Source organism: Erinaceus europaeus, chromosome 14 (assembly GCF_950295315.1).
Source record: "Erinaceus europaeus chromosome 14, mEriEur2.1, whole genome shotgun sequence".
Lineage (NCBI taxonomy): Eukaryota > Metazoa > Chordata > Mammalia > Eulipotyphla > Erinaceidae > Erinaceus > Erinaceus europaeus.
In genome coordinates, this window is record NC_080175.1 from 31,350,897 (window position 1) to 31,421,114 (window position 70,218).

The following is a 70,218-nucleotide window of genomic DNA, read 5'->3' on the forward strand; positions in this document are numbered from 1 at the left end:
AGGGCGGGTTTGCCGGAGTGGGGGTGGGGGTGGGGGCTACTGGCGAACACGGGTTCTGGGTGTCCCCGGGTTGGCCTGGCTATAGAGCTGCAAAGAAACTGGGTGTCTTGCTCTGTTGGGGTTGAGAGCCCAAGGGAGTTGCAAAATGACTCGAGGCCCTCACAGGCGTTTGGAATTTAAATAAGCAAACAAAGTAATAAGTAGAACCTAATGTCCCTTAAAAAGCATTACCGTTTAGGAGAGGAATATAGCCTGAGGATAAATCATGCTGGTGATGCAGCAAGTCTTTTATGCTGCAAAAAGTCTGAACCCCAGAAGACCTTCCTCTTAATTTTAAATGATATTTGGTTTCCTCTTTAGGCTAAAGTTTTGTATTGCTCCTGCCATTTACTATCAAGATGTAAGTGATTCTGGAGCAGGTTTAATTTTAACTTGTTACTTGAAGACAATTCCAACCTTCTCCCCCGCCCCCAACCACTACCATATAAGCAAGCAGAAATTGCTATCTGACCTTCCTGTTTACTCACTCTTTCCCTGGAGGGAGGTGGAGTAGGGGACTGATTCACCCCTACTGGTTCAGCCTGAGTTTGAGGTTCAAAGGTGTGTTTCAGCAGAGGGGGTCCCAGAACCAGGTCTCTGAGCTTGTATTAATATACTGCCACTCTATCTTCCCAGAAAACCTCTCCTAACCTCTCCATGGGGCTGCTCCTATCACTGGGGTTATCTCTTTTGTCTCCATGGTCACACAGCAGGCTCTGGCAGCTGCTCAAGGCAGGCTTGCTACAGCTACCTTACCTCTGGATGACCCACAGTGAAAGGAGAAGGAATCAAGAGTAGGTGGGAATGAAAATATTTGACTCCTGCTATGTGCAAAGGACTGAACTGCCTAAGTTCATATTCCCTGTGAAAAAGGGAGGGTGTGTGGGCTACAGGGTTCTCAGATACCTCCTGGCCACAGGGAGTATGTTCTGAGCAGACTGCCTAGGGCCAGAGAGAGACCATTGACCACTCAACCCTTTACCAGCGTGTCCACTCACAGGAAGGAACGGACAACAGTCAAATGAGAGCCTTTGCCTGTTCTTACTACCTCTCTATTCTAAGTGTTTTTCAGGATCCAGGATGCCACGATGCTCTTCTTGAGCTGACTACTAAGCCTGTGTAGACACAGCCCTTCCTTCCTGAGCCTCTGCTGTGCTTCTTGCCAAGGTAGGTGAACCTGCTAGCAGGGGCAGATGGAAGCAGACAGCACCACTCTTGGGCTGTGGGAGGCTGGCAGTGGCCTGAACTCCTGGGCCCTGCAGACCCTTCTCATCCTCACCTCCTGCGCCTCCTCTGCATTCAGATGCCACCTTTGCCTGTCTTCCCCTTCCTCTGTTGCATCCATGTGGTCATCAAAGTCTGCTGAGTCGCTAAGCTACACCTCTGGAGTCAACCCCTTCTTCTCCTGGTCCTTACCTAGAAGACAATGGTCATTACCCCCATGCCAGGAAGAGCATTTGAGCCCAGCTACAGGGTCTGCCTGATGTAGAGCACAGCCTGCATTCCATAGCCCATTGATCCCCAACAAATACACTCTTGACAGAGCTGTCCCATACGACATCCTACTTGTCACAGTCACCTGAAAGTTCCAGAGCCCCCTTCCCCAAGTCTACCTGAATTCTTCGAGCACACTTTTCTTCATTGTGTTTTGCTCTCCTAGTCTCTGCCTCAGCCTTTAACCATTGCATGGGAACAGACTACATCCTTTGTTTTCCACTGGGAACACCTTGGTGATGTTCACATGCCAATTGGAGATTAGGCAAGAATTCACTAAGTATCACTAACCTGGGCACTTAAGGAATCCAGAACAGTGTAACTAAGTCCAAGTCCTCAAGACGCTGTGATTATTTTATTATTAAAACATATATACCAGAACACTGCTTGGGTCTGGCTTATGGTGATGCAGGGGATTGGACCTGGCACTTCAGAGCCTCAGGCATGAAAGTCCTTTTGCATAACCACTTGCTTCTCCCTGGCAGATGAAGTGTGTCTTGGTGGCCACAGAAGGTGCGGAAGTCCTCTTCTACTGGACTGATAAGGAGTTTGAAGAAAATCTACAGCTCAAGTTTGGGCAGTCAGAAAATGGAGAAGTGAGTATGAGGCAGAGGAAGTGCAGGGGAATGTAAAGAGGCAGAATGTGTGTTTACCCTTCAGCCACCAAGGAACTACCAGGAGTGTGCAGGGCACAACCTCTCTGACGTCTGGTACAGATCACACAGTTTTCCCTACAGTTACTTCTGGAAATTTTGCAGTTTTAGGTTTTACCTTAGGTTTAGTCATCTGTTAAAATTTTGTACACAGTGTCAAGTATGTATTCATTTTTTGCATGTAGAAATACACTTTAATATTTCCATCTCAGAAAAGATTACTGTTTTCACCTATGCCATTTCTGCTCTACAGTTTTAATACATTTTTATTTATTTATAGGATAGAGACAGAGGGAAATTGAGAGGGGAGAGGGAGCAGAGAAGGAGAGAGACAGTACTACTTCACTGCTCATGAAACTTCCCCCAGTAGGTGAGACCAGGGATTTGAACCTGGGTCCTTGTGCATGGTAACTGCTCTACATTTTAAAGGAGTAATCCTCTTTGATTTGTTTTTCCAGATTAATTATGGGGGAAAACTTACTAGGGATTTAGTGGAAAGAATTGTTGAATGTCTGTAGCAGCACAGACTAGCTGCCTCTTGGTGCCCTTCTTTCTCTAGTGGGCCTGCTCGTCAGCCAAACCAACTCTTCCTCAGCAGGTTTCAGCCTCATCACCACTGACATTTTTATTATTGTCTTCAGGAATAAAACATGGCATCAGAGATATCACTGACATTCTAGTGGTTTTAAGCTAAACAACAGGTCTGCTAGGCTCTTCTATTTATTCTTAGTAATCAGTATGTATGATTATTAATAGTTTATGAGTTTGTAAGTATTTCAGTCCTTAAACTGCTATTTCAACTTGCTCTATTTAAGAAGCAAAAATTCAGTACTACTTCTTTTTCTCTTTATTAAAAAAAAGCATGACCAAGGAACAGGCTGAATTTTCAGTTCCTAAGTGACTAATGTAATGGAAAGAAAATTAAAGCTTTGCTTTTTTGTATGTATATATAACACTTATTTTATTTATTTCTTTATTTATTTTGTCCCATGAAGATCATGAGTTAATTGTGGAAAATTTAGAAATACAGAGAAATCAGTTTATAATGATCCATCAATAGCACTTTAACATATTTCCTGTGCATTTTTTATATATAGTTAGGATCATGCCACATGTATAGTTTTGTTTCTGCTTTAGTTTTGACTTTTCAGTATATAAAAATCATTATTCTGTTTTATCAATGGTCTCATACACATACATCTTTTTTCATTTTTATTAGTGATTTAACATTGTTTTACAAAACAACACGATGTCAGGATTATAACTAATACACACATCACCACACCCTTCCCCAAATGCTATGCCCCTGCCCTTAAGCACCATTGTTCACACAAAGCCCAACTGACAGTTTAGTTACTGCGTGTGTGTGTGTGTGTTTGTGTGTGCATGTGTGTGTGCGTGTATGAGAGAGAGAGAAGGCTCATTGGTTTTAGTCATCTATATTCCACATATAAGCTAAAACATCTGGTAAGTGCACTTCACCTCTTTATAAATCTTAATGGAAGTATCATGTTCTAGCCTGTGAATAAATGTATTGTTGTTTAGCTATTTCCTCAATATTGGACATATTGATCCAGTTTACTACAACTCCGTAGAAAGGATATGCAGGGAACATTTGTGCTTGAATTTTATCCTGTGTCTCATTTCCTTAGGATTATTTCCTAAAGAAAGGTCCAGTCAGAAATTACCATATCATTTTATAATGCCACCAAGTATGAGATTGTCCCTTTACATTCTACCAACATCAAATATTTCCATGCCCCACCCACCAAAAATATATTTTTATACCTGCAGAAATAGTTGTGTATAAAATGAATTACTGTACAGAGCCAAAATTTTAAAAACTTCCTTTACTTGTTAATAAGAGAAAGAACCAGAGCATCACTCTGGCACATGTAGCAGCAGAGATTACTTGAAAGTCCAACTCTTTATTTGTTATGCCACCTCCCAGGCCACATACTGCCCAAGTTCTTAAGGATTTCTCTGTTAGTAAAATTTGTTTGTAGAAGTTTAAGAAAATTGAGGCATGTGAATAATCTAGCAAACCTTTGCTTTTGTGGAGGGGTAGCCAATACATATTAAATGAGCATCTCCTATGTGCCAGCCCCTGGGGAAAGATCAATGAACATAGCAAGGTGTCCTGCTCCCATGGAACTCAGGAGTTCAAAGAAGGACAACATACGGTGAGCCCAGTGCCTCATCACTGAGGGAAACATAGTGGATATGGGATGGGATGGGGAGCACTATGTGGGATGACCCCATGCATCGGAAATGGAGCATCTGAGCTAGAGGCTGCTGATGAGAGAGAGAACTACAGACAAAGCATGACTGACAGAATCCCAGCAACTGAACGCTGACCATGGTTCCTGAGTGTGGACACTGTTAGAGAAAACATGCAACAGTGCTACACACACACACACACACACAGAGACAGACAGGTACACACACCACCGCCCCACACCACTATGGGCCTTCACTGCTCTGGGCCAACTTTAACAGATAGAGAGGGAGAGAGGCAAAGGCACTACAGCACCGAGGCTTCTCCCATTGTGCTAGCAGCCAGCAGGCACTTCCCAGGTGACCTATCTTGCTAAACACACACACACACACACACACACACACACACACACACACACACACACACACACACTTTTAAATGCTCCACACTGCCCTGGCCGTTTCCCTGTTTTCAAGGAAGCATTTTGCTCAACTCCAAGTAGATTTCACCAATAAAAAGTGAGGACTCAGCTTTCTCTATAACTCAGCCTAAGCTCCTAAAATTGGCCTGAGTAAGGTCTACTATTTCCTTCCTTTCTTTTTATCCTAAAGTGGAGATTTGTAGTGGGACCATTAAAGTAACTTTATTATTTTTTTGTCATAGATTTTCAAAAAAAAAAACAGGTTTTCAACAGTTTACTCTTCATTTTATTTGTTTTGTTTTGTTCTTTATCTTGGAGGGCAGCAGTAACGGACGGGGAAAGACCTAAAAAAAGTAAATGCTTGTTTTGGGAATAGAGTAAATACAGTAATATAAAAAATAGCAAGGAATCAGTCATCATCCCTCTATTCAGAAATAGTAACATTAATAGTGTTGACTGGCTTAATAGGGTTTTTTTCCTATGCCTTTTAAAATACAGAGTATTCACAACCAGTCTTTGTCAACATTGCATTATATATGAGGAATTTCCCATGTCATTGAAGCACTCCAATATTTAAATAACTGTATTCTTCCAGCATTTAGATACACTGCTATTCATTCAGCTTTTTCTCTGGTGATATACTTTTAAATTTTTCCCCCGGTGTTTGCTACTGTAATTATGTTAAGTGAGCACATGTATATGTGTGCCATTGCCCCTTACCTCTGGTCAGATTACTCTCCCCGTATTAGACTTGCTCACTTGAACTTCGGCTAGGTATCACACTTACTTAGTGTTGGCTAGTTTTCCATTAAATATCCCTAACACTGTGTGAATGTGGCTGGATTCTTTGACATTTCCTTCCAGATTCATAGTCTACATGTCACCATCAGCTGGCTGAGTTTCCCCAGCCCTTGTTACTGCACTGTAGGAATCAAAGCAGTCTCTTTCTTTACTTCTTTTCTCTCTTTTTTATTTCTTTGCCACTAGCATATCTTTGGGCTCCATGCCTGCACAGTTTTCACTGCTCCAGACATGCTCTTTATTTATTTAATTTTTTTTAGGACAAACATTGAGGGATGGAGGGGGAGCGAGAGAGAGAGAGAGAGAGAGAGAGGGAGGGGGAGAGGAAAGACACCACAGTACTACTTCTTTATTTTTTAAGGACAGGCATTAAGGGATGGGGAGAGAGAGAGAGAGAGGAAAGACACCACATTACTACTGCTTTCTTTATTTTTTTAGAACAGACATTAAGGGGTGGGGGGAGAGAGAGAGGAGATACCACATTACTACTTCAGCATTTGGGAAGCTTCCCCTGTGCAGATGCTCCCATGTGATGGCTGGAGGCTTGGAGCTGGGCCTTACATGGCCAAGTCTGCCCTCTACCACGTGAGCCCATCTCCTGACTCCAAGGCAGTCTTTCTTTGCCCCCTTCCCTGCTGGGACAGTGTTGCTCTACTAGTAGTCCAGACTATGGAGACTCTTGATGGCCTAGGCCTTTGTCCTTGGTGTCTGTCACATTCCCACTGGTGTTATTTTCTCCTCTCTGCAGCTTCCAGCCATAGAAGACCAGCTCAGCACACTCCTAGCTCCAGTCATCATCTCCTCCACAACCATGCTGGAGAAGCTCTCAGACACATACACCTGCTTCTCCACTGAAAATGGTAGCTACCTATATGCCCTCCACCTGGTGAGTGTATAGCCCTGGTCCCTGGGACTCTTCCCTCAGCTCTGGGCTGGTCTCAGGGCCTCTCTCTGGACTTGGACACCTGAGAAGGTGGAAGTGGCATCGTATCACAGGGGCCCAGGCAGCTGCTCCCTGACGTCAGTCCCTCTGTCCCTACAGTTTGAAGAGTGCCTGTTCATTGCCATCAATGGGGACCACACTGAGAACGAGCGGGACCTGCGCCGGAAGCTGTGTGTGCTCAAGTGCCTTTTCGAGGTGCACTTTGGGTGGGTTACCATGGATGGCCAGCTCTTCCGAAAAGAGTGAGTCCTTGAGCCCAGTCTCCTCTATCCTTTGCTGAGACCCTCTAGAAGCTGGGCAGTGTGTGCCCAGGCCCTTTGGAAGTGGCCTGTCTGCACTCTCCACCTGCCTGGGTCCGTGGGTCCAGGTAACTGAGCTCACAGGAATCTTGCAGGTCACTTGATCCAATCCTCACACTTTCCACATGAGGAACCCGAGGGCAGAGAATTTAGCAGAATAATCCAGCTGGTGGTGTCAGCACCCAGCCAGGCTACAAATGGAGGCTCAGGGATGATTCCTAGTTGAGTGTCCTGTCCGGGCCCCCAGTGCCTCTCTCACATCTTAAAGCTTTACACTCTCCCTCTAGACAAACTGCACATCCACACACACACAGTCAGTCAAGGAATGTTTTTCTGAGGAGTCAGAACTCCCCCCCCCCCCAACCCTCTCTGGGCCTCCAAGGAAAAGACCCAATAAAGGAAAGTAATAGACACCGAGGTGGGAGAGACCCCAGAAAAAGGAGCCTGGTTGGAACATGGACCAGAGCAGAAAGGTTTGTGGTGGATCTCACACTGATTCTCAGACGTGGATTGGGGTATTGTGAAACTTGTAACAGTGGATCTTCTGGGTTAACGAGCAAAGAGCAGGTTCCCCAGCAGGAAGCCTACCTCTCAGGAGCCATCATCCCTCAAGTTGCTTTGGCCAAGGGAGGCATCAGTTTCAGTGGCAAATACTGCTGGTGATGGGCACCTATGACTCACACGTTGTTTACCAATGCAGTCTGTCTGCAGCCCAGCAGTCTGAGACTCATTGTGTAGCCCTGATTTTACAAGGAGAGAAACAGTTGTTCTCTGTAGGATCTATGAGACTAGAAAATGTGGTCACTTTCCTGGGTTTCTCTGCCTGACATCTACCTGTGTGGGAAAGACTGAAGGGACCTGGTTCTGAGTCCATTTCTAGTCTGCTCCACACTGGGATGTGACCCTATTCGGGCCCTCTCTGCTTCCTGGGCTCCCCTTTTAATTTACTCATGTGCCTTGCTCACCTGGCTTTGATAGTGGTTTGAAACGGTGGCCCCATGGTTGAGGACAGAGATAAGCCCCAGACCAGCAAGTTTCATGGGTCTCTTCTGCTCTTCCCGGCTCCATCCCCAGGCTGCGGCCCCCAGACCTGGAGCAGCGCATGCAGGTGTGGGAGCGTTTTCAGAGCCTGCTATGCACCTATGGCCGCCTGCGGGAGCAGGAGCAGTGCTTCGCTGTGGAGGTGATGGCTGGCGGGAGGGGGCGTTGTTAGAAGTGTCAGGTCAGAGGGAGCCCCCCTGAGTGAGGACACAGGCTGACCTTGAAGCTCCTGTATTTACAGAGTAGCTCTTTCTGACCACACGGTATGTTGGCTACTCTCAACAAGCGTCCTTAAGTCAAACAAATGGATCTTGGATAGAGCAATCTTTAGTGATGCTTTTGTGCTGACAGTGAATTATTTGAGATCTCTGAAGACAGCCTCCCTCCTTCCAGGCTTCTAAATCCCCCTCCTTTCCAAAGGAAATATATTGAGCTGAAGATAGAGTAGAGAGCAGTGGAAAATAAGCAGGACTGACAGAGTTTCTGAGTGCAAATGGTGGCACCAGTGTGGACTGTGGACCAGTGGTTGGACCTCGGAGCAGATGAGGGTGGTGAGTGTGACGGCGTTTTCTCTCCCTGCCCCTGTGGCCAGGCTGTGGAGCGGCTGATCCACCCCCAGCTCTGTGAGCTGTGCATAGAGGCCCTGGAGCGGCATGTCATCCAGGCGGTTAATGCCTGCCCCCAGCGGGCAGGCGAGGAGGCCATCCATGCCTTCCTGCTGGTGCACTCCAAGCTACTGGCTTTCTACTCCAGGTGAGCCCACCCTGCCTCACCCTCACCTTCACCCTGGCCCCTGCTGCTCGTGCCCTGAACCTGAAGAGCACCCCCTCACAGACCAATTAAACCAGAAGACCCATCTCTTTGCAAAAGTTTTCTTAATGAGTCCAGGAGATAGCTGATGCAGTGCAACCCACCCTTTGCCATGTGTGAGGGCCTGGGTTTTAGGCCCTGGTACTACATGGGAGCACCATGCATGGGAGAAGCTTCATGACTGTGAAGCACTGCTGTAGTATCTCTCCTCCCCTTCTTTCTTTCTATCCCTCACCTACTATCTGAAAGGAAAAAAAAAAATGTTCCCCGGAAACTGAGCAGGCCCCAGGGAATCCCTGGTAGCAGATACATATATATATATATGGCTTCATTTCAGTTCCTCTTAGTTCTTCTCTTCTTGGAATTATTTCTTCCTGGAATGTTCTTTTAGTGTCCGAATTTAGGACTTGCTGAAATGTTGGTCCCTGATGGATTTCCACTGGTGATTTCTTTTCCTAATACAACCAAGCTTTTACTATATATGAAAGATGTTGGACTGGGTGGTGGTGCATCTGATTGAGTACACAGGGACCTGAGTTTAAGTACCTGCAGAGGGGAAACTTCATGAGTGATAAAAGAGTGTTGCAGGGGTGTGTGTGTGTGTGTGTGTGTGTGTGTGTCCTTATCTTTTCCCCTAACTCCCTTCTCCTTTCAATTTCTCTCTGTACTGTCAAATAAAAAAGAATTTTAAAAAGGCCACTGGGAGCTGTGGATTTGCCCTGCAGGTACTAAGCCCCAGCAATAACCTTGGTGGCAGTTAAGAGGGGAAAAATATGTTAATTCAATTTATTTCTATCCTGCCTATCTCCAAAAAGGATTAAGTGAGCTGGCACATTGGTAAACTTGAGTGCAGGGACTTGGCCCCAGATGCCCTGAACTTCCCTGCCCCTACCTGCCGCCACCTCAGAGGCCCTGGGGGGTCCAGACACATGCTGAACAGCCCTTGTCACCTCCACAGCCACAACGCCAGCACCCTGTGCCCAGCCGACCTCCTCACCCTCATCCTCCTGGTTCAGGACCTCTGCCTCAGCGGGAGCACCCTAGAGGACACCACCACGCAGGTCTCGGGTGGCTCTGTGTGGGGAGCCAGTGTCAGGTGGTGTGGGGCAGTCTACTCAGTGACCTGGCTTCCAGGACACAGTTCTGGGCATGGGGTCTCTCATGACCTGCCATTTTCAGATGGAAGGGGAATTGTAGAGTGCATGATGCCTGGTGGGTTAAACGTGCAGATTTTGGGAGTCAAGAGTGTTCTGTCTTGATGTCTTAGCTGCACGAGCTGGGCAAGCACTTGCCCCGTCTGAGGCTGGATTCCCTCATCCATGCAATGGGACTCTTCTCAGACTTGCCAGTAGGTGTGGAGGGGGTGGTTTGCCTGGTGCCTACTGTTCCTGGACAAGTGAGCACTCCATGCTAGCTGCCACCATCCCTGGCATCATGCTCATGGTGGTTTTGATGCCGTATTCAGTATTTCTTGAGAGACACTGGATCATCTAGAAATGAAACACGAGGGTCCTGTCAGTCCCAGGGCTGTGCCAGGAAGTGCCAGAGGTGGGGAGCAGTGGGAAGAACTGCCCTCACCAGCATCTCCATTCCTGCCATAGTCCTTGACCTGGATGCCCCTGAGCAGCCAGAACATCCCCATACAGCCAGCCTGGAGTCCCTGTGCCACAGGCCCTGGCAGGAGGGACTCTGCAGGGACTCTGTCAGCTGAGCAGAGGGGGCAGGGAGGGGCTGCCTTTCTGGGGAGGGCAGGAGCAGGAAGGCAGGCTGAGCCCTGTTCTCCCTCCTAGGAGACAGACAGCATCTCCCTCCCTGAGGAGTACTTCACACCAGCTGCTTCTCCTGGCAAGGAGAGTTCAGGTGAGGCCTGAAGGAGGAGGAGGAAGAAGAGGAAGAGGAGAGAAGGGGGAGAAGATGGAGAGAGTGGCACCTCTGGGCTAACCTGTGCTGGGGTTTAATGGACCCCCTCATCTTGTAAGAGCCCAGACCCAGACACCCAAATTCCTATAGCACAGGACGTGGTCTTTTGCTCCTCTTCTTTAAGTCCTTGACTTAAAAGACCTATAGGGCCTCTTAGATGATCCCTCAAGTGTTACTTGACAAGTTGATTTCATTTAAAAATTCATCTCCTGTATTTGTTTTCTTTTTTTTTCACCCCTTTTAAATCAGTTAATTAATTTTATTTGAGAGGACAGAGAGAAATTGAGAGGGAAGGGGAGATATAAAGGGAGATAGAGAGATACCTGCAGCTCTGCTTCACTGCTCTTGAAGCTTCCCTCCTGTGGATTGGGACTGGGGGCTTGAACCCAGGGCAATGTGTGTCCTCTGCCAGGTACACCCCTGCCTGGCCCATTTCTTTTCTTTTCTTTTTTTTAAGATTTTATTTATTAATGAGAAAGATAGGAGGAGGGAGAAAGAACCAGACATCACTCTGGCAGATGCGCTGCCAGGGTTCAAACTGGGGACATCATGCTTCAGAGTCCAAAGCTTTATCACTGTGCCATCTCCCAGACCACTCATTCCTTTTTTTCCTTCCTTCCTTCCTTCCTTCCTTCCTTCCTTCCTTCCTTCTTCCTTCCATCCTTCCTTCCTTCCTTCCTTCCTTCCTTTTTTCCTTCCTCCCTTCTTCCCTCCCTCCCTCCTTCCTTCCTTCCTTCCTTTTTTTTCACCTTATCCTCAGAATTTTCTTTTTTTACTTTTATAACAACAGCACAGATCCCAGCACATACTAGGTGCTGGGTAAAGGTTTGCTGGGGGACTGAGTGAGTGGGGAGAGGGGGCCAGTAGAAGAGGCAGTGTTCCAGCCAGAGAGGATCCCTGAAGGGATAGAGAGAGGAAACAGGTAGGTATGGAGGGATGGGAGGCTGAGGAACACCTCCACCTTTGTAGCTGCATCCCTGGGTGCTTGCTTCCAGCATCTGGCATGAGTGGAGGGGGTGCTGGGGGACACAGGCCAGATGAGCACGACAGAAAGGGCACCCTGCTCAGCCCACACTCAGGTGCCCTGTGAGCTGCTGGTGGGAAAAGAACCATCTCCTTTCAGACACATGTTCCTCTCACTCACGTCCTTTCAATGCCCTGGGCCTGCAGGTAGCGCCTTCTGGCTGGAAGGAGGCACCCCGCCCAGCGACACTTCCTTTGTTCAGGTGAGTTCTTCTTGGAGCAGTGCCTGCTGCAGTGAGCACTGGGGGGCACTGCCAGCCCCCTGACCTCCCTCCTGCTGCCCCAGGGCTGACTGGTGCTAGCACAGAGCTCAGCCCAGAAACACCCAGGCAGTGGTGAGTAAAGGGTGCCCTCCTCCCCCACTTCCCCAGCCCTGGGGCTTGACTCCTGAGAAGTCTGCATCCTCCTTACAGTGCTTGGGAGTAAGAATCTTAACTCTTTTTTGTGCCACCAGGCTTATGTTTGGGACTTTGGGGCTCGGTACCAGCACGATGAATCCATAGCTCCTGGTGGCCATTTTCCCCTTTTGTTTTCTTTTCATTTAGATAGGAAAGAGAAAGTGAGGTGGCACACCTGGCTAAGTGCACATTATAATGTGCAAGGGTCCAGGTTCAATTTCTGGCCCCCACCTGCAGAGGACTTCACCAGTGGTGGAGCAGGGCTACAGGTGTCTCTTTCTGTCTCCTCTATCTCCCCTTCCCTCTGGATTTCTTTCTGTCTCTAGCCAATAAATAAAATGAGAGAGAGAGGGAGAGGGAGAAGGAGAGGAAGGGAGAAGGGAAAGGGAGATAGAGAGGGAGAGAAGGGCCCAGAAATGACTAGCAGAAGAGCCTAGAAATGCCTCAGACAAGACGACAACAGAACTGGAACTGCTCAGACAGTTTTGACAGTGCAGGGCTTTCAGAACTGGGATTCCATGGAGCTCAAAATGTGCATCCCTCTCGGTTCAGAGAGGACAGCAGGTGGGCACCCATAGGTAGGTCCAACATGGGGAGGGCCCACTCTCTCTCAGGCCCCCTCCCACGACCAGCTCCCTTTCCTCCACAGGTCGCTGAGGACACCCTGCAGACGCTACTCCCTTGCTCCCCAGCACCTTCCAGCCCCAGAAGGATCTTCCTGGGTGGCAGCGTGAAGGACAGCTACTACCCCCTGATGCCCCACACCATGTACTGCCTGCCCCTGTGGCCTGGCATCAACATGGTGCTGCTGACCAAGGTGGGAGAGCTCTGAGCTGCCTGCACGCATGGTGGCCCAGACCCCCTCCCCTTGGGCTACCCTGCTCACCCTGCCCTGCTTCTCCCCCTCAGAGCCCCAGTTCGCCTTTGGCCCTGGTCCTGTACCAGCTGCTGGATGGGTTCTCCCGGCTGGAGAAGAAGCTCAAGGAGGGGCTGGAGGTGGGCAGCAGCCTGCGGTCCCACCCCCTCATGGGGAACCTGCGCCAGAGGATGGACAAGTTTGTGAAGAGCCAAGGCAAGCAGGAGATCCAGGTGAGGCCAGGGCTGGGAGAGGCAGCGCCCAGGGGAGAGGCAGAGTGGGGGCAGCCAGCACCCACCCTGCCTGCAGTGGGGAGAGGCTGAGGCCTCCAGGGCCTCCCTACGTACCTGATTCTGTCACCCTGTCTCCTCCCTAATGGAGCAGTAACAACATCTTCCAACAACACTGGACAGTTGCAGATCTTTTCTCTCTCTGTCATCTTTCAAGAATATTGTATTTACTTATTTGTTTTGGATAGAGACATGAGGGGGAGATGGGGGAGAGGGAAAGAGATACCTGCAGCACTGCTTCACTGGCCATGGAGCTTCCCTCCTGGGAACCAAGGACTGGAACCTGGAGGTACGGGGGTCACATGCAGCACAGAAGCCCGGAAGGAAGTTCTGAAGAGAGAGGTCACTAGGTCTAAGCAACTGGCAATGTCTAGTTAGTGTGAGCAACTGAGATTTGTGGCTACAGTGCAGATTGATCTGAAAATAAGCAAAGGATAAGAGGGGAAAGAATAAGAGAGTGAATCCCTGAACCCACACAGACCCAGATTCTGGGCATGTGGCAGTGCCTCGGGCTTTGTGGTGAGCAGTGTGTTTGAATCACTCTTCCCCCTCAAGGGGATCCAGTCACCAGGGCTCTTCCTCAGTGCCCAGTGCCCTGCCCATCAGACTTAACTGTCTGCCTCCCTTTACCCACGTGCCCAGCCTGGCTATACTTTAAGGGCAGGGGTAGCGGAGGCTGGCCTCGATGGTGCAAAGATAGATGCATGCTCAGCAGAAAAGGTCCAAGCAGTCAAAAGGCTAGTTGCCCTGAGGGCCCAACACAGGAAGGAATTCTCCGTTAGGAAGCCTGCCTGTCATCTGTCGCCCTTACAGAGAAGCTGGCTGGAGTTCAAGAACAAGGTCTTCTCCAGGAATGAGCCAAGATCATCCTCAGAGTGAGTGGTGGGCTCTGAGGACAAGAGGGAGCTGTCAGTACTGAGAGGCTGTTTCCCAAAGAGCCCAGGGGAGAGGCGGTACTTAGGGAGTTGCAGATTAGTCAGAGAACAGCCCAGCCCAGCCCCGTGGATGCTGGAGGGAGACTGGGAAGCAGAAAGGCCTCTGGGGAGTAGAGGCTGTGTCCTTACAGGCTAAGGTGTGCACTCTGCTGAGTGAGCTGTCTCCCAGCTCTGGTTCAACACAGGCCACACTGTGCTGCATCCACTGTCTGTCCTCCTCAGTCAGGAGCAGGTACTGTCCTAGGTTTATCATGGGGCAGAAGCAGGGGTGACCCAGATGTTGGGAGTGAGTGGGGTAGACACACAGGCCCTTCTTCCCATTGAGACACTGTCACCTCCTGCGCCCAGGTTGCTGCAGGCGTGCAGGAAGGTGAAGCAGCATCTCTGTGCCATCTACCAGCTGAACTTCCTGAGCTCAGATCCAGGCCGCGGTGGCCCCCAGCTGCCTCTCCACCTGCAGGACCAGGTCCAGATGCTCATGCAGTAAGTGTGGCCCTGGGGAAGCTTGGGCCAGGGGCAGGGGCACGCCTCCCCACAGCCCTGCCTCCCTCCCCCACTCCCTACAGAAAAAAACTGATGTACTGGAAGGACTTTCTGCTGGTGAAGAGCAGGAGGAATGTCACCATGGTGTCATATCCTGATGCCGAACCCCCAGCTGGCCTCACACAGCCCCGGGGACCTGCCTGTCCTCCCCGCCTGCTCACAGCACAGCCGTGACTCCTGGGAAGGGGAATGTGTGTTGGCAGCTTTTCCCTAGAGGAAGGTAGCAAGAGGTCCTGTTCCCAGTGTCTTGTCTGTAGCAATGCCCCAGGGCTGAAACTTCAGAGCCTCCTGTTATCCCAGGGAGGGTCATTTCTGTCACTGTGTCCAGCCTGCAAAGAGTGGCAGGTGCTCCAAGAGGTCTGGGTGTGCTGGAACGGGCATGTCCTCCTCACTTGAGTGTCACCCAGCTACCCAGAGGAGTGTGCAGACTCTGGGTCCTTCGCTGTGCCTGGTATCCCTCTTCAGATGACCTGACTGACTTGACCCTTCCATTTCTGGAACTTTCTAGAAAGCAGCTCCTCCTGGGTGCATTTTGTTTGTTTTTGTTCACCAAGACATTGCACATGTGCAGTTCCACTGCTCCAGGGAAGATTTCTTTTCTTTTTTTTTTTTTTCTAATTTAGGGTAGAGACAAAGAAAGAGAAACACTACAGCATGCACTATGTATAGTGCTCCCATGTAGTGCAGGAGTCTTAATCAAAGTCCTTTAATTTGGTAAAGCCTGTACTCTACTGGGTGAGCTGTCTCCCTGTATTAAAATCACTAAAGACTCAGACACCTGAACTCCTGAGTCTTTTCTTTAGTAGATGGGTGAAAGTAAGGACAAGACCCTCTTATCCACCAGTTACCAGTCCATCCCTCCTCCCCGGGAACCCTCCAGGCTTTGGGGCTGCTGTGTGGAGGTGAAGGAGACCACAGGAGGTGTGTGGGCTGGATGGCTGGCTAGTCTCCCTTGGGAACCATGGTCAGCTCTGCTTGTCCACAGAGGGAATGATGAGCTGTTGTCACCAGGACTCCTTGTGTCCAGGACCCACTGTGCTTGTGTTTAGAACCTCTCAGGGTGGGTGTGTGTGGAGACAGAGATCCCCAGGAAAGGAGAGGCAGGCTTAGCCCCACTGCACTTAATGTGGCTGGAACAGGTGGAGGACAGACTGGTGCCCATCCTGGTTCTTGGTTTTACAACCTCCTTAACTCAGCCTCCACCTACCTAGAGGACTTCCCAGGGCTGGTGCACTTCATCTACGTGAACCGCACGACTGGCCAGATGGTGGCCCCCTCCCTCAGCAGCAGCGAGAGTGCTTCCTCAGAGCTGGGCAAAGGGCCCCTGGCCGCCTTCGTCAAGACCAAGGTAACCACATCTGACCCGGGCACGCCACATGGCCCTCCACCTCACCCTGGCCTTTGGAGCTTCTGAGGACTCTGAGCACACCGCACCTAACCCTTACTGTCCCTTGTGTGGGTATCTGTGCTTGTCTTCATGTCCCACGGAGCCCAGCCCCAGGGCCACATTGGGCTTCATTGACGGTAGAGTTCTAATATGTATGAGGTAGCAGAGTCTGGGCAGCAAGGATGCAGGTGAGGGGGAGGGCAACGAGCTTAAATAAATGCCCAGGGTTTTGTTGTTGTTGTTGTTTTCTTTTTGGTATTTTGATTTGCTTGTTTTGCATTAACTAGAATGAAAAGGAGACACACAAGTTCAGCCAACCAGAATTTAAAACAAAGTGACGTTTTATGAAGGAAGTACTCTCTGGGGGGTCCCTCTATTCTCTGTAAATGACTTAAAGATATAGCTAGATAGATAGCAAGCCTGCTGCGATGAGATAACTAAGATGGGTGACAGAGTCCCATGTGGGGGGCACAGTGCTGCGCCTCACTGGCAGTGTCCATTGGGCATCCATCGTCTGTTTTGACCCGCCCTTAAATAAGATGGCAATACTACCCACTGCCTCAGATTTGCCATAAAGCTGCAAATGCATGAGAGGCACTCACCACACATTTGGCACCATGTGACGTACAGCTTATTGAGCCTTTACTGGCACCCACACACGTTCATCCTTCCAGGGAGAATGGGGCTGTCTGGGTACATGTGTCTTCCTTATTTTCCCGTGCTGTTTGTTGGAGTCCAGATCATTCTGTAAATGCAGTTGTGTTTGCCACATTTCCACCTCACCATATAGCTGATGCGTTTCCTCATGTCATTAATTCTTTATCAGTGTGATTTTGAACAGCACCACCATGGCCCATCATGGGAATGCAGTGTGATTCACTTCACCATTTCCCCGATGTTGAGCCTTTAGACCGGTCCCAGGCTCTTGCGGTTATGAATAATTCTGCAGCGCACACCTTTGCGCACATATCTCTGTCCTTGTCTCTGCTTGTTTTCTCAATATGTGTTCCCAGAAACAGCATGACTAAGTCAAATGGGAGGAATGGCTATAAGGTTATGAATGCTTGTTGTCAAGTTGCTCTTGGCGGGGGCGGGGGGGAATAAAAGCAAATCCAGATAACTAGATATAACTAGACATGACCTTGTGGCCAGATTTGGAGTGTGTCATGGAGCGTCTCCTATAGGCTACTTGGGAGATCTGGGAGATGGGGCTCCCTGTCCCCCACCCTCAGAAGTTCCAGAGAAATCAGGCAAGAGAATATTGTGGAGGGATCCAGGGCATGCTGCTCCTCAGTTACTGTTTCCACAGGGCCCCATGGCAAGCCCCAGTTTGGACTTCAGCAGACCCAGGGTGCCTGAAGCATTCTCACCCCACACCAGCACCTTCCTGGCACTGGACGTGTGCCAGAGATTCCCGGGTTTAGAAGTGGCCACAGCCTCACCGCCTGTCTTGTCAGTTTATAGACCCAGCTGGGATGGCCCTTTTCATAATGTATACCTTGCATGCATTCTAATGTAAAAAGTGCTTTTACACATGCTATTTGTCAGTGAGGATTTTCTTATTACACTGCTGTTCTCAGCCTAGCCCTTGCCCAGGCACTGAGGGAGGAGACAGCAGAGAGGCCTCTGGTCTTCAAGCAGCTCCACCCTCCAAGAGTGTTGGTCTCATGAGGCCTCTGGCCCTGCTGTTGAGGGGAGAGTGGCCTCACAGGCTGTGTCCATCAGTGCGGTAATGAGGCCTTGTCCCTCTGTCTCCAGGTCTGGTCGCTGGTCCAGCTGGCACGCAGATACCTGCAGAAGGGCTACACCACGCTGCTGTTCCGGGAAGGAGACTTCTACTGCTCCTACTTCCTGTGGTTCGAGAATGAGATGGTGGGTGTGTTCAGCCAGCACAGCCCAGCTTTCCCTTCCTGTAACTTTCAGGTTCCTTCCTTCTGAGCTATTCATCTGCTCATCCCTCCACCTCCTCTTGATCCTGGTGGAGCTGACAGGTAAGCCCAGGTGGCTGGGACCCAGGCCTAGAGCTCCCATCTTCACTCAGCCATCTCAGGAACCCATGCCATGTTCAAGGGCACATCAAGCAGGCGGACGCCAGCCCCAGTGCTCAGGTCATGTTCCGTTGGTAGTGCACTGGCATTGCCAGATACACTTAGCAAGCCTGGCAGGACATCCCACTGTAGCAGCGGGTAAACTGAGGCTCACAGGAGCTAACCACTCTGCCATGAGGAGCTGACAGTGCAGCTCAGGCCTCCTGCCTGCAGCCCTGCTCCTTCCAGATCTCAACCCACCGCATTGTGAGAACTTACTACACTCACGTCTCCTTGCTCTCTCACTGTCTCTGTCTCTGTTTTCCCTTTCCTGCTACTCTTTCCTGTTTATCTGTTTATCTTTGTCTTCTCCCTCCTCTCCTCTCCTCACTGTTCGAGGTCACCCATGGCCCCATCCTCCCGCCCCCTCCCTGCTCCTCGCTTTGCCCTTAGCTGAAGGAGCTCCTTCACTTCACCCAAAGGTGACTGTCACTGTCTTCAGTGCAGTGTTGTCCCTGGGTCCTCACCCTGTCCTCCCAGCAGACAGTGCTGAGTGGGCACTGGCTGGGGCAGGTGTCCTGTGGGTGGAGGCACTGATACCCTGGAGACTGTATGTGGTGACCAGGGCTATGAGGTTGTAGGTGAGGAGAAGCCAAGCTCAGCTTTCCTGCCCTGCAGGCTCCCTCTGTGTTCTGTGCCTACCTCAGAAGTGCCCCCGGGGTGTGTGTCACCTTTGCCTGAGCTTCCAGGGAACCAGCACTCCATGTGATTGGCCTGCTTCACCTCCCCCTGCATGGTGGACCAAGGGCACCCACATGAGCCCCCATGACCATGGTGACAGTGACCCTGCCCCTTCCTGTTCTACCCTAGGAAGGTCCACTGCTTTCTTATTATTATTTAGATAGAAACAGAGAAATTGAGAGGGCAAGGGGAGATAGAAAGGGAGAGAACAAGAGAGAGAGACATGCAGCCCTGCTTCACCAGTGAAGCTCCCCACTGAAGGTAGGAGCCACAGGCCTGAACCTGGGTCCTCGCGCATTGTAACGTGCACTCAGCCAGGTGCACCACTACCCAGCCCTGTGTCCACTGCTTTCAAAGCAACTAAGGGTTTTTGATAAAGATTTCTCCCTCATGCCACCTCCCCAGACACCCTCCTGAGCATGCGTGTCTTTTACTCAACCTCGCTCACTGATGGAACTGAGGGCTGCCCATGCCAGGTTAGTACTCAGAGCTCCAGGACTGTTAACAGCTGACTCTTAACTTCTGCTCACAGGGCCAAGAGCCAGGACAAAGAATTCCTAACACCTCCCCCAGGCACCCACAGAGCCCAGCTTGCCTGGCCTCCAGCTCACAGTGTGCGACTTGGACCTGAGTGCTGTCTGCTATGCCCACCTAGTCCCCACTCACGACCCTGTCCCTCCTTCCCCAGGGCCACAAACTCAAGATCATCGAGGTGCCTGTCCTGTCTGACGACTCGGCTCCTGTTGGCATCCTGGGGGGAGACTACTACAGGTGAGGCCCTGGCGGAAGAGGTGGTAGCCTCTGGTGCCCAGAAGGGAGCAGTGCCTCCTGTAGGAAAAACCCCACCCCCAACTCCCCAAGAAGCAGACTCTGTCAGAAGCTCCCTTCTGCCTGTCCACACCTCACCTCCCTATTCAGTGAGAGGGGAACGTATTTCGGGTTCTGTCTATGCTCCTGTCAGCACCCGCAGGAGCTCTGGCATCTGGGCCGGGGCCCCAGAGCATCCTATTGGCTCCTTGGCTCCTCAGCACCCTTAGTGAGGACACCGCTGTCAGCACCCCAGCAGGACTGAGATCCCCCACAGGGTGGGAGCATAGAGGCCTAGGGCAGAGCCACGTGAGGTTAGGCCAGCAACAAGTGGGCAGGCTCCCCCAGCCGTGTGCTGGGCTGGTGGAGTCTCGAGGCTCTAGCTCTGGGAAGAACCATGGCTGCGCTCCTGAACCTGCCTCCTTGCCTCCTCCAGGGAACTCCTGTACTACTGCAGCACAGGCCACTCCACAGAGATCGTCACGTGCCACGAGCTGCTGACCCTTCACCTGTCGGTCGTCCCCACAGATGTGCTGGTGCAGCAGGCTGGGGAGCTGGCCCAGCGCCTGCAGGAGAACTCCCACATCCCCATGATCTAGGTCACCTCTCCCCCTCTCCCAGCCCTGCGGTCTGCCTCTGCACCCAGTTCTCCAGACCCATGCTGGTTCACAGACATCCCCAGAGCAAGAGCCTCTTGCCTTCCAAAGAACCAACTCCGGGTGACTCAGTCCTCCGGACTTCTTAATGCCACCGAGAGCAGCCTCCACGCCAGGCAACGAACAGCCCAGCCCACTGGAGCTGGGGGTTTTGCTGCTCTTATGTAACTGTGGCTGTGAGGCCAGAATGGTGGCAGCCCCTTTCAGAGCTGTCTCTTCATTTGTCCCCGAGATGCAGGGACGAGTTCCCTGGGGCTTGTTCTCAGAGTAAAGATAGGGCCCTGTCATGAGTGGAAGGTGCACCATTGGCTGGGTTTGCCCCCTGGCTCTGGGTAGGCTCCCTGAGCTCCAGACTTGCCTCCCTCCCAGAGACTCCCTGCCTCTCAGAGTGAACATGGGGGCTCTGAGTACACAGCAGGTGCTTAATAAACACTGGTCTTGGTTATTGTTAGTGTTCAAGCCAAACCTTTCTGGACTCCTGGAAGCTCCTTTATGCCCTAAATACCCCCTCCCCCTACACATCCCCACCCCTGGGAAGTCCTATCCCAAAGTCATTCTAGTCAGTGGATCACAGACTCCCAGGCTCTCAGCTTCCGGCCAATACTGTTTTGCCTGGGCTGAGAAAGGCTGCCCCTCTTCTGTGACCTTGAAGTTCCCACCCCAACAGTACACCAGGACAGGAGACATCGAGCAGGTGGAGAGAAGTCAGCCCCAGTGTGATGGTCAGGCACCAACAGCTGGCCTCCTTTATCTGCAGTCTTGCTAAGTTCTCACACAGAAGACTGGTCTTTCCTGTTAAAGCAGCAGCTTGGAATGGGGCTGGGCAGTAGCATAGCAGGTTAAGCACACATGGCATGAAGCACAAGAACCGGCTTAAGGATCCCAGTTTGAGCCCCTGCTCCCCACCTGCAGGGGGCTCGCTTCACAAGTGGTGAAGCAGGTCTGCAGGTGTCTATCTTTCTCTCCCTCTCTGTCTTGCCCTCCTCTCTCAGTTTCTCTCTGTCCTATCCAGCAACAACAACAGCAGTGGCAATAAGAACAACAAGGGCAACAAAATGGGGAAAATGGCCTTCAGGAGAAGTAGTGGATTCATAGTTCAGGCACCAAACACTGGAAGCAAAAAAAAAAAAGCTTGGAGGGGGCATAGATCCCGCCTAAGCTAGAGACACTCCTCGGAATAAAGTCCTTCAGAGGTGACAGTGAGGCATGGCTCATCTGAGGAGACTCAGTCCAAAGCCCCAGAGCCTCACGAATGTGTGGTTACACTGTACCAGGTGGCTTATTCGTTCAGATACAAGGGGGGAGAGAAGGACAGATGCCACAGCATCCTGGAGCTTCCTCTGGCACCATAGCATCTCCCATGTGCCTGAGCTCAAAGCTTGGCTACAGGCATGGCAATGCAAGCAGTCTACCAAGTGCACTCTCTCTCCAGCCCATTTCTCCTTTGAATCATGGCTTTGTGAATGGAAACTTAAAATAGCATGTGTAGGGAGTCGGGTGGTGGCGCAGCGGGTTTTGCATGTGGCGCAAAACACAAGGACTGGCAAAGAATCCTAGTTCGAGCCCCCGGCTCCCCACTTGCTGGGAAGTCGCTTCACAGGCGGTGAAGCAGGTCTGCAGGTGTCTGTCTTCCTCTCCCCCTCTCTGTCTTCCCCTCCTCTCTCCATTTCTCTCTGTCCTAACAAGGATGACATCAATAACAACAGTAACTACAACAACAACTTTAAAAAGGGCAACAAAAAGGAAAATGAATAAATAAATATTTAAAGAAATAGCGCGTGTAGCGAATACACAAGAACACCAAGAGGGATTTAGGTCCAGAAGCCCAGTGTTCAGAATCCCCCACCTTTTCCTCCTTCATATATATGTATATGGAGAGAGAGAGAGACTGACTACAGCACTGAAGCTTCTGACAGTTTGATGGGGACTGGGATTGAGCCCAGGATGCACACTGGCAAAGCAGGCTCACTGCAAGGGACAAAACAGTCCCTGCGAGCTGTTCTGCTCCCCTGCCATCGCTTTTGTCACCTGACATTTTCCCTTCATCTGTAGCAACTGTATGATGTGACAGACCTACTTTCACCAGTTCTCCCCTCCCCCCAATTTTTCATCATTTTCAACAATCGCTGGGGTAAGCATCTGATCCCCTCACAGTGTGGCGGGAGGTGAGCAGTGGGGTGCCTGGAGCAGAAGGGCCTCAGCCAGCATCATTCCTGCACACCCTCCAAAGCCAATAGCAGGTTTCTGTGACACTGCAGATGTCAGAGCAGTACAAAAACACCCCACCCCCAACTCCTGGGGTGCTTTCTTCCTCTACCAAGGAGGGGTGTCTGCTAACTAATGGGCAGAGAACAAAGGGGCTCCTAATTGAAGACAGGCTGAAGGCTAGTAAAAAAGCACTTTAGCTGAAGATATTTACAGATGTGATCTTTAGTCCTGGAGGATTCTTGGGAAATGGGAAAGGTGCCCAGAAAAGCAGAAGGGAGATGTTCAGGCTTTCAAAAAAAAAGTGAACCCCCAAAAGAAAAGGCAGTGAGCTGGCGCCCAAACCCCTCGAGCTTCTTCAGCAGCCCATTAAGGTTGAGGGATATGGGGAGAGACCTCCGGAGGCAGACGCTGCCCTTGTGATGCTGAAGGCCTGCTGGCGGCAATGCTGAAGGGGTCCCGGGGAACGTCAGTCTGGCAGGTGCCTGCTGCAGTGCCAGTGCTTCACGCCCCACCAGGCCTGAAGGACAAGCAGGCTTCAGCCCCAGGCTCTCATCTGACTTCTTCCCAGCACAGCACAGACACCAGACTCCCTGATGAGAAGCAGGGCTGCAGGAGGGGGGCCTGGCAGCCCTATCCAGCTCCATCAGAACCTTCTCAGTACACAGCCACTCTTTTCTGAGCCTCAGTGCCTACAGAATGGGGCTTCTGGGGCTCACAACAAGGGGATCCCCTACTAAGAACTGCACAGCACCTGGCCACGGGATCCCTGGAGACCTCAGCACAGTGGTCATATGCTGAGGCCTGGAGACTACATGGCGCAGGCCTGGTTAGCAGGCCATTTCCCAAGACTGTCCTGTGCCCAGGGTGGACTCTGCCTCTCCCTGCTCAGGACTTATTTCTCTGTTTAGAAGTGGCCCAGGGCCAACTACGGCAGCTGGGCTCCAGCTCCTCCTCTCTTCCTGCTCTTGCCCTGCTCCTCCCCCACCTCCAGGCAGCACAAAAAGCTAAGCCTGAGTACAAGGCAATTCCTGGTCTGGGACTGGGCAGAAATGTATGCAAAGGGTCTCAGCAGGGCCCTGGGTGCCTCCCCCTGCCATGCCTGGAGGAGAGCTCACTTGGACACCAGGGGACACCTGAAGCCCGAGTATGACGCAGTGGTCATAGGAGCAGGTAAAGTGGGCTGAGCCAGACTGATGGGCAGGTGGGGAGATCAGAGGGACGGCCTGGAGGGGCCCTTCTCAAGCAGGAGCAGCAGTGGACAGCCCTGTCTTTGAGCAGGAAACCTGTTGTGTGGTCTGAAGCAGATTCTTCTAGAATTATCAGGGAGCATTAAGTGATCTGAGGGCTTCTCATGTGTCTTCTCATGTGTCTCCTACAAAATCAGCTAAGTTGCAGCAATAGTCTTGGACATTATATGGTTGGAAAGAAAAGGCCCTGGGACAAAAGATCCATGAGATCTAGCCTCATTCCAAGTGCCCTGAGTTCTGACCACCACCATTTCACCACTGAGGCTGCCCACTCCCAAAGGAACTAAAACTGTTTCATGAAAGGGAAATCAGGGCGCAGGAGGTAGCTCATCTGGTAGAGAACACTTTACCATGGGTAAGGACCTGAGTCTGAGCTCCTGGTCACCATGGGAAGGGGAAGCTTCATGAATGGTGGAACAGTGTTATGGTGTCTCTCCTCTGTGTCTGTCTCATCTGATCTGAAAGGGAAAAAAGTACAATGAGCACAATGGAATTGCAAAGGTATAAAGTCCAAGAAAGGAAGAAAGGGAAGGAGGGAGGGAGGGAGGAAAGAAGGAAGGAAGGAAGGAAGGAAGGAAGGAAGGAAGGAAGGAAGGAAGGAAGGAAGGAGGGAGAGGGAAGAGTGGACAGACCTGGTATGTTAGAGCACAGGATTTCCAAGCCTGAGGCCCCAGGTACAATCCCTAGCACCTCCTGTAACAGTGCTGAGTGATGGTCTGGTCTCTCACCTCTCTGTCTCCACTCAAATAAATAGATGAATACATCTTTTAAAAAAATAGAAATGAGTCTCAAGGATCCCAGGGTATGTCTTCTAAGGGTGACAGCCCCATGCCCCCACATGGCACATCTAGAGCACTTGGGGATCCTGCTCACCCCCAGTGCAGAGCACCCCGTTCTGGGCAACTGTGTAAGGATACCAGGCCAGGAGCAGGCTGCCTTTCCTCAAGGCCTTCCATTCACTAAGGGCCTTGCATTTCTGCTCTGCCGTCATTTCCAGCTGAGCCTATCCAGAGAGACAACGATGGGCTGAAAGAAATGCTGTAGCCCTGCCTGTCTGAGCGCTTGTGCATTTGGCCAGTTCTAAAAGCAGCCACACGCTGGTGAATGCTTTGCTCTTAGCTCTCCAGGGAAAGGCAGGACTTCTACACATGCATGTGTTTACTATAAAGGCTGCTGGGAAAGAAAGGGGGCATATGAGTTCACAGGTGAGCCACGCAGTGCTCTAAACTGCAGCCCACCAACTGATTCTTACTGAAGTTCTGTGATTTTTGCCAAATTTAATTCCAAAGGATAGGGAAGGTTGCTAGTTTGGTTTTGTGGAGTTGCTCCACACCTCTTTTTTTTTTTTACATTGAGATAGAGAGGGAAAGATGCCACAACACCAGTTTCCCATGTGGTACCAGCATTCCAACCTGGGCTGTGCACACTTGGCAATGCAGGCACCCTACCTGGTAAGCTAGCTCCCCAGCCTTGACGTTCTTTCTCCTTTAAAGAGTTGAACAAAGTCATCCCTGGGAGCCAACCTGAAGATGACCCAAAGAGCCTGTGGAGATACGGTCCCTGATCTGTGCACCTGGAAGTTAGGATGCAGAGGGCAGAAGATGACTGTGGGTGTCATCTCACCTGCCCCACACTTGGAGAGCATCTGATGCCAGTAGCTGCAGCCCTCAGGTTGGAGGAGTCAGGGTCAGAGCAGCTCCTCTCAGCCCCCTGACTGCCTCTGAGGCTCCCCATAGACTAGCGGAGCCTGCGGAGCCTTCAGAAGCCCCAGGAGGAGCAGTCAGGATGGCGCAGGGGGAGTGGAGTGGTGGAGGGTCCAGAGCAGTGAGATTTTTGACCTTTGTCATTTGAGGCTTGGCTGTGTATTTACGGGCATGTATGTATGTGATGACTAAACTGGAGCCCGTTGCCTGGAAACCTTTATTCGTTTCCCAAGATTTATGATAAGTCCCAGTTCAAAGACAAATAGTAGCCACTTAACATAAGTCTGCAGCTTGACATATATTATTGGCTGTTCTTCCTGCTATACTGCAGGACCCAAGCATCCTCTGGAGATTCCTGGTGGTTAAGAAGACTTTCCTAGAGCCATGATCTGGGAAACAGAAAGATGTCAGGCTGCACCCAGTATAGCCTGTCTTCTGTGCCCAGTGAATTTGAAATTGAGAGCAGGGTTTTTCAAACAGGAGCTTGTGTGAGTGACACCCAGCATATTGTTTTTGTTATTATTGTCATTTTCTTTAAATTTTTTTAAAAATTTATTATTGGATAGAGAGACAGAGAGAAATTAAGAGGGAGGGAGGAGATAGGGAGAGAGGAGGCCAGGTGGTGACGTGCCTAGTTGAGCACACACACTACAGTACATAAGGACCTGGGTTCAAGCCCCTGGTCCCCACCTGCAGGGGAAAAGCTTCATGAGTGGCGAAGTAGAGGTACAGATGTCTCTCTCTCTCTCTCCCTCTTTACCACTCCTTCCCCACTCAATTTCTCTCTGTCTCTATCCAAAATTAAATGAAATTAAATTAAAAATATAAAGGAGAGAGACACTGGCAGCACCACTTAGTATTTTCTTATGAAAAACTTCAAAATTATGTAAAGAATATACCAGCCAGTTTTTTTTATTTAATTTTTAAAAAGATCATTTTTACTTATCACATGACTTGGTAAGTTGCAGCCAGCTGCCTTTGGGACCCTAGGCCGTTCCCCGCCCCCATGCAAATGCCCGTCGAGGCAAGTAGCCCCCCAGAGGCAAGAAATGTTTTTTTTTTCAGATATGGCCCCCTCAGGCCTTCCCTTGGCAACATGCTGGTTTTGGTTATATATGTTTCTGTTCACCCCACACCCTTGATACTATAGTCATTTAGTTAAAAAGAAAAGGGGGAATTGTCGTATGCTTTACATTGGCTTGTTCTAGCCCTCCCCCTCCAAGAGAATTGGATGAGTCCTGTTAATTTCGCGGGCCTGCTTGGCCCCGCCCCAAGGGACCCTGGGAGAGGGTTCCGGAGTCCTAGAGTTCCTGAGTTCCCCAGTGACAGAGTTCCTGAGTTCCGGAGTTCGAGAGTGCGAGGGTGCGAGAGTTTCTGAGTTCGAGAGTAAGGGAGAGGGTTCCTGAGTTCCAGAGTAAAAGAAAGAGTGCTTGCGCCGCCGCAAAGAGACAGCAGAGTTCTGTTTGGTGATTAGTTTGTCTTAGTTTATGAATAGTTCCTCCTGAATAAAGAAATACAGCTTCCCTGCCCAGCCGTTGTCTCCGCGTCTCTGTTACCCGCCGTGAAGCAAGCCAGCCCGACCAGAGCCTTCCGAATTTTAACAACAGTCATCTACTGGCACCTCGAAAGATTCAGCTGGACTTCTGCCTCCAGGGAAAGACGTGTCTATAATCTAGACAAATCCTGCCCCACTCCAGGCCACCCCCCCCCCCTCAGGCATTCTCTGCTCCAGAAGGGAGTCCCCACCAGTCCAGAGCTTAAAAAAACTTATTTGCTATATCATTAAATTTAAATTGATTCAGTTATTATGAAATAAGCAGAATGAGGAAGAGAGATCCTGAACACTGCTCAGCTCTGGCTTAAGCTAGAGCTGGGGATTGAACCCAGGACCTCTGGGTCCTTAGGCATACAAGTAAATTCTCTAAGAGACTGAGCTATTTCCTCAGCCCAACCCTGGGTTTTCTCTGAGAACAAGTGAGGGAGGTGGCCTGAACCTGCCTGAGAGCCCCATGCAACAGCATGAACCAGGAGCTTGTGAGAAACCCTACCCTGGCTCCCAGCCTGTAGGCAGACAGACTTTCTGGGCCAGGCTGTCCTGTAGCTTTTGAAAGCCAGAGGGGCCCTTTTGTTTGAAGGGCTTGACATGGGACAGGGGATCCCAAGTCAAGCTCAGGGATCTCCACCCAGAGGCAGCCCTTGAAGATGAAGCTAGGTGTGCTAGGTGTATCTGCTTCATTCCAAACTATTTCTATTTTATTTGAGGGACACTGGGGTTTAACAAAGGCAAACGCATGTGCATAAAACCTCATGGGGCATTACTGTAAACTACACTGGGGCAAAGCAAGCTGCCAACCCCGTGACCCTTCTTTTTCCTGCTGAGTAAATGCAATCCATGCCCATGTGGTGACATCCCAGGATTTTGGCCAGGCTGTGTAGGGCAGCTCTTTCTGGTGACCAAGGATTGTCCTTAGCCCCAAGAAGTTCTGGCCTAACCAGGGTGACAAGAGTATGTTCAAACCAAAGCAAAAACCAGTCTTCTGATTAACACCCAGACTGGATGCTTTAGGGCACAGTTAGATGCTATTCCAGCACCCAGGTCCAGGCAGAGGAGGGGGTCCCCTAAATTCCTCTCCGGGATTTCCCTGGGCTCAGGGACAGGAATGGAAGTGTTTCTTCCTCTGATAGTCTAATCTTTTCCGCTGTCCCTTGTCTCCTTACAGGACACAACGGGCTGGTGGCTGTGAGTACCTCTCCCTCCTCTGCTGATTCTTTGACCCCAGATTGAATGTGAGGAAAGGGGCTGTGATTATGGGAGAGAAGGAAGGACAGACTGACTACTGTTGCAGAGCAGTAGCTTGGGGCGGGGGCTGGAGTGGACACTGCTACAGTGAAGGGGGCCATCCAGGGCTTAAATGTCCCTTGTGACCTTGAAAGAATCAGAAAGTTTTCAGGATTGAGGTGCTGAGAAGCTGGGAAAGTGTGTGACAAAATGGCCAGGGGCAGGGGGTGAGGTTGGGGAGGGCCCTCTGGCTCTGGGTCAGCATAGAGTCAGTGTAGAGGAAGCCCTGGAGCCCAGTGAGCTCTGGGCCAGCTGCCAGCTGGGGCAGTAAGAGCTCCACAGTCCAAAGTGCATCATGGGAGCTGGACTGTCAGCGGTGCCCAGGCTTGCTTTCAACACTGCAACTTCTAGGTCCCTGGCTAAGTGGGGCCAGGGCTGCCCTCAGGCTACACTTCTTGTGCCTGCATATGAGCAGGTTATCTGTAATCCAGCAATCAGAAATTGAAAGCACTGATTTTTTTTTTCCTGCTCTCAGAGCCATCACTTTTTTTTTTTTAATTGGCGGGGGGTGGGAGGAGGTTGTAATGGTGCACCTAGTTGAGTGCGTATGTTAACATGGAAGGGCCTGGGTTTGAGCCCCTGGTCCCCACCTACAGGGGGAGGAGGGGAGTGATGACACAGTCCTGCAGGTGTCTCTCTTTCTCTTCCACTACACTCCCTTTTTTTCCCTCCTTATTTCTCCCTGTCTCAATAAGAAAAATAAAGTAAAATAATAAACAAATAAATACACTCGAGCTCCAGCAATAACTCTAGTAGTAAAAAACAAAGAAAAAAATCTATTAGTAATTAAATAATAGTTTACAAGATTATAAGATTATAGGAGTATAGTTCCACACCGAGCCTACCACCACAGTTCTGTGCCCTGCCCCCACTACTAGAGTTCTCACAGTCTTAGAGATAGTTTGGCTACAATGGTTTTTCAGCTCTGCTGCTTTCTCTCTGGGGAGGTGAAGGCCACCTACTTGGCTTTGGGGGCCGTGGGAAGATGAGAATACAAAGGGCTCCCTGGCAGACTTTTTGAGGGGGTTTAGTGTCCAGAGGGCCTGGATCACTAAGCCTGACTCCCAGGTGGCTTAGTGACTAGAGGTCAGTTCAGGCCTACATTTGCAGGCCTGGTGCCCCCCTGCAATTAGAGCCTCTTGTGACACCTTAGTGGAGAGTGAGAGGTGTCAGAGGGTGGGGTGCTATAGGCTGAAATTCAGGGGGCCACTGGGACTTGCAGGAGGGAAGCTCGGTTCATCTGGGAAGGGGAGTTTGCTGGTTTTTAAAAGGTGTCTGGATTGAGTGAGCTAGGGGAAATGAAGGCAATGGCATTCCCAGGGGCAGGGACAGCATGGGCCAAGGTCAGCACACCTGCCTTCTAGTGAGACCCCGAGGCTGCCCTGAGATGCCAAGACTCCCTAGCAACCTAGGGACCCAGTGTGTACCCCACCTCCCAGGCAGCGTACCTGCAGAGGCTGGGGGTGAACACTGCGGTATTTGAGAGACGCCATGTGATCGGGGGTGCAGCAGTCACTGAGGAGATCATTCCAGGTGAGCCCTGAGAGGTGGCAGGGTGAAGGGGGGCGGGGTGTGTGCTGTGACTGCTGGTGACTGTCTCCATCTGACTTGGTTTCAGGGTTTAAGTTCTCCCGGGCATCCTACCTCCTCAGTCTGCTGAGGCCACAGATCTACAAGGACCTGGAGCTGAAGGTAGAACCCCTCCCCTACATCGTTTCCAGAAACTGGGGGCTGTTGCATTCCAGTTTATTTTTATGGACCTGATAATTGGAGAGCTCCACAGGGCAGAGCTGGGGACCCTGGCCCGTGGAAGCCACCCACTAGGGCTGCACGTAGGAAGGTGTAGGCCTCAGGGTGACAAAGCTCGCTCTTTTAGCTGTCTAACTTTTAAGTGAAATTTCTCAATTTTTAAGACATGGAATGAGCAAGACAAAAGCCTCCTGTGCAGATGCCCACAGACCAGCCCTCAGGGACAGAGTGTCATTGAGTCACATAATGGGGGTGGGGGATCTGGTAAACTCATCAGGATAGAGATCTTGCTTTGTTGTGGGTGTGATCCAGTTTTGAGCCTGATTTCTAGTGCACTGAAGGAAGCTTTAGTGCTGTGGTGTTTTTTCCTCCTCTCCTTCTATCTAGAAAAAGTTGGCCAGGAATGGTGAAGCCCCACTGATGAATTTTTTAAAAAAACATAAATAATCTGGGAAAATAGAAGTTTCTGAAGGGGTACAGACCAGTGGATCTGCAACAGGTGAAACCCCTCTCTCAGAGCACAACTTTTAGAACCATATCCTTTAAATCTGCCACATTTCTGATCCTGTAGACTTTCCACCCTAGCTGACTATTCATGCTGAGCAATCATAGGGGTGAATCAGAGGACGGTTCTGCTTTCATTTTTATAAGTGGTGAACTGCATAATCTAAAAAACAAATAAACAAAAAAAAACCTAATGGTTATAAATTAAGAGAAGGTTCTGGAGTCATACCAAATTATTCAGGTTCAACTAATTACACTTGAGACAACTCTTAGGTTCCTTGTTGGGGGGGCATTATTTATTTTTTAAATATTTATTTATTTATTGAGGGGGCTAGGCGGTGACACACATGAGTGAGCACACATGTTATAATGTGCAAGGACTCAGGTTCAAGCCGTTGGCCACTACCTGCATGGGGAGGCCCTCACAAAAGGTAAAGCAATGCTATAGGTCTCTCTCTCTCTCTCTCTCTCTCTGTGTGTGTCCCTTCCCTCTAGATTTCTCTTTTTCTCTATAGAAAAAATACATAGATGGGAGTCGGGTGGTAGCGCAGCAGGTTAAGCGCACGTGGCACAAAGCACAAGGACCGGCATAAGGATCCCGGTTCGAGCCTCCGGCTCCCCACCTGCAGGGGAGTTGCTTCACAGGTAGTACAACAGGTCTGCAGGTGTCTATCTTTCTCTCCCCCTCTCTGTCTTCCCCTCCTCTCTCCATTTCTCTCTGTCCTGTCCAACAACAACAACATCAATAACAACAATGTTAACAAGTGCAACAAAAGGGAAAATAAATAAATAAAAAAGAAAAAATACATAGATAAATTAAATGTTAAAAAATGAATAAATGTTTATTTGTAATAGTGGCTGAAAGACAGATACCTAGAACACTGCTCCACCACTTGTGAAACACCCACCTTACAGGTGTGGTTGGGACCTTGAACTTTGGTCCTTGCACATGATAATATGTAAGGTAATATGTGGCTCTACCAAGTAAGCCACTAAATGGCTCCAATTAGTAAAGATTGCTGAGCACGTGCCCCTACAGGCCCTAGAGAGGCAGTCAGGTCTACAAGGTGTACAAGGGAGGCAAAGCTTCTGCCTTTAATGAAAGAACCTCAGATAAGTGCCACCTGAAGTGAGGGAACTACAGCAATATGACAACAAGGGTCTGGAGGTCCAAGAAGTCCAGCCCAGACTGTTAGACCAGAAATGCCTCTCTACACAGGTGCCAAGTTCAAGTGTCAAGAATCTGAGCAGAGTGTTCTGCTGAGAGGGAAGTGGAGGTGGATATACAGACACGAGGAGGAAGGAATCTCAGTGTGGTCAGTGCAGACACCCTGAAGGACTGCAGATGGGGGTGAGGGTGGGGGCAGGGACTGGCTGAGGCAGGACCTTATGGGCTGTGGTGAAGGGACAGTGGAGAATTAGTGAAGCCGTGAAGGTGTTTGATTGGGATTTATGACTTTAGGAGAAGTCAGTGTGGAGTATGGTGGAGATGACTGGTCAAAAGGAGATTAGTGAGGCAGCCATGGCATTTGGCTTTCAAAATGGCGGCTTGGGCTAAGGGGCAGTGGAGGTGTAGAGAAGTGAACAGCCCTTGAAAATGGGACTTGACCATGGGTGGTGTTAGGTTCCATAATCCAAGAAATTCACCAAGAGACCAGGGTGATGTAAAGACAAAGAGCTTTATTTACTAGCCAGGGATAGGGCTAGGGCTGAGAACCCACAGCTGTATTGGGTGTTCAACCCTGATTACAATTTCTGCTGGGCTTAAATAGGGCTCAGGACAAAAGGCCTACGTGACAGGCATCATGTTAGTTTAGTTAAAAAAAGTTTTTCCCAGCCATAGCAGGAGGAGGCAGGGAATAGGGGCTGCACCTTTGGTTATCTCCCCCTTCTGTCTGGTCAGCAGGATGTAGCAGGTTAGGGAGTTGCCTTTGTTAATTGTCTCTCCTCAGCAGGAAATGTTTCTTTAACTTATTCTTGTCAAACAAGTAGTTTACTGGCCTTTCCAAGGGGCCCATTTTCTGGAATTTTACTTTTTTAACCCTTTTATTTCTGGAACAATGTTTTATCTTCTAACATTTTCCCCTTCTCTGTGTCTCCTTTAGCTAATCTTAGCTAAGCTAAATGTCTTCTGTTTCTTTGCTCAAGGATTTCAGTAGGCTTGGGGCCCTCAAAACAGGGTTTAGGCCTGATTAGTTGGGGGCGGGGGTTGCCAATTTTATACCTGGAGGCAGATAGTAAATAGCACTCCTGAGTCTTTCTCAGTAAACTGGATCTGTATCTAGTTGCACCTACCCACCGGGTGTGCCTTCTGGAGCAGGCAGCAAGTGACAGGGTCCTCTCTATTGTCCATTGGGCATAAATCCAGATCTTAGTGATCTGAAGTTCTCCACACATTTAACTGCAAATATAATCATTTTTAACTGGAGGTGTCCATGACTTCTGGTCCTCACAGTCTTTACCAGATTGCAGAGGTCGAAGTTTAAGTCTGGATTCCAGGTTCTAACTGGGTGGAGTCTCGTCTTGAAATGCAACCACGTCTCTGGTGTCCCGATGGCCATGTCAAGTTGAGGGGTTGATGTGTCCACTTCCCGATAGATTGAGGTTTCCAACTCCCGATGCCTACCACTGGTGGCTTCTGTTGAGCTAGTGACTGGTTCTTCTCAAAGGCTCGTAGCACAGCATTCTAATTTGTCCTGTAATATAGGCTGGAGATCTGTAAGAACTTAGTAACAGTGGTGGGATGGATCAGAGAAAAGAGCATCACAGATCATGACAGCAGTAGTCTGCCAAAAGCCATTTCAAAGGGAGACAGTTTGTTTCCAAATGGGAAGCAGAATACTCTCAGAAGGGCCTGAGCCAGGAGCGATACCCATCCCCTGCCAGTTTCAAGGGTTAATTTAGTTAAAATCTCCTTAGGGTCTAATTTACCTCTCTACCTGCCCAGAGATATGGGGCTCATTAGCACAATGAAATTTCCAATATGTTCCCATTTCTTGGGCCACTAACTGAGACACAAAAACAGTGAATGCCAGCTCATTACCAGAACCAATGGTGAGAGGAAACTCTCTACCTGGGCACTATTTTATCTAAAAAAAATTTTTTTGTTCACCATCTATGCCCCTCAGACTTTATTGGGTAAACCTCTACCCAACCTGAAAATGTGTCTATAAATATCAGCAAGTACTTATACCCAAAAGTCTCTGATTTTACTTCTGTAAAATCTATTTAGTCTCTAGTCCTAATCTCTCGCCCATCTTATCTTTTTTCTTACTGTATCTAGGGTCTTTTGGAAGCAGGGAGTCTAATAGAATCAATAGTAAGGCTGGCTCTGCTTGCTGTGTAGCTGCACAAGTGGCTTCATCTGCCCTCCAGTTTCTTTTCTGATGTCCAGAACAATGGATCACGGCTGCTTCTTGCAGGGTCCATGTGGCCTCTAGTAGGTTCAGTATCTGGTCCTTGTGCTGGATCTTCTTCCCAGTGGAGATCAGGAATTTTTCTTCTCCATGTGCTTCATGCACATGTCATGTAGCAAAGACATACCTCTTTGCAGCTTTTTTTGGGGGGGGGCAGGATCCGTCTCCAACATCAGGGTGGCAGGGTTCAGGCCAATGGCAGCACTGAATTTCACTCATGGCTGGTCTAGGAACAGAACTTGGTAGCAGGTTAGGTGGGAATTGGACTTGCCCCAGTGATAGCTTGTCTGCTTTCCTTACCAGTCGTGCCACAAGTGCTATTGTCCTCAGGCATTTTTGTCCATCCAGCAGCCACTGGGCCCAATATTTGACAAATAGGCAATGGGTCTGTGCCATGGCCCAAGTTTTTGGGTCAGCTTATGCCTTTAAGTTCATCTACAAGCAGTCTAAATGGCTTGTTGATAAAACAGCCTTTCTTCTAATGTCCTTTTTCTTTTCAGTAACATCACTGATCTTTCTTTGCCCTTAGCCCCATCTTTCTGACTTTTCTTTTCCCTCTGGGCACTGCCCCAACTTTCTCTTTTTTTCTTTTCAAAGTCTAATGTCAAAACATTTACCAACTTTTAAAAAAAACCCTCTGAGCAATCTCTCAGCTTTTCTTTAAATCTTTCTGTCTTCTGTAACTTTTTTCTAACGTCTGGGGCAGATTTGAGCAACAAAAGGCCAAATTTAGTGCCATTTTATTTACCTTAGAGAGATTTGTGGGCCATTTTACTGCCCCTTGGAGACCCCCTAAGAGAACCTGGCAGTATGATTGAAGGGGTATCACTGCTGCAGTCGTACAGTACATTTGTAACCAGTAAGACATACACAAAACCAAATTAGGAGTTTACCAAAATTGACAATCTAATGACCAGAATTGGCCTATATATCTCTATACAATTTTAGAAGGTCTTTTTAACAAACAGATATACCAGTATAGTATATAAAATCAATACTCAATGTGTTGACATGATAAAATGATTACCATTTTTAGCATTATTTTAAAACTGTTTAAACAATTTAAGCACACTATAACTTAGTTTATTAAGATCGTTACTCATTACAAAGCTATCATGAGTAAGCATAGATATAAAACCCTTAATAGATTTTGCCCCTTAGAATTCTAATATGGCAACTTAAAAGGCTAAAATAAACCTCATACTTTAAAATAATAATTTTGTTAAATCAGGATTTGCCAAAACAAATCAATCAGACCAGAAACACCATGTATTAACTTATCAAGAATAAACCTCTGACAGTGTCTTAAAACAAACCAGATAATTTTTTGTATTATTTCTAAATAGGGGAGTTATCTCAGTAACAACTTTATCAGAAGGAGCAAGTCACTGTGAAAGCAAAAGTAACTAACTCATGAGTAAGATAAAAAAAATCTCTTAACAAGTTTCAAAGTAAAAAGTTTCAACTGGAACATTTTTGTCTATATCAGACATAAAACTCTCTTAACTTTTTGCCTAGTCTCTCTTATGTTTTAATATCTAGAGTATTTTTCTCAGAGAAACCAGGGGCACACTTTTTGAATAAAATGTAATAAAAGGTTAGCTATATAGCTCTACAGCTAGACAGCTCTATATACATTTGATAAGTTTTATTAAAAATTTTTACACATCTCATTTATCAGAGCAACATCTTTCAGGCACAAACATAACCATTGTGTTATCTTTCTCTCACCCAGGCCAGTTTTGTCTCTTTAGTTGAGAAGGTATTTGCCTTTCTTCCATTTGTCACACAGAAGACATATCTTCAGTGTGTGACACCTAATTTAAAGAGGCTCTGTTTGAATTTTAAAGAACATAAATTTAAAAGTTATCTTTTTAACCTCTTTTAGCAGTTTTCATAACCAGGATCTCTAAACCAAATTCAGTCTAACTAATTTTTTTTCTTTAAACTTTAAACAAACTCTAATTACTTAGAGAGTTAACACACATCAGTGACAATGCTTTTTAAAACATCTCCAGTGTCAGACAAATGCCAAATTTGCTGTGGACCAATATCCACAGAACAGTCCACAGGGCATTTTGGTACCTTCCAAAATTTACCGGAACTCTTTCAGTTAAATATAGATAGTTTGCATATCAATTTGGAGATGAAGAATTGTCACATTAAATACTTAAGACTTTAAATCTTTAGCTGCCTTAGCAAATTAATTTTTACCCTTATATTACCACATAAGAACTGTATTAAAAACTCTTTTTTTAAAAGAACTTTGATAAGAATGCAGCTTTAAAGTCACTTACACTTTTAACCTTAAGATTAACATTTCTCAGGCCTTAAAAACAAACCTAAAACACGCATATAAACATGTAAGACATATCATAGTCACCTTTTTATCATTTACATATCTGGGCTGATTACTTAAGGGAAAAGAGCAGCTTTTAACCAGTACAGACACATCTTAACAACATATCTGGTAGAACACAAATTCAGATCTGCACTCCCACAGTTTTCAAGATGAAACATCTCACTTCTTCTTCTAGCGTTTGCCCTTCTTTCGTAGCCAGTCAACAGCGTCAGGTTGAGCCTGATGTAAAGTTTCGAGACCTCCTTTGAATCTGGAGAGGTGGCAGTCGTTGACTATGTGGGTCATAGTCTGTCTGTAGCCGGAGGGGCAGTTCAGGTCATCTCTGGCTCCCCAGCTATGGAACATAGCGGCGCACCGGCCATGGCCTGTTCTATAGCGATTGAGGAGGGCCCAATCATAACGAGCTAGGTCAAAGCCGGGTTGACGCTTGCAGGGGTCTGAGATGAGGTGTTTGTTCTTTACCTCAGCTGACTGCCAACTCTGTTTCCACAGACATCTCACTAAGATTTCATTTCATCTCACAAGATGAAACATACACTAAGATTTTTTTAACCAACAGCTCCTAGGACAACCTTAACTAGCCCTAGAAAAAACAAGGAGGAATAAACAAATTCCTTCAGCTTCTCTCCACAAGAAGCCCAAGAGGCTCAAGGACTGTTTCTGAACATCTCTAGTCAGCTTAACTTCACAAAAACTCTTGTGCCCATCTTAAGAGTTACCCTGACCAAGTTTCCTCTAAAATGGGTCACACACCAAAGAATTCAGTCATTTGAAACACTCACCCACAAAACATAGGTTGTCAGTCAGTGCTGAAGATCAGGCTAGGTCCAGACCAAAACAGCAAAAGGCCAGGAATTAGTTACTCTAAAGAGAAAAGCTAAAATTACCAGGAGCCTGTTCTCCCAGCTGGGGAGTATCAGAAACCAAACTCTAATGGAAGAGGAGAGCAACGAGAATATCTAGTACAACAATGATTAGGATAACAGACAACAGGCAAACTCAGCTTCTATGAGTGGTCAGAAAGCTTTAAATGTTGGGGAGCTCACAAGCCGGCCGGGCGTTCCCCTGCGGCTGGGACCCAAAAGGTGGGCAGGGAGGGAACTTGACAGACTGACAGACAGATGGCCAGAAGGGGCCCGGTTCAACTGGGTGGCCACCCCCCTTCTACACACCCTCACTGGAGTGGGTAAAGCCACACGCACTTTAGCACTAGCACCTGCCCGCACTCACAGGCCCGTCCCAGGTGACAGCTTCCCCGAGGCAGGGAGGAGGGTCGACCCTGCACTAGAGCTGCTGCCTAGCCCGGCTCCCTGCCGTCTGTGACCAGCCCACTGGACTCCTGTGCGGGTGGGGTGGCACCCTCAGGGTCCTGTCTGGGCCGTCCTGAGGACACACTTCTGCTACTCAGGCTTAATAGAGAGACAAAGACAAGGCAAAATTCAGTTGGTAACTTTAGGCCAGAACCAAATCTGGTCCCGTCGCTCTGAGATAATTTTCTAATGTTGACCAAGAAGACACAGGGACACAAAAAACACAGAAACACATCTTACATTGAAGGTGGGCCACTCTGAGGAACAAAAAAGTCATGAGTTTATATTTACGCATTCCTACCCCCAAACTATGAGCTCGGGCCTTAACTTCACCCATGTGCCCAGTAACCAGGTCCAGTGGGGTAGATGCCACCTGGCCCATTCCTGCAAAGTGAAAGTAAGTGAACACGAAACACAGACTGACAAACAGACAAGACACACACAGACAGACAAGCATGCTTAATCAATCTGATATTAACAAAAGTCTAGACAATACCTAACACCCCAGATTCCACGTCGAGGTCGTCAGGGCCCTCAGTTCACCCAGATTCCACGTCAGGGTGGCCCTGATTTCACAGGCTCCTTTTGGCCCTCAGTTTAGCTTATCTGGATTCCACGTCAGACTATTAGCTACAATGCACTGAGGGTGCCAGTGGGAAGGTGAGAACGTCTTCTCCACCTTCCTGTCAGCTGCCATATGCAGAGCGTCCCCCTAGGCTTTTGCCGACTCCAAAATTTAGGCCTATACCGGCGTCCCAACGCCCTGAGCATCCAACACCCCATGGGTACCCTAGTCCTCCGGAGTTCCTAATATTAAAAGCTCAGCACCCTAGTCTTATTGATGAATTCCAAGGACCTCGAACGAGCCCCCAGATGTTAGGTTCGGTAACCCAAGAAATTCACCAAGAGACCAGGGTGATGTAAAGACAAAGAGCTTTATTTACTAGCCAGGGATAGGGCTAGGGCTGAGAACCCACAGCTGTATTGGGTGTTCAACCCTCATTACAATTTCTACTGGGCTTAAATAGGGCTCAGGACAAAAGGCCTCCGTGACAGGCATCATGTTAGTTTAGTTAAAAAAAAAGTTTTTCCCAGCCATAGCAGGAGGAGGCAGGGAGTAGGGGCTGTACCTTTGGTTATCTCCCCCTTCTGTCTGGTCAGCAGGATGTAGCAGGTTGGGGAGTTGCCTTTGTTAATTGTCTCTCCTCAGCAGGAAATGTTTCTTTAACTGATTCTTGTCAAACAAGTAGTTTACTGGCCTTTCCAAGGGGCCCATTTTCTGGAATTTTACTTTATTAACCCTTTTATTTCTGGAACAATGTTTTATCTTCTAACAGTGGGATGCCAAAATTTAGGGAAGGCAGGACCTATGCATGTCTCCCAAGGTTACACCGGGGCAGAGAGATCACTAATTTAAGAGACACCAAGCTGGAAGTGCTTGCAGTTTAGAATCAAGAACAGTTTCCCTTCTGGTTGTTAGAAGAATTCTGGAGGAATCCTAACCCCAGGTCCACCAGTGCTTGAATCTACTTCCACAGAATGCTCAGTCTGTGGTGATTCTGCCATCTGGAATGACTCTAATTTGGGGAAACTTAAGCTTTAACTGCAGGGGAGCTCTTTTTTGGTTTCCCATGTTTTCCTAAAACTTCTACTCCCGGATGTTGTTTCTGCATCATACCTTGTCTCCAGTGAAGCACTGGTTTATTCAGTCGACAGAATTTGTACTGACTGGGTTGTCACTACTGCTGGGTATATAACACTGAGTGGAAGAGAGCTTCAATTCTAGCTGGGGGGCAAGGCGGGAAGAGGCAATTAGGCAAGTGGTGATAAATATAGCAGAGTGAAGGGGCAGGATGGTGGAGTAAGCAGGGAAACCTCAGCAATAAGGCATCTGAACAGAGACCTCAAAAAGTGAAGGAGCTGGCCAGCTTCCTAAGGAAAGATATCTCTAAGAGGTCAAATTCATCAAGATGTATACAGTAGGGGCTGGGTGGTGGTGTACCTGGTTGAGCACACATGTTACAATGTGCAATGACTCAGGTTCAAGCTCCCGGTCTCCACCTGCAGGGGGAAAGCTTTGCAAGTGGTGGAGTAGTGATGCAGGTGTCTCTGTCTCTCTCCCTCAGTATTGCCCTCCTCCCTCTTGATTTCTGACGGTCTCTATCCAATAAATAAATAAATAAAGATAGTAAAAAAAAAGATATATACAGTAAACATATTTTTGTATGCCAGTCATGCCCCAATTAAGAGGCTTAGAAAAAGAGAAGTCTTTACCAGGAACAATGAGTCTTCGTGGAAATGGCACAAGACACTTCTGTCTCTGTCCCTTCTTTGAAAAAGTAGACATACTCTGGGAAATTCTGTGTGCTAATCAAATATTTGTAAATCAAATCAAGTTTTAAATGCTTCAAGGGAACTTCCACTTAAAATGACCCTGGAGTAAATGAGTCTGCAAAGTAAATACCACTTTTTGATGTGAATAATTTATCTACCTTGTAACTATGGATTTTTCACATAACCACTAATCTGTTGTGTCTTCTTAGATTTTCATTATTTCTGCAATGAAGGGCAGCTATAGCCTAGTGCCAAGAGCCAGGGCTTTGGAGTCACAGAAATGTGGTTTTGAAATCGGACCCACTTCCCAATGTCACCTCAGGCTCATTCTTGCTCACTTTCCTGAGCCTTTGTTGCTGCCTTTGTGCACTGAAGAGGATATGTTTAGAGAGTATGAGGGCGTTGCTGGAGACACTGCACACACCCTCAGGCAGGGGAGCATGTATGGTTTGACGTGGTATGATTTGTGGTGTGGCATGACTTGGGGCCCCAGGGGAGGTATAATACAATCTGCCATAAGATGATTGGGAAAGAAAAGTTTCATACACTTCCATTAAAAATTCAGAACCAGGGGAGGAGGGTAGACAGCATAATGGTTATGCAAACAGACTCTCATGCCTAAGGCTCCAATGTCCCAGGTTCAATCCACCGAACCACCATAAGCCAGATCTGAAGAGTGCTCTGGTAAATAAATAAATAAATAAATAAATAAATAAATAAATAAATAAAATATAAAATAAATAAAAAATTTTTAAAAATCAGAACCGGGAGTCAGGCAGTAGTGCAGCAGGTTAAGTGCACATGGCACAAAGCACAAGGACAGGTGTAAGGATCCTGGTTCGAGCCCCTGACTCCCCTCCTGCAGAGGAGTCACTTCACAGATGGTGAAGCATGTCTGCAGGTGTCTATCTTTCTCTCCTCCTTTCTGTCTTTCCCTCCTCTTTCCATTTCTCTCTGTCCTATGTAACAATGACAACATCAGTAACAACAACAACAATAACTAGAACAACAATAAAAAAACAACTAGGGCAACAAAAGGGAAAATAAATAAATATATATAAACTTTAAAAAAAAATCAGAACCATACTCACTTTGGAAGCACATACACAAAAACTGGAGCGTCACAGAGAAGATCAGCATGGTCCCTGCACAATGATGCCATGCAAATTCATAGTGTTTCATATATTTAAATGAAAGGCAAATACCAATGATCTAACTTGTAAGCGGGACATAATACATAGGAACAGGGTGGGGGAACACGAAGTGAAACGTGGTCTGAGCATGGTATATGGCTTCAAAGCAAAGGACTGGGGGGGGGGGAAGAAGGTGTAGGAAGGGCTGGAAGAGAACTTTGGGGTTTTAGTATATAATGATGTGTCAATGACTGAATTAACCCCTTCATTAAAAATAAAAAAGTCAGAACCATCAGAACCAGCAGCACATGCCTTGTGAGCCTGGATGCAGGTACCTCAATGGTTGCAAACACTATCAGAAAAGGGTCAAGGGCAGAGGTCATGTCTCCAATCAAACATTGCCTATATGTTTGTGTTCTGCAGAAACATGGACTCAGGCTTCATCTTCGGAATCCCTACTCCTTCACCCCCATGCTGGAAGAGGGGAGCAAGGCCCCCAGGTCCCTTCTGCTGGGCACAGACATGGTAGAAAACCAGAAGCAGATCGCCCAGTTCTCCCAGAAGGATGCCCAGGTAGGACGAAGCTGTCAACCGCCAAGCACCTTCCCTGACCAGCCCACAGGAAGCTCCTGAATGTACTTGGTCAGAACTGCCCTAGTGCACATTATCAAAGGGCTCCTCCATCTAGCCTGGGGAGTGCTCCGCTCTGTGCTCACAGATAGGAACAGAAGCGGGGTGGAGGTCATTGTCTAATCCTTGTGGACACTAGACACCTTCAGAGTCATGTGTGGCCAGTCTGAGGTTGCTGTTGAGTGACTTGGTGAATTTTCAAAAGGGAATTCACTGGCATGTGCTTAGGCTTTCTATCCACTCGTGCTTTTGTGGAGAATTCCATGTGGTTATCAATATTACAGCACACAAAAACCAGAGAGAAAGAGAGAGGTGAAGGGAGGCTCTGAGACAATTAAAGATAGAATAAACTGGGTCCAGAATTCTGAATACGGAAGTTATACTAAGTACTCATTCGAGTTGGCATCAGTCCCCTGGAAGTCCGAGACAAGACAATGCCTATGGTGGCATGTGGGTCTGGTGACAGGAAGTGCTCACATCTGATGGATAATGCCCCACCCCCTGTATTGAAATTGTACTGTCAAAGTTGTGCTGGGTATCTTTGTATATATCAGTCACTGAATAATGTAATGGGCCTGCTGTTAATTAGGTTTGCAGAAAGCTTCTTTGAGTGGCCATTCTGGTGGTAAGCCTAGATATAAGCTGAAGGCGTGGCATCAACTCATATCTCCATAGAGATGCTTGTATGAGAAGAACTGGGCTCAGGAGAGCCTGGTCTCTCTAGCCAATGGTTTCCAAACTATATAAAGACTTGGGTCACTAGAGAAGCTGTGATCTTAAACAAAAACAAAAGCATTTATTCTCTATCTCTATGTCTATAACAGAAAGAGAAGGTGAGAACTAGAGCATCTCTCTGGCACACACAGTGCTGAGGATTGGATTTGGGACTTAATGCTTGAAATTCCACTGCTTTATTCACTGCACCATCTCCTGGGCTGTAGAACTCTGATTTTTATTTTCTTTTATTTTTTAGAGGATTTTAAATTTAGTTTATTATTTCTTAATTTTTTAATTGGGGGATTAATGATTTTCAGTCAACAAAATAAAATACAATAGCTTGGACATTTGTAACATTTCTCAGTTTTCCACATAACAATTCAATCCCCAGTAGGTCCTCCTCTGTTTTCCAGGACCTGAGCCCTCCCACAACCCCATCCCAGAGTCTTTTACTTTGGTGCAATACACCAACTCCAGCCCAAGTTCTGCTTTGTGTTTTCCCTTCTGTTCTTTTTTTTTTCTTCTTTACTGGGGGATTCATTATTTACAACTGACAATAAAATACAGTAGTTTGTACATGTGAAGCATTTCTCAGCTTTCTTTTTTAAATTTATTTTTTATATTTATATTACAGAATTACATGGCGACAGGGGTTTGAATCCACAGCATTCCCACCACCAAAGTTCTGAATCTTCACTCTCCCCACTGCAATCCACCACACAGTTCTCCTAAAGTTGTAGACATGGACCAACCATCTTCTCTACAACTATCTGTCCACATTTATATATAGCTGCCCCTTCTATTTCTGATTCAATTCTCTCTTCTCCTCTAAGCCACTCATATGTCCCTCTCCTTTTCCTTCTCTCTCTCTGGGTGCTGATGGAGCTGGAGTGCAGAGTCCTCTTATCTTCATCCTATCACTTCTCCCCTGCTGTGAAGCGACTCCCCTGCAGGTGGGGAGCTGGAGGCTTGAACCAGGATCCTTACGCTGATCCTTGCACTTTGCACCATGTGCGCGTAACCCACTGCGCACATGGCCCCCGTCATTGCTTTATGGAAGGGCCCACAAGATGCTATTCCTTATGGAAATGACCAGTGTAGAACTCTTATTTTTAAAAACTGATTCTCAAGTGGATCTTTGCTGTGGTTTGGGGACTATGTCCTACTGCCTCTCTTCCTAAATCTTACCTGTTTTAGATGTAGTAGAGATTTGCAGGCCAAGGCCAGGACCTGAAACTGGAGCACAGAGACTGTGGCCTTGTGTGCGAGTAGCTACAGTAGCAGGAAACAGAAGTCAGAATCCACTCTGGAAAGTCAGGAGCTCAGATTTTAGTTTTATCTGTGCACACGGTCATATTAAAGGCCTGCCTTAGAGTTTTCCATTCAACTTCACTTTTGTCAAGATTTCACCAATATATCTCAATATAACTTGTGTGTGTGTGACACAGGCCTCAGACTGAACATGCAAAGGTGACTGGGTGTCTGGCTGGTGTCCATAAAAATCCCACATGGCTGTGGATGCCAGTCAGACACCCACTCACCTTTATGTGTCCACATACATATTTCTATACCCTTGAATGGAAAGCAAAACACTTAAAGCAAGAATCAAGCTAGACCCCCAGGTCCAGTGAAGCAAAAATAGGTGTTGTGACCTGACTGAAAACAGATTCTATTGTAGGTGTTTGTGAGTGCAGCTGTGCAGGCCTTGTCCTACCGGTGACAAACAGACAAAGGGATTTTCAGGCAGGGAAAGAAGGAGCAGCCGGCTGATCACGGGGGAGGAGGTCCTATTCTCAGTAGTGATAATTGGAAGGACAAGGCAGAGAGGACTTAGAGAAGTTTTATGTTTTGTCACAGAGGTCACATCCTAGGTGTCTTATCCATAGTTCTTTGTGACTGCTAGCTGGTCTTGGCCAGAATTAACCCCTAGTTCCTGTCAGCCCCCAGGCTGTCTCTGTCTCTTGCCTGTTGTTAGCACACAATTTGAGAACTGGGAGTAACACAGCACAGTCAGATTGGGATTCAGGCATAAGGCCCCACCAAGGCTGTGCTGGAGATGCAGAGGGCCATATGGGGATGCCATGGAGAGAAAGCATAATGCAGGTAATGTCTAGGTAACTGGACCTTGACTCTGGCCCCTCTGTTCCAGGCCTTTCCCAAATATGAGGCATTTATGAACCGCCTGGCACTTGCCATTGACCCTCTGCTGGATGCAGCCCCCCTTGATGTGGAGGCACTCCGGCGGGGCTCTCTGCTACAAAGGTTCAAGTCGTTGTCCACACTCACACCCCTGCTGCGGGCAGGTGAGTCGGGGCTGCTGGGTCACCTATGCAGAGCAGAGCCCATTCCTCAATGGGCCCCCCAGCAGCCTGCCTATGGGAGCCATGACAGGGGGCCGTCTGGAGCATTTTATTAAGGACTCAGCCTGGTGCACACTAAAAATAGAGCCTGAGGCAAAGACTTGCATGGACAGAGTTCACTTTGAAGGGCGGCCTCAGGGAAAGGAGTGGAACTGGAAGTGTCCGTGTGTGGGAGGGGTGTCACTGCAGGAGGTGCCGCTGCATTGGCCACCACTGTGGGGGACAAGGTGCAGGGTCCTGCATGGACCTCCCAGGAGCCAGATGAGAGGCATGCGAGGACCATTCCCAGGAGGGAAAGGGGGGGACTTTTGTGCATTGGGTTCTGCTCCCCATTAGTCAAAGGTTGCCCATGAGGCACTGTTTGCCTTGTGGGGTATTAGCTTCTGGGCTGTGCATCCACGGGTGCCTTGTGGGTTCCCATGGGCACCCAGCCTTGCAGGCAGAGAGGAACCAAAGAAGGAGGGAAGGGAAGAGGTACATCTCATGGGTTTGTGTTGAGATGCTGCTGGCAGCACTGTGAAGCCTGCGTGGAGCGAGTCTCCATGGCTACGACTAGAATAAGAGGCCCCAAATCTCTGAGACCCCATTCAACAAGGCTGCTAGACTGGGGCTCAGCGAGAAAATATTTTTGTGATCAGTGACGCCTACTGTGGAATGAGAAGGGAAGTTAAGCTCAGCATGTGATTATTTCCTACCCCCTCTCCTAAGCCAGAAAGACCAGTTTAGCGTCTGTATTCTAGAAAGAGCCTGAATCAGTTAGCTGTGCTCGTAAAATTGCTGTGTGACAGACAGCGCCCGTAGACCTCACTTAGCATCCTTGATAAGCTCTTATAAGCTTAATGGAACCAGGTCCTCAAATAATGTTGTCTCTCTCAAAAATCAGCCCGGATTGTTTCTTTTTCTCATCAACATGATGACGAAACGGTGCTTGAACCAAGTGATGTTATTCGAGGACTTGCTATACAAAACTCCAGTGGCATATAAAAATAAACACATCTTTCTCACATGTTTTCCTGGTTTGGCTGATCCCAGATGGGCTGAGCTGAGCTCTCCTGGTTCCAAGCATGTGTTTGGGGCAGGTCAGCTGGAGCAGCTTTGCTTCAAATGCCTTCACCCTTTGGAAGCAGAGACTGGTGCTGACGTGGCCTTCTTACCTCCAGGCAGACGCACAGAGGGCAAGTGTAGGTGTGCAGGCCAGTACTAAGCCTTTGCTTGGATAACAACTGTAAAGTCCACTGGATAAGTTAAGCACATAGATGAGCCCAGTATCAAGGAGCAGAGTAGGCCAAGCTGGCCACAGCAGGGAGCAGTGCAGAGTTACATAGCAAAGTGAATGGCGCCAGTAAGATCTGCCACCAACGCCAAAAGTAGACATCAATTCCTATGTTACTAGTCCCAGTAGCTTTGTGCAATAAGCATGGAGTGAACATCCATGAAACACATTTATTGAGCAACTACTATGTGCCAGGCACTAAGCCGCTTAGCTACAACTGGGAGAGCTCATGATCTCTGCCTCCAAGGCCTTATCATCTGGGATTTCCTTTCTTTCTCTTTTTCCTCTCCTCTCCTCTCCTCTCCTCTCCTCTCCTCTCCTCTCCTCTCCTCTCCTCTCCTCTCCTCTCTTCTCTTCTCTTCCTTTCTTATCTTTTCTTTTCCACCCTTTTCTTTTCTTTTCCTCTCTTCTCTCCTCTCCTCTTCTACTTTCTTTTTTATTAGTGATTTAATACTGATTTATAAGATAAAAGGAGTATAATTCCACACCATTCCCACCACCAGAATTCTGTGTCCCTATTTCCTTCATTGGAAATTGTGTTAGTTTTCGCAAGATCACAGATGCAGGTTGACTATTATCCTTATAATTGCCTGTCTGTATTTATATGTATTTGCCCATTTTTGTATGGTCCTACCATTCCTTACTTTCTTTTCTCCTCCTCCTCCTCCTCCTTCATCTTTTTGCCTCCAGTCACTGGAGCTTGAATTCACCACTTCTGGTAGCCATTTTTTCCTTTTTAATTTTTTTTAGTTTTTTAATGTTTTTATTATATTGGATTGAGAGAAAATGAAAGAGGATGGGGATACAGAAAGAAAGCTAGACACATGCAGACCCTCTTCACCACTCTGTGAAGTGTTTCTCCTGCAGGGGCTCAAACCTAGGTCCATTTCCTTTCACACAGTACTCTGTGTGCTAGGCCAGATGCTCCACTGCCTGCCCCTTTCTCTTCCTTTCTAAGTCACATCTACTACTTCTGAATGTCCTTCTTTCTCCCCCGCCCCCAGCTTCTCTATCTGGGTTCTGATGGAATTGGAGTTCAGAGCCTTTCGGTCATCTTTCCCTAATATTTCTCCCCCTCTGGGAGTATGGACCAAAATTCTTTTTGGGGTGCAGAAGGTGGGAGTTCTGGCTTCTGTAGTTGCTTTTCCACTGGACATGGGTGTTGGCCTCCAGGTTCTTTTCTGAAACAGAATCAGCTGAATGGATTAGCCAAGGCAGCTATCTCCCTGGGATGTGGATCTCACAAAGTTCAAAGTAAGAAAATAATGTACAATTCAGAAAAAAATTCCAACATGATAACATGATGCTTACAGCTAAAATACATTAAATGCAAATATAAAGCTTGCAAGCATTTGATGTGTGTCATTTAATCCTCACAGTAGCTCTTGGGGTATGAAATATTACTTCCATTTTATAGACAAGCAGGCACCAAGATTTCCAGTGTGTTTTCTTATTCCTGTTCTCATTTATGTTCTATTCATCTGCTCTTTCAGGTCACATCCTGGGAGCGCAGCTGCCCCAGTATTACCAGGTCCTCACTGCTCCAATTACCAAGGTGAGGGGCTCCCCAGTCTTGGGCCAGACCCTTTGGTGGGTGTCTACTGCTCCCTGGTGCCCTCAGCCCTTCTCCCTACTATTTTGCTTTCCCAGGTGCTGGATCAGTGGTTTGAGTCTGAGCCTCTAAAAGCCACTCTAGCAACAGATGCTGTGATTGGAGCTATGATGAGTCCCCACACTCCAGGGAGTGGGTGAGTGCAGGGAGGGCCAGTCCCCCCAACAAGAGCAATAAGGTAACCACTGCCATTCACGGCTCAGCTGGTGAGCCAGGCACTGAGCCAAGCACTTCACCACCACTCATTTAACCATCAAAGTGACATCTAAGAGCCATGACTCAGAGAATGGTATTTCTGACCATTCTTTTCTTTTCCTCTCTTCTCTCTTCTCCTCTTCTACTTTCTTTTTTAGTGATTTAATATTGATTTATAAGATAAAAGGAGTATAATTCCACACCATTCCCACCACCAGAATTCTGTGTCCCTATTTCCTTCATTGGAAATTGTGTTAGTTTTCCCAAGATCACAGATATAGGTTGACTATTATTCTTATAATTACCTATCTGTATTTATATGTATTTGCCCATTTTTGTATGGTCCTACCAGGTCCCCCCCAAAACACTTCCTTCTTACCCACTACTCCTTCCTGCTTCAGAGAGGCTTCTCTCCCTGCACTATCTCCATGTGAATCTTTCCTCCTCTCTATCTCTCAGTCTCTTTCTAATTCTTCTTCCAAGAAGCCCCACTGCTTCTCTGTTCCCAATGAGCTTTTCCCTCAACTGAGGGCTAGAGGGGAGCAGGCACAGACACCTCTATGGAGTGTGAGAAGCCGCCTTCCCTCAGAGAGAGAGAGAGGGAGAGAGAGGGAGAGAGAGAGAGAGAGAGAGAGAGAGAGAGAGAGAGAGAGAGTGTTGACAGCCTGCGCCAACAGGGGGCAGTCACACACAGTGTGTGATTGTGGTCTGACTTCCTGAGGCTTTCCTTGTAGGAGCAGGGATGGAGTGTAGTATGTGTGAGGCAGAAAATACTGCCAAGCTTTGGGCTATTTCCAGTAGCACCGGAAGAAGCAGCAAGACGCCATCACTGTGACTTGCTTCTCAGGGACAGAGCCTCCCCTTCCAAGCAGGTTTGCAGCATGCAGTAAGCCAGCCCCAGACTCCCTACGGCCACAAGAGAAGGGGTGCTGGCAGTCGTCACCACACCTTGGCCAAGTTGTGTGATCAGCCAACCAATTTGGATCTTTCAGCTGGGGCCTCTTACCCTTTTCTCTGTGGGTCTCTTGGAGGCTTAGCTGCTTCCCTGCTTGTGAAATGTGCCTTTAAGCAATTTGTTTCGTCATTAATTCCTTCGATAAATATCGATGGAGCACTTGTTTGTGCTAGGTGCTGGGAGGTGTGGTGGTGAATGGAGCTGAAATCAGAACGGGAGAGGTGGGGGCAGAGCAGGTAATGCTAATGAAGACCTTGAGTGTAGAGCTAGGGGGGATGAAGCAGGGCGGCTGGGGTGGGCGGAGAAGCCTTCCACGACGATGCTTCATCTGAAACTAAGGACAGGAGAAATTAGCTAAACAGAAGATGAGGGAGGAAGGGAGAGGTCCAGATGTGCAAAAACTGGGGATTGGAAAAGTCTGGAAGAGGTTTGTTTGGGCAGGAGTGTGGGTGCAAGGCTGAGCAGAGCAAGGGATGAGGGTGATTAAAGGGCAGGTGCCCTGGAGGCCATTCTCAGTGGTGGACACTAGGGGCAGCAACGAGCCAGTGAGAGCTCTAAAGGAAAGAAGCTGCAGGAGCAGAGCTGAGTCTCCAGGGTATGTGAGGAGGAAGGTCTTCAGGGAAAAGGGGCTGGGGGAAGATGATCCCAGAAGAAAGACATCACTGAGTAGTTTAAGGAAAAGAAGAGAATGGCCAGGACTTGGGAGGAGGCCATAGGGAACCAGATACTGGAGACATCTTTGAGAGGCAGAGTGACAGACAGCTCTAGGTGGTGAGGATTGAGTCAAAGTCAAGTTTAACAACCAGGGCACCAGGCAGTCATGCCTTTGGTTCAAGCCCCTAGTCCTCACCTACAGGGGGAAGTTTCACAAGCAGTGAAGTAGTGTCTCCCTTTCTGCCTCTCTCTCTTTATCTCTCTATCTCCCTCTTCTTTCTCAACTTCTCTGCCTCTATCAAAAAAGAAAAGAAAAATGACCATTGCAAATGGTGTATTTGTTGCCAAGCACTGAGCCCCAGCAGTAACCTTTGTGGCAATAAAAATAATAAAAATTAACACCTGGCTTTCTGGTGCCATCACTGGGATGGAGTCCATTGGGAGAGAAACAGGTTGGGGAATGGGGAAAAAGAATAGGTTTAAGGTACCTATCCCCCCCCCCCCAAGACACACACACACACACACACACACAACAAGGGGAACTCAGGAGAAGCTGTAGTGGTGTTTGGGTGTCAATATGATATCATCAATTCTGACCCTCTGTACAGTGACACATTTGCATGGGGACAGAATGTAAAGGCTCCCCTATGGGGAAACAAGGGGCTCCTGCAAGAGCCCAGAGATCCTGTGCTGGCTGCTGGGACAGGCTGGATAGATGCAGGGAGAGACCAAAGGAGAAACACAGAAAGGAGAATCTGCACCAGGAACTTGGGAAAATAAAGTCCCTCTAACTTGATTTGGATGGTATGTCCCCAGGTACGTGCTGCTCCACCACGTGATGGGGGGCCTGGAGGGGCTTCCAGGGGCCTGGGGCTATGTCGAGGGGGGCATGGGCGCCCTCTCTGATGCCATTGCAAGCTCAGCCACAGAGCATGGAGCAAGTATCTTCACAGAAAAAGTGAGTGGTGTCTCTTCCCCCATCCAGATTATTGGGAGAAGTGGGTGGTGGTGGTGGTACAAGGAACAGGGGCTCCAGGATGGAACAAAACCTCTCAGATTCTAAAGGTCTCTCTCATTTTACTGGTGGGCAAGATGGAACTTGGAATTAAGAGATGGTGGTTATGCATCTGGGTCCTAGTTCTTCTGTCACCCCTCTGAATGTGCCAATAATTTGCCCCAACTTCAGTTGGACCTTTGGGTCGGAGGGGGTAGGTGAGGGCTTATGAGCTCAGCAGGGTTCTTGGGCTCAGGAAGCTGTGAGTCCCCCACGGCAGCAGAGACAGCCCCCCACTGTAAGATCCAGCCCAGAGCTCACTGACTTTCTGGGTCCTCTTTCCATGGACTCCAGCCAGTATCCAAGGTGCAGGTGAGCAGTGGAGGGCATGTCCAAGGGGTTGTACTGCAGGATGGCACGGAGGTGAGGAGCAGAGTGGTGTTATCCAGCGCATCCCCGCAGATCACCTTCTTGAAACTGACGCCACAGGTAAGTCCTAGGGAGTGGGGGATGGAAATGAACAACTTCCAGGACTGGGGTTGGCAGGCAGGGGCCCAAGGAAGCCAGGACTGCCTGAGGGGGGAACTGCTAATGCCCTGCCTCCCCAAATGTGGAGAAGCCACATCTGAGCATCTCTCCTTTACTTAAGGGCCAGGTAGCAAAAGGGACACCTCACAGATCAGGAGGGAGACTCAGGGAGCTGAGGGAACATAAAATATATGACTGACAATTGACCCAGTCCAAACTGGTCTGATGTACACACACTCTCTTTTCTCTTTCTTTCTTTCTTTCTCTCTCTCTCTCTTTCTCTCTTTCTTTCTTTCTTTCTTCCTATGCCATTAAGGTTGCCACTAGAAGTCTGAGCTTGCATGATTCCTCTGCTCCAGCAGAATATTTTCTTTCTTTTTTGATAGAGAGTGACAGAGAAGAGAGGAGAGTGGGGGGAGAGGGTAACAGAGAGAGAATGAGAGACACTACAGCACTGCTCCACTATTTATGAATCTTCCTCCAGTTCAGACGCTCCTATGAGGTCTTAGGGACTCAAACCTAGGTCCTTGCATGTAGCAAAGTGAGATATCTCCAGATATAACTTTTAACCCAGGTATTTTTCCAGTTTTCCTGCTACAGTACCTCCTCCTTTCTAACCTCTCTTGACTGGACTGTCTGTTGACTTTCCTTTGCCCTGTGAAGGTTGTGCAGCAAGCAACCACCCTGCTTTTCTGTACACATAACAAGAAGTAGTGAGTGTTAGCTCATGGTGTGGGAGAGTTCTGTTGACCTTGACTGAGTTCAGCCAATCTGGGCTCACTCAACCATCTCCCATCAAGTGTGGGTTGATAGGGGTCCTGCTGGCTTTGGATGGCCTTGGACGCCTTTGTCTGATCTGAGCCCCTCTGCACTGGAACCACCAGGATGATTCATCTCTGCTCCAAGTGTCCTTCATCCTCTGGTACAATCATACTCTCAGTGTCTGGCAGAAGACAAAAGAGAACAAAACTAGTGTTTTTAGGCTTCTATTTATGTTTTATTTGCTGACCTCGGTCTTGTCTGGTGGCTATATCTGACAGAGTGTGGGGTTCTCACTGAAGGCATCCACACTGAGAGGGGTGAGGACTTGGACTGATATTCACAAGTGGCCACACCTTCCCTGTCCCCAAAAGATATATATCTTTATATGAGTAGAAGCTCCCAAGGATTTCTGGGGGAAAGCACTACTTGTTCTGAGTGACTCCATGAATCAGGTTCAACACACAACAATCCAGAAGCATTTCCTTGAGTCAGTTTGGAGACTCCCCATACTTGTAAGAGCAGGAAGAGTAGCCTCTGGCTTGGAGCTGGCTGCTTAAAGTCAGGATACTGGCAGGGCACAGAGTGAGGGATGGTTAGCACTGGGTCAGAGTGAGACCAGGAGGGCTCCATGGAGGAGGTGGCTGACTTCTGAAGGATGTAGAGGATTCCTAGAGGCAGAGCTTGGAGACCAAGCTGAAGAGAAAGACATTTTCCTGGGGACCTCAGCCATCCTCCAGTCTTTCCTGGGCATGTCTCCTTCAGGAGTGGCTTCCTGAGGGTTTTGCAGAGAAAATCTCCCAGATGGACACCCAGTCACCTGTCACCAAGATCAATGGTAAGAACTCCTGTGGCATTCTCTCAGAGGGCAGCCTCCCAGTCTGGGACGTGGTGACCTCTGCCACCACCTTCGGCCCACCCCCTACTTCATTCACAACCTACCGCTTGGCTGAGCAGAGTGAAAAGCAGAGGAGGAGGTCCCTGGGGTGCTGAGGATATGAACTTTGGAGCCCTAACTCTCTCTGTGATTCCCCCAGTGGCTGTGGACCGGCTGCCTGACTTCCGGGTGGCCCCCAATGCTTCCAGTGGCCAGCCGCTGCCCCATCACCAGTGCTCCATCCACCTGAACTGTGAAGACACCCTCCTCCTCCATCAGGCCTTTGAAGACGCCATGAGCAGCCTGCCCTCCCGCAAGTGAGTGGCCCTGGGCTTCAGCCCACTGAGTATTCTTAGTGGGGGTGGAGAGGGCTGGCTGGGATGGAGACTGGGGTGTGGTGGAGGGTGGTAGGGGAAAGGTCACACATTTGGGGGGTGGAGAGGGCTGGCTGGGATGGAGATTAGGGTGCCTGGAGTCCTGGCCAGCAGCTGAAGCTTGGGGCTGGGTTGTGGAGCTAGAAGAGCCCCTCAGCAGGGTCTGGATGGTCACTGATCCCATGCAGGCAAACACTCACTTCAGCTTCTCAGAGAGAATCAGTTCAGCTTCAGTCCTGGCCCTGGTCTTCGTGTTGTCCTCAGACTTCTGGGGTAGCTGCTACCATTCAGACCATTCAGACCCAGATCCCTCTCCTCCCCTGTCCAGGCCAATGATTGAGCTCTGCATCCCCTCCTCTCTGGACCCCACCCTCGCTCCTCCTGGCTGCCACGTCATCTCCCTCTTCACTCAGTACACTCCCTACATGCTGGCTGGAGGCAAGGTCTGGGATGAGCAGGAGCGAAATGCTTATGCAGACAAAGGTAAAGAGAGGTCATCCTGTCTGCAGAGTGACAGCCCATGGTGGGCCTGCCTGGGTCCCCTCCTCCTGGCTGCCTTCAGGACCTGCCCCTAGGTAGGGAAGTACCCAAGAGAATCCATGTCAACACAGTGAAAGCTTGCTGGGGTCGCAGTGTTGGCAAAGGAAGTCAGAAAAGACCATCCCAGCCCTCAAGGTGTTCCCACATCTTGGGGGAGAGTACAGGAAGCAGCCTTACTGTGCAGCATTCGGTATGAACTAAAGAGGATAGTTGGGAAGCAGAGAGAAGACAGGAGAATGTTCCAAAGGAGAGAACCTTTTGAATTGGGTTTGAAAGGTTGAACAGGAGTCTCTCAGGCAGCAAAGGGCTGTCCAAGCGAAGAAAAATAACCTGAGCAAAGCAGTGAGGTGAAAACAGCTTTACCATCCCGAGATGAGAAACTTAGTGGTTAGGGCTGGAATAATAGGTGGGGAAAAGTAGAAAGGCTAGACTGACCTAAGACCCAGTGATCTTTGTGGCCCATTACTTATTGAGGTTTTAAAGGCTTTTATTCCCCATTGTTATATAATGTGCATATGCTAAAACAAAGCCACTTAAAATATAGTTTACTGGATGCTAGTAAAACTACTGAGCTATATATCCAAGATGCCTCTTCTTTTTGCTTACACTGTCTCATTCCTGCTCTGTTGTTTGACACCAGTGTTTGACTGTATCGAGGCCTATGCCCCTGGCTTCAAGGGCTCTGTGGTGGGCAGAGACATCCTCACACCTCCTGATTTGGAGAGAATCTTTGGGCTTCCTGGAGGGGTGAGTATAAGCCTCGGGATCCCTCATCACAGTCTTCTTCCTGCTCCCTACTCCTGGCAAGCTCTCCTTTATTGTCTGTTATTTTTGTTGTTGTTGATGATGCTTTGGTTACCACTGGGGACTTCCCTTTCCAGGCTGACATTTTCCCTTTAATATGAAAGGCAAAGACAGATGTGGGCTGCATCTACAAAACCCCACCACCTCCTTGGCTGCTGGAGACAAGGGTGGGGCAGACCGCCGGAGGTCCGACAGGGAGGTACACAAGGGGTGGGGGTGAGCGCGCAGAGGAAGACTCCCGGGAGTGCTTCAGAAAGACAACTCAACTTTATTTGGGTGAGAACAGGTTTATATATGGTTAGAAAAGGAAGAAAGGGGGCAAAAAGGGGAGAGGACCAATAGGGGAAGATCATAAATAGTGAAGCAGTGCTACAAGTGTCTCTCTTTCTCTCTCCCTATCTCCTTCTTCCCTGCCAATTTCTCCCTGTCTCTATCAAGAAAGAAAGTAATAAAAGGAAATAAAAATAGCTGTCAGGAGCAATGGATTCATCTTTCAGATGCAAAGCCCCAGTAATAACCCTGATAGCAGTAGACAAGTAAATAAATGTATTTTTGATCTATTGGGTTGAATAAAGGGTGTTGTAATTGAAATATTATATTGTGTATTTGAAAGTTGCTGTGAAAGTAACTTTTTTCAAAATATTTTATTTATTTATTATTGGATAGAGACAGAGAGAAATTGAGGGGGGAAGGGAGAGAGAGAAAGACACCTGCAACCCTGCTTCATCTTTCATGAAGCTTTCTCCCTACAGAGGGGGACCAGGGGCCTGAATCTGGGTCCTTTGCATACTGTAATTTGTGTGCTTAACCAGGTATTCCATTGCTTGGCTCCCAGAAAATAACTTTTAAAAAAAATATTTATTTATTCATTCCCTTTTGTTGCCCTTGTTGTTTTATTGTTATAGTTATTATTGTTGTTATTGGATAGGACAGAGAGAAGTGGAGAGAGGAGGGGAAGACATAGAGGGTGAGAGAAAGATATACACCTGCAGACCTGCTTCACTGCTTGTGAAGCGACTCCCCTGCAGGTGGGGAGGCAGGGACTCGAACCGGGATCCTTATGCCGGTCCTTACGCTTAGCAGCACATGAGCTTAACCCACTGTGCTACCACCCGACTCCCCCAGGAAAGTAACTTTAAAATATGGTACCCACTATACACATATGACGTGTATCAAACCACTGTTTCCCATCTATGAAATGAGCACAGTGCTCTCTGTCTATTCTGTCCCAACAAAACTGGAAGAAGTATATGCTATCCGAATTTAATTTCACCAGGATCTTTATTCTTAAAAGTATTTTATTTATAATTGAGAGAGATAGCAAGAGAACCAGAGCACCACTGGCACATGAACTGCCCAGGATCCAATACAGGAATTCATGTTCGAGAGTTCAGAAATTTATCCTCCCTGACTGCTCACCAGGTTCCTTTAAATTTCTCATGTGGCTATGAGGACATGTAAAGTGACACGTGACTCATGTTACATCTGAGATATGGCGCTGGTGCAGATATGGTGCAGGGCTAGGGAGCGGGTGGGGAGAGGAGCGGAGGATGCTGGGAAGGCAGGGGTGGTGGTATTGTGAAGTCTTGTGTCCTGGGAACTGTGCCCACAGGGGCCTGGATGCAGGTGAAGCAGCTACCCCTGCCCAGAGGCCCAGCAGGGAAGGACTGTCCAGTGAGGCAGGGCAGGTGGAAACGGGGGACCTGAGGAAAAGGAAGAGCTCAGTGTGGGCCCTGTGGAGGGGGTGGTGAGAAGAACATTCATGCATTTGGCTTCCTGCCAAGCCCTTCTCAGGAGTTCTCACCTCCCCTTCCCATAAAGCTCCCTAGGTGTGGCTCTGAGCAAGGCCAGGGAGCTGGGTCCACCTGGCCTCTTGGTGCCTCTGGCAGCCACTTGTGTGGTCTGGGCAACTTAGACACCAGGGGCTGAGGCTAGGATGGTGTTGTGGCCAGGGAAAGGCTTGCCAGCAGCCAACAAACTCTTTCTAGTTTTCAAACAGAGTGGATGGAGGGGGGTTCATAGTCTACAGCACAGCCTCTAAAGTGCCTGCCCCCCCCCCATTTCCTCACACTCTGGAGCTGCTCCCCATGCCTTTAGTTTCCTGAAGAATCTTTGGTAAAGTTCACCCCAAGCTGTGCATTCTATTCTTTCTCCTCTCCTCCCTTTTCTACCATTTTTATTTATTATTATTATTATTATTATTATTGCCTCTAGGGTTATCACTGGGACTCAGTGCCTATACTATGAACCCACTGCTCCTGGAGGCTATTAATTTTTCCTTTTGTTGCCCTTGTTGTTTATAATTGTTGTCATTATTGTTGCTATTGTAGTCGTTGTTGGATAGGACAGAGAGAAATGGAGAGAGGAGGAGAAGACAGAAAGAGGGACAGAAAGATAGACACCTGCAGACCTGCTTCACTGCTTGTGAAGCAGATCTCCTGCAGATGGAGAGCCGGGGGCTCGAACTGGGATCCTTAATGCCAGTCTTTGCACTTTGTGCCATGTGCGCTTCACCCCCTGCACCACTGCCCAGCCTCCCTGCCATTTTTTTTAACCAGGCTTACTGATGGGGTTCAGTGACCATTTGTTTTTCTTTCTTTTTTTCTTCCCTTTTAAAATTTCATTTCATTTCTTTCTTTCTTTCTTTCTTTCTTTCTTTCTTTCTTTCTTTCTTTATCTATTCTTTTTGATAGAGACAGGGAGAAATGTAGAGGGAAGGAGGAGATAAAGAGTGAGAGAAAAAGAGCAGCACTGCTTCCTCCCTGGGAATGGGGACTCATGTTCAGGTCCCCACATGGTAATGTGTACACTCGAGTGGGTGTGCAAATGTCCAGCTTGCTCCTTTCTACTTCATAAAAACCCAAGAAAGCATCCTAGAAGAGCATTCTGGATAACGGGGAGGGAAAAAAGCCTAGCCTGGTGTTGAAGACTGTGACTCTTCTGCAGTAACAGGGCTGACCCTGTCTCCCACAGAACATATTCCACAGTGCCATGACCCTGAGCCAGCTGTACTTCGCCCGCCCCCTGCCTCTGCACTCCAGCTACCGCTGCCCTCCCCAGGGCCTGTATCTCTGTGGAAGTGGGGCCCATCCAGGTGGGTGCCCTGGGTCCCCACCCACCTAGTGTGGGCCTCCTGAGGGCAAGGGAGGTCAGAGCCTCCCAGCTAGGAGGAAGGCAGGAAGCAAGAGGGGTCTGGAATTCCCCAGCCAGAAGCTTCCAGATTCAGTGGCCTCTGTCACGCTGACCCTTGGGTCAGCTGACACATCATTCACCTGCCTTACAAGGACCAGCCAGGGAAGGCAGCTCTCCAGACTGTGAGAGACCCTTGTCCCTAAGTCCCCCATCTGAGTTGCACACTAGCGAGCTCAGTAAAGGTGCTCCATTAAACACTCTTCCCTGTGTCTGTTCCAGTTACCACCAGGCTTATCACTGGGCTTGGTGATGGCACATGCTCCCAGTAGCCACCCTCCCTTTTTTTCCTTTCTATTTCATTAGAGCAGAGATAAATTGAGAGAGGAGGGGGAGAGAGAGTGGAAGAGAGGAAGATAGACCCCGGCAGACCTGCTTCACCACTTGTGAAGCGTCTCTCCATACCTGCAGGTGGGGAGCAGGGGTTTGAACCTGGGTCCTTGTACATGGCAATCAGTGAGCTCAACCAGATGCACCACCACCTGGTCCCTGAAAGGTCCATTTTTCTACTTCTCTCCTCCCAAACCTTTATCATGCTGCTTCAGTTTCTCATCCTTAGTGTAGCATTGCCGTCTGACATGCTGGCCTCTAGGTTGGGGTGGGGGACACCCCCACTCTGCCCAGTGGTCTCCTTGGCTATCCCTAGCCCTGCCTGCTCCCTGGGGGTATGGTGGGGTTGGGAGCAGGTTCATGGAAATTTTCTTTCCAGGAGGAGGTGTGATGGGAGCTGCTGGACGTAATGCAGCCTACATGGTCTTGAGGGACCTCAAGAGCCAGTGACCCTGAGCCAAGTCTGTCCCAGGAAGAAGAACCCTCGCTAGAGCTTTGAAGTCCCCATTAGAGCAGCCTAATGTGGCTTGAGGCAGGCAAGTCCTGAAGACTGCAGTCTTCATTTCAGAAGATTCAAACAGATTACATTAAGGAAAAGTTAACCTTGTACTCATGGCATCAGGGGTCAAGGGGTTTTGTTTTGTTAAAAAACAAAAAGACAAAGAGAAACAATGAAGGGGGCTCAGGCGGTGGCACACTGGTTAAGTACACAAATCACCATGTGCAAGGACCCTATTCAAGCCCCCAGCCCCCCACCTGCAGCAGAGAAGTAAGTACTACAGGTATCTATCTCATTCAGTCTCTTCTCTATCAATTTTTCTCTGTCCTATCAAATGAATGAATGAATGAATAAATAAATGGGGAAAAATGGCTTTGGAGAGAAATGGGTTAATCATGAAGGCACCGAGCCTGGTAGCAAAAAACAAACAAACAAACAAATAAACAAAACCAGTGTTTTATGTAGTTTGTATTTTTGTGTATATTATAGAATAGGTAATATGAAATCATCTCATAATTCCACATGCAGTTGTCTTGACTAGTTATGAAAAGTGGAATAAACATGTCTAGGATGCTCAGTGTTCTCAAATCAGCTTTGGGCACTCCTCATGGACTATCAGACAGGTTGGAATGGATGCCTTTCTCACTTCCCCACTAATGGCTGATGGGAAGACTCCCTGGTGAGAACCAGTCCACTGCTGTCACATTCTAGAAAACTTAAGAAAACACCAAGTTTCCCCCAAGACCCAAAAGTCACCCACTAGGTGACTTTCTGAGAAGTGTATGGCCTCTCAAAAATGTCAAAGCAGTTCAAATCAGACTTATCAGGTTTATCTGAGATGAGTTCAAAGTGGATTCAGCTGAGTACTGCTGGGATACCACTTTCCTCATTCCAGAACATTCTATCTCAAAGTTTCCAGGAGCCATCCTTGTTTTATCACTAAAACTTTTTATTACAATTCCATTCTAGGGTCCCGGCAGTGACTCACCCTCTTGAGCACACGTGTTGAAATGAGCATGAACCCAGGTTCAAGTCCCTGCTCCCCACCTGAAGTGGGAAAGCGCTATTAGTCTCATGAGCAGTGAAGCAGGGCGGCAGGTGTCCCTCATTATCTCTCCCTCTCTGTCTCCCCTCTCAATTTTTTCTGTCCTATCCAGAAAAGAAAGAAAGAAAGAAAGAGAGAAAGAGAGAAAGAGAGAGAGAGAGAGAGAGAAAGAAAGGAAAGAAAGAAATAAAGAAAGAAAGAAAGAGATGAAGGAGGAAAAATGGTTCATGGAGCAGTGAACTTATCATGCAGGCAGCAAGCACCAGTGATAACCCTGGTGGTAATTAAACAGAGAAAAAATAACCCACTATTGTTCATTCATTCATCCCCCCCCCCCCCGGAGCTTCACTGATCTAGGCTGACCTTCAGATAGAGAGAGAAAGACAGAGAAGCAGAGAGACAAGGGAAAGGAGCCACAACATCGGCACCAAAGCCTTCTCCACTGTGGTGGGGGCCAGGTTTGAACCTGAGCTGCACTCATGGCAAAGCAGTGCACTATCCAAGTGAGCTATTCTGCTGGCCCCACCCTGCATTATTCAAGTGAGACGGGTACTCACCTTGGGTCAGAAAGATTCACACATGCCCCTGTGGCAAGGCAGCTCTTCCAGCCGGCTTCTGCAACCTCAGCAGCTAGGCCACAGCCCAGGGCAGCCCCATCAGCAGAGGAGGGGAAGCTTCTCTGGGACATTGCCTCTCCCCTTCCCAAGACATATAGATACAGATGAAGACACATCCACCTCCTGGTTTTATCTCACTAAATTCAATTTCTTATCTGAAAAAAAAAAAGTTGTTTTAAAGATCAAAGAAGACAGAGGTCATGTTTCAGGCTGGTACCGGGGTACACAGGAAGTTTTAAATTCATGGTCTTGCTGCTAATATTGTTAGTGAAGATGTGGTGAGCGTTTTGTATTTTGCAGAAGGCAGTCTTTTCAACATTCTTTTTTGAAATCTGTTGTCCAGAATGGACACCATACCATTAGAAACAGTGCAACCAGGACCGGGAGAGGCAGTGTGTGGGGGCACCAAGCTTACTTTACCACCAGGCAATTCGACAACTCCCTTCCAGTGAGTGTTACTACAGCTGGCCTTTTAAGTTTGTTGAAAAATTGGGTTTGGTGGGGGGCTGGGCAGTGTCACAGCTGGTAGAGTACACACATTACAGTACATGAGGACCTATGTTCCAGGCCACCCCGGCCCTGTAGGGGGTGGGGGAACACTTCATGAATGATGAAATAATGCAGCAGATGTTTCTCTCACTCTCTGTCTCCCCCTGTCCTCTCAAATTTTCTTTACCCAAAATAAGGGAAGGAAGTAAGGGAGGGAGGGAGGGAGGAAGAAAGGAAGGGAGGGAGGGAAGGAAGGATGAAAGTCTGGGTTTGGTCTCAGTTCTGATATTTATTTTTTCTCAAAAGATTTTGCCAGGAACCAAAGGAAAATATGTCAGAATAAAAAGAAAGAAAGGCAGGCAGGTGAGGCAGAAGGAAGGAGAACAGAAAGTAGGTAGGTTGGTATGTAGGAAGGAAAAAGAATTTAAGGCTGGTTGGTTGTTGGCTTGTAGCTTCAGCAGATGTTTTCATTCTCCTTGAGTATGGCCCCACTCTTAGTCTGGAGTGCATGACCTTCTTAACACTCACCTTAAGAAAAAAGCTGAATAATAAATAAGAACTTGTGAAATCCCCAGAGGCCTGCGGCAGATCACATCAGATTTGATCTTTTGAAATAGCAATGTTTCTTTTTTTTTTTTTTTAGTAAACTAAACTCACAAATAATTAATGTGGGGAAAATTAGAAATGCCTAATAAGAAACAGTGTACACTGGAAGATAATCTAGCCTACAAATATACCATTTTACAATACTCCTAGCTAATCTTTTACATAATTGGGACCATATTCTATATTCTGTCTGTGGGTTTTACGGTTTTCTTTCATTTCACTTCATGTCACAAGCATTTTTCAGTGTCATAAACATTCTTCTAATACATTATTTTTAATAGTTGCCTAATATTCTTTTCTAAGGATGTACTGTGATTTATTACGGGACAATGAATTCAGTCTTGGCCTTGATTGCTAATTAGCATCGGCCAGAGAGCTCCTCTTTTATCTTGTCTACTCCTATTTGAATAACTCTCCATCATGGTGGCCATGAAATTGCTATCCAGGCAACCATTCCTCTGAAGAAGGAGGAAAAATTCTGAGGTGGCCAGAGAAAGAGGCAATGAGCAGATTTAACACAGAGACAGAATTTCCTGCTGCTTGGTGGTTTCCTGTCTCTGACTCATGTTTCTGGAAGATAACATTTGGTTCAGACCAAGAAACATAATCAGACCTCAGCCCTGTGGGATGCCTGGGCTCCTACAAGCTCCCCACATAGGTCTTCCGGCTGAGCAAGGGGAGAGTGAGTTTGCTGGAAGTGATGGTTCTGCAGATTGGCCTTCTATCAGTCAGTGGGTCCCTTGCTGAGCCCCAGGCTGGCTCCAGTAAGAAGCATACTTACAAAGATAAATAAACAAGCACATATTGTCACCTGATTTACAGTTGCCTGTTTCCTCCAAGCAGTAGGGATACTTCCTCTAAAACACAACCGTGTAAAAACCCTAGATGCATATGGACTTCACCTGGTTAAGTCATTAGGAAATGTGGCCAACCCTGCCTGCACTGGTGGCCCCAGTGATGGTGTCCAGAGACTGGGAGAGTTGCAAAGTATACAGCTTCAGGAAGACTTCAGGCCTCCTCCTTGGAGAAATGTCATATACGGTTGTTCAGGCCACCTGCAGACCTTGTAAGTATGCACTTCTCTGACACATTGCTCTGTTTGACCACTACTAAGTTTATCTGCAAGACACTTAGCTCATTCTTTGGTAAAGACCAAGATGCAACCAAGATTCAGCAGAGAAGTAGCCATGTCTGAATCCAGCCTGGCGTTCTGTGGGGGAGTAGAAAACTGGGAAGTAAGAGAGAAAGCAAAATAAAGAGAAATGCAAATGATGAGCAAATCTAAAGAAATACTGCCAGGAGTCAATTACATGCAAATTAAACCAAGCTGTCACATGTTTTTGTTTGTTTGTTTTTCTGTTTGTTCATTTGTTTGTTTTTACCAGAGCACAGCTCAGCTCTGGCTTACGGTGGTGCCAGGGACTGAACCTGGGAGTATGAAGCCTTAGGCATGAGGCTCTTTGCATAACCATTATGCTGTCTACCTTGGCCCACAGTCACATTTGTTACTTATAACACTGAAAACATTCTATTTGTCATAGAAGGTTAGAGATCTAGCTCACTAGGTAGGGTGCTGCTTTGCTATGTGTGTAGCCACATGGAGGTGCTATGCCCAGAAGAAACTCACTCATGTATTGTGGTGTCTCCCTGACTCCCCTACCTTTCCCCCTCCACCTCCTCTTCCTCATCTTCTTCCTTCTTCCTCTCATTCTCCCCTGTCATCTCTCTCTATTTCTTTCTCTATCTAAATAAAAGAGTGACCCAGAGGGATAAAATCACATATGCACAAGGCCCTGGATTTGCAAAATACATGTATTTGTAATTGAAAATGACAAGCCAGGAAGACACTCTCACAGGCCATTAGCAGCACATAAATGTGTGTTGAGCCTTAAAAGCCAACAGACTTGGTGTATTTTTCAGTATAATATCACTTAGCCTAAGAAAAATAGCAACAATTTCCTCCAAGGAATTAGGTGTAAGAATATTCATGAGGTGTTATTTGCAATGACTAAATATTGGAAATGGCTTAAATGTCAAAATAAAAAGTTGCAAAGTGTGATTTTGAAGTTGCATCCTTTACTTGCATGGAAAAATGTTAATAAAAATTAAAATATGGGGGTTCCCGGAAGATGGTGGACTGAGAAGCTGCTAGTGGCTTGAGCTCTGACCACATCTTCTGGAAACAGTAGGATTTTCTGCCTTTAGTAGGCCAGTCAATAAGGGGTCCTAGCGGTGACACCAAGGAGGTGACTATAACTTAATTTGGGTTAAAAAATAGACTAAAAAGAAAAGGGCAAAAAAATTTTTTTCTTTTAAAATTATTAAGCACACCTCCTCCCCCTTCCCCACCCCCCATAACCAATCCCTGGGGACCAGTTCCTAGCAGGCTCCCCTAATGAGCGTCTTTCTTTACCAAGATTCCTGTCCCACCAGGGAGTATCATTCATTCTAAGTCTATACCCTTCTGAAACCTCTGGCCTTTTTTCTTTCTAAGTAGCCAACACCCCCCACCTCACCCTGCATAGCTAATTAAATAATTAAAAATGAATAAATAAAAAAACTCCTTTCACCGCTCTTTTCTGACTGTTCTTTTTCTTATCTTTTTCTTTTTTCTCTCTCTCTCTCTCTCTTTTTTTTTTCTTTTCCTCATTCTTGTCATCCTTTCTTCCTTAATCCTACAGCTTCCAAAGCCACAGGCCCCATCCCCCACACCACCAAATAGTGTGCTTTTTTGAATTCACTGATACACATTTGGGAATTATTTTGGGGAAGAATTCTGACTCAGAGTAGACTCTCACTTCGAGTATCTCTGCTCAGCTTCCCTTCCTCCTTTAGCTACCCCTAGAATATACAGTGGATAGTAGATTTGCATAACTGTCTATTTCAGCTATCCTTGTCTAGTCCTGAGGTGTTTTTTTTTTCTCTTTCTTAACAATCAGCTGCCTCTGATCACGAGGTTTGAGGTAATCTGGGACAGGGTTTTTTTTTTTTACCCTGCTCTATTTTATTATTAATATTATATAAGGGCATATACCTTCCCCCCCTTTAGGTTGATCAGAATGAACTCTTAGGGTATCTTTCATTGCTAGGGTAGTGGGCATCTTATCTATTGTGGGAGGAACTTGTCTCGTTACTCCTACCTCCTCTACAGACTCTCCCCTCCCTCCTCCTAGTAGCTAATTAAAAAAAATTAAATTAAATTAAAAATAAAGTAAAAAAAACCTTTCCTTTCACTGCTCTTTAATTACAGCTCTTTTTCTTATCTTTTCTCTCTCTTATCTCTTTTTTCTTTTTTTTTTTTAATCTTGTCATACACTTCTTCCTTCTTCTTTGCCTTTCTGAATTTGTGAATTATTTTGGGGAAGAAATCTGACTTAGAGTGGACTCTCTATGTGTGTATCTCTGCTCTACTTCCCTTTCCCCTCTTGTTACCCCTACAATATACAGTGGATAGTAGATTTGCATAACTGTCTGTTCTTGCTATCCCTTCTTTCTTTTCTCTTTCTTCTTCACTGGGATTTGGTTACTATTTTTTCACGGACTGGAGAAATTGTTTGGCTAACTGGTAGTGATTAAACTGCCTCAATACTTGCTTCAGTTGTTACTGTAATTCCTGAGGTTGGTGAGTGTAATTGTCATAAAGGTATTTAGTAGAGTGTTGCTTGTACTCAAGACACAACAACTGAGGAACAACAGAGCACAAAAAAAGAAACACATAAATCAAAAAAATGGGTAGATCAAAAACAAATAAAACTGCTACTCCAATGAATGAATACAAGAGCCCAGAAGAAACTACATATCAGCCAGAAGTAACCATAGATAAGAAAAGTATGCAAGCAATAATAAACTTATTAATCACAGAAATGAAAACAACATTGGAGGAAAGGAATGGCAATATTAGGGAAACAGCAGTTGAGACCCCCAAGGAAAATACTGATTATCTTGAGGCAATTAGAGAACTGAAAGCTGAAATAGCTGTAATGAAGAAAGAAGCTGAGGCAAGGGAAAGCAGACTAACAGAAGCAGAAAACAGAATTAGTCAGACAGAGGATGAATTAGAGAAAACTAAGAAAGAGGTGAAAGAGCTTAAAAAGAGATTGAGAGGCACTGAAAACAACAACAGAGACATATGGGAAGATCTCAAAAGAAGTAACATTCGTATGATTGGCCTGCCAGAGGAAGAAAGAGAGGAAGGGGAAGCAAACTTCTAGAGGAAATAATAGAAGAAAACTTCTCAGACCTGAATAACAGAAAGGACATCAAGATTCAAGAGGCCCAGAGAGTACCAAACAGAATCAAGCAGGACGTGAAGACACCAAGACACATCATAGTCACAATGAGAAGAAGTAAGGATAAAGAAAGGATCCTAAAGGCTGCAAGAGAGAAACAAAAAGTCACATACAAGGGAAAACCCATAAGATTATCTGCAGACTTCTCCACTCAAACTCTAAAAGCCAGAAGAGAATGGCAAGATATCTATCAAGCCCTGAATGAAAAAGGGTTTCAACCAAGGATAATATATCCTGCTAGACGTTCATTCAAACTAGATGGAGGGATCAAAATCTTCTTAGACAAACAACAGTTAAAGGAGGCAACCATCACCAAACCGGCCCTGAAAGAGGTTCTAAAAGACCTCTTATAAACAAGAACATCACTGTAATACATGCAATATATCAGAGCAAACAAAAAAATTTTTTTGAACAATGGCACTACAATACATTAAATCCATAATATCAATAAATGTCAATGGCTTAAACTCACCCATCAAAAGGCACAGAGTGGGGGGATGGATCAGAAAACATAACCCAACCGTATGCTGCTTGCAAGAATCCCACCTGTCACAACAAGATAAATACAGACTTAAAGTGAAAGGATGGAAAACTATCATACAGGCTAACGGACCACAAACAAGGGCAGGAACAGCCATTCTCATCTCAGATATGATAGATTTTAAATTAAATAAAGTAATAAAAGATAGGCAAGGACATTACATAATGATTAGAGGATCAATCAGCCAAGAAGACTTAACAATTATTAACATCTATGCACCCAATGAGGGACCATCTAAATATGTCAAGCACTTACTGAAAGAATTTCAAAAATACATCAGTAGTAATACAATAATAGTGTGAGACTTCAATACCCCACTCTCACACGTAGACAGATCAACAAAGCAGAGAACCAACAAAGATACAAGAGAATTGCATGAAGAGGTTGACAGACAAGACCTCTTGGACATTTTCAGAGTCCTTCACCCCAAAAAACTGGAATACACCTTCTTTTCAAATCCACATAACACATACTCAAGGATAGATCACATATTAGGCCACAAGACAGCATCAATAAATTCAAGAACATCAAAATCATCCCAAGTATCTTCTCAGACCACAGTGGAGTAAAACTAACATTTAACAACAGACAATTATTAAAAGTCACAGAATTTGGAAACTAAACAACATACTCCTTAAGAACCACTGGGTCAGAGATTCACTCAAGCAGGAAATTCAAATGTTCCTGGAAAAAATGAAAATGAAGACACAACCTGTCAAAATATTTGGGACACAGCTAAAGCAGTACTGAGAGGGAAACTTATAGCCATACAATCACATATTAAACACCAAGAAGAAGCTCAAATGAACGACCTAACTGCACACCTCAAGGACTAAGAGGAAGAGGAACGAAGGAACCCTAAAGCAACCAGAAGGACAGAAATCACTAAGGTTAGAGCAGAAATAAACAACATCCCATACTCATCTTTATCTTTCTGACTTAGTTCACTTTACATAATTCCTTCTAGCTCTGTCCAAGATGGGTCAGAGAAGGTGGGTTCATTGTTCTTGATAGCTGCATAGTATTCCATTGTATATATATAGCACAGCTTTCTCAGCCACTCATCTGTTGTTGGGCACCTGGGTTGCTTCCAGGTTTTAGCTATTATGAATTGTGCTGCTAGGAACATAGGAGTACACACCTCTTTTTGGTTGGGTGTTATGGAGTCCTTGGGGTATAACCCCAGGAGAGGAATCACTAGATCATATGGAAGGTCCATGTCTAGCCTTCTGAGAGTTCTCCAGACTGCTCTCCACAGATGCTGTACCAATTTACATTCCCACCAGCAATGTAAAAGGGTTCCTCTGTCCCCACATCCTCTCCAGCATTTGTTGCTGCTACCCTTTTTGATGTATGCCATTCTTACAGGAGTGAGGTGGTATTTTTAGTGTTGTCTTAATTTGCATTTCTCTGACAATCATTGACCTAGAGCAGTTTTTCATATGTTTGTTAGCCTTTTGGATCTTCTCTGTAGTGAATGTTTTGTTCATATGCTCTGCCCATTTTTGGATGGGGTCATTTGCTTTTTTGGTGCTAAGTTTGCTGAGCTCTTTATATATTTTGGTGATTAGTTTCTTGTCTGATGTATGGCATGTGAAGATCTTCTCCCATTCTGTGAGGGGTCTCTTTGTTTGTTTAATAGTTTCTTTGGATGTGCAGAAGCTTTTCAATTTGATGTAGTCCCGTTGGTTTGTTTCTGCTTTAGTCTTCCTTGCAATTGGGTTTGATTCATCAAAGATTGGTACAGCCTCTGTGGAGAGCAGTCTGGAAAACTCTCAGAAGGCTAAACGTAGACCTTCCATATGACCCAGTAATTCCTCTCCTGGGGTTATACCCCAAGGACTCCATAAAACCCAACCAAAAAGAGGTGTGTACTCCTATGTTCCTAGCAGCAAAATTCATAATAGCTAAAACCTGGAAGCAACCCAGGTGCCCAACAATAGATGAGTGGCTGAGAAAGTTGTGGTATATATACACAATGGAATACTATGCAGCTATCAAGAACAATGAACCCACCTTCTCCAACCCATCTTGGACAGAGCTAGAAGGAGTTCTGTTAAGTGAGCTAAGACAGAAAGATAAAGATGAGTATGGGATGATCCCACTCATGAACAGAAGTTGAGTAAGAAGATATGAAAGGGAATCTAAAAGCAGGACCTGATCAAATTGTAAGTAGGGCACCAAAGTAAAAACCCTGTGGTGAGGGGTAGACATGCAGCTTCCTGGGCCAGTGGGTGGTGGGAGTGGGTGGGAGGGATGGGTCACAGTCTTTTGGTGGTAGGAATGGTGTTTATGTACACTCCTAGCAAAATGTAGACATATAAATCAGTAGTTGATTATTATGAGAAGGGGAAAATCAATGGTATCTCTCAAAGTTTTTCAAAACACAAACTGAATCTTTTTAATATATAGGCTGTGTATTTGATATGCAGACTCTCTCAAAAGCCTAGACCAAGTAGATTAGAAGCATCCAATAGCACAGCTATATACAAGATACTGGGTACTGTACAGAAAACCATAACAAAAGGACTTTTCAAAGTTAACCCAATTACCAAATAATGTGATGATAACATTAACTATCCATTGTCTTTTTGAACCCTAAGACAGCAGGAACCTCACATCTCCACTATAGAGCCTCTACTTCCCCCAGTCCTGGAACCCTTGGATAGGGCCCACTTTCCCGTATGCATCTCCCAATCCATACCAAATAATATTGCATCCACCAATCACAACCTAACCAACGCAACGATTGCCACCTCAACATGCTTCACCTCAGACTGTGTCCAGAGACTTCACGTGTGGAATGACAACCCTTCAGCTTCATTACTCGGGTGAGACCTTTCCTTTTATAGTACACTCTAATTTCATCTCAGGTAGTTCACTTTCTAACAAAGTCCCATAACCTAGATATACACCAGTTTCTGTGAGAGAGAGCTTATGTTCATACGTGTCCATAAACTACTGCAAAATATATACCTGAAAGCAGTAGTACACTAGAGTTTGCAGTGAGTACCCCCCTAACACTTCCTTTCTACTATTCCAAGCTTTGGGTCCATGATTGCTCAACAATTTGTTTGGCTTCGTATGTTAACTCTCTTTTCAGTCACCAGGTTCCAGATGCCACCAGGATGCTGGCCAGGCTTCCCTGGATTGAAGACCCCACCAATGTGTCCTGGAGCTTAGCTTCCCCAGAGACACACCCTACAGGGAAAGAGAGAGGCAGACTGGGAGTATGGACCGACCAGTCAATGCCCATGTTCAGCGGGGAAGCAATTACAGAAGCCAGACCTACCTCCTGCAACCCTCAATGACCCTGGGTCCATGCTCCCAGAGGGATAGAGAATGGGAAAGCTATCAGGGGAGGAGGTGGGTTATGGAGATTGGGTAGTGGGAATTGTGTGGAGTTGTACCCCTCCTACCTTATGGCTTTGTTAATCCTTTCTTAAATAAAAAATAAAAAAATAAAAGAAATAAAAAAAGAAATAAACAACATTGAAAATAAAAGAACCATACAAAAGATCAATGAAGCCAAATGTTGGTTCTTTGAAAGATTAAACAAAATTGACAAACCCCTAGCCAGACTCACCAAACAAAAAAGAGAGAAGACTCAAATTAATAGAACTGTAAACGATGGAGGAGATATCACAACTGACACCACCGAAATCCAGAGAATCCTGCGAAACTTCTATAACGACCTATACGCCACCAAGCTAGAGAATCTGGAAGAAATGGAACAATTCCTAGAAGCATATGCCCTTCCAAAATTGAACCAAGAAGAACTACAAAATCTAAATGCACCAATCACAGACAAAGAAATTGAAACCGTTATTAAGAATCTCCCCAACAACAAAAGTCCTGGACCAGATGGCTTCACAAATGAATTCTACAAAACTTTCAGGAAACAGTACCCATACTTCTGTAGCTTTTCCATAAGATTGAAGAAACAGGAATACTCCCTTCCACCTTCTATGAAGCCAACATAATCCTGATACCAAAAGCTGATAGGGACAGAAAATAAAAGGAAAACTACAGACCAATATCTCTGATGAACATAGATACCAAAATATTAAACAAGATATTGGCCAACCGGATACAGCAACATATCAAAAAGATTGTTCATCATGAACAAGTGGGATTCATCCCAGGAATGCAAGGCTGGTTCAACATCTGTAAGTCAATCAATGTCATTCACCACATCAATAAAAGCAAAGCCAAAAACCACATGATTATCTCA

General features: G+C 47.2%; 2 protein-coding genes and 1 non-coding gene across 8 annotated transcripts in view; all 3 read left to right on the forward strand.

Moving 5' to 3' along the window:
- The window catches only part of HPS1 (HPS1 biogenesis of lysosomal organelles complex 3 subunit 1), a 21,137-nt gene extending 430 nt beyond the window's left edge, over positions 1–20,707 (forward strand). For 2 of the 6 annotated variants that reach the window (XM_060171516.1, XM_060171517.1), the window contains exons 2-19: positions 1,112–1,206; positions 2,019–2,129; positions 6,375–6,512; positions 6,669–6,811; positions 7,943–8,051; positions 8,502–8,662; positions 9,678–9,780; positions 10,510–10,579; positions 11,708–11,865; positions 12,710–12,877; positions 12,970–13,149; positions 14,020–14,081; positions 14,490–14,624; positions 14,708–14,772; positions 15,887–16,032; positions 17,830–17,943; positions 19,528–19,610; positions 20,083–20,707. In XM_060171516.1, the coding sequence (XP_060027499.1) occupies positions 2,019–2,129; positions 6,375–6,512; positions 6,669–6,811; positions 7,943–8,051; positions 8,502–8,662; positions 9,678–9,780; positions 10,510–10,579; positions 11,708–11,865; positions 12,710–12,877; positions 12,970–13,149; positions 14,020–14,081; positions 14,490–14,624; positions 14,708–14,772; positions 15,887–16,032; positions 17,830–17,943; positions 19,528–19,610; positions 20,083–20,245 (2,109 nt within the window). In that variant the 5' untranslated portion in view covers positions 1,112–1,206 and the 3' untranslated portion in view covers positions 20,246–20,707. Of the gene's footprint in view, positions 1–53; positions 1,207–2,018; positions 2,130–6,374; positions 6,513–6,668; positions 6,812–7,942; positions 8,052–8,501; positions 8,663–9,677; positions 9,781–10,509; positions 10,580–11,707; positions 11,866–12,709; positions 12,878–12,969; positions 13,150–14,019; positions 14,082–14,489; positions 14,625–14,707; positions 14,773–15,886; positions 16,033–17,829; positions 17,944–19,527; positions 19,611–20,082 lie in introns of those variants that run through there. The other 4 variants (XM_060171515.1, XM_060171514.1, XM_060171518.1 and 1 more) reach the window with 4 other exon arrangements.
- Positions 20,708–23,493: 2,786 nt separating this feature from the next.
- Positions 23,494–58,766, forward strand: PYROXD2 (pyridine nucleotide-disulphide oxidoreductase domain 2). The gene is made up of 16 exons (XM_007534151.3): positions 23,494–23,680; positions 28,181–28,200; positions 29,739–29,832; positions 29,918–29,991; positions 41,531–41,680; positions 44,604–44,757; positions 47,581–47,642; positions 47,738–47,835; positions 50,320–50,461; positions 50,852–50,986; positions 52,550–52,622; positions 52,822–52,978; positions 53,364–53,518; positions 54,216–54,322; positions 57,353–57,473; positions 58,278–58,766. Exons 1-16 carry the CDS (start codon positions 23,560–23,562, stop codon positions 58,346–58,348), a joined length of 1,734 nt encoding a protein of 577 aa, XP_007534213.1. The 5' UTR covers positions 23,494–23,559; the 3' UTR covers positions 58,349–58,766.
- Positions 41,058–41,162, forward strand: LOC132532895 (U6 spliceosomal RNA). Its single transcript, XR_009544816.1, has one exon. It is a non-coding gene; the product is annotated as a U6 spliceosomal RNA (small nuclear RNA).
- Positions 58,767–70,218: the final 11,452 nt, after the last annotated feature.

Bases quoted from the DNA above. Each gene is read 5' to 3' on its own strand.
- PYROXD2 (XM_007534151.3), top strand. From the start codon at position 23,560: ATGTATGCAAAGGGTCTCAGCAGGGCCCTGGGTGCCTCCCCCTGCCAT. The intron at 41,681-44,603 runs GTAGGACGAAGC...CCTCTGTTCCAG, and splicing joins TCTCCCAGAAGGATGCCCAG to GCCTTTCCCAAATATGAGGC. The intron at 52,623-52,821 runs GTAAGAACTCCT...TGATTCCCCCAG, and splicing joins ACCTGTCACCAAGATCAATG to TGGCTGTGGACCGGCTGCCT.